The sequence below is a fragment of the Populus alba genome, chromosome 12 (genome assembly GCF_005239225.2).
Source record: "Populus alba chromosome 12, ASM523922v2, whole genome shotgun sequence".
In the NCBI taxonomy this organism is placed as follows: Eukaryota; Viridiplantae; Streptophyta; class Magnoliopsida; order Malpighiales; family Salicaceae; genus Populus; species Populus alba.
Window position 1 is genome coordinate 165,689 of NC_133295.1, and position 71,744 is coordinate 237,432.

At 36.1% G+C, this 71,744-nt stretch overlaps 5 protein-coding genes, 1 long non-coding RNA gene, 1 other non-coding gene and 1 pseudogene across 8 annotated transcripts; 3 read left to right on the top strand and 5 right to left on the bottom strand.

Moving 5' to 3' along the window:
• Positions 1 to 2,437: 2,437 nt before the first annotated feature.
• Positions 2,438 to 4,432, bottom strand: LOC118037799 (heavy metal-associated isoprenylated plant protein 9). Its single transcript, XM_035043900.2, has 6 exons — positions 4,206 to 4,432; positions 4,030 to 4,089; positions 3,728 to 3,917; positions 3,441 to 3,613; positions 3,242 to 3,332; positions 2,438 to 2,926 (listed from the first exon to the last, which is right to left on the bottom strand). Exons 2-6 carry the CDS (start codon positions 4,048 to 4,050, stop codon positions 2,478 to 2,480), a joined length of 924 nt encoding a protein of 307 aa, XP_034899791.1. The 5' UTR covers positions 4,051 to 4,089; positions 4,206 to 4,432; the 3' UTR covers positions 2,438 to 2,477.
• Positions 4,433 to 7,476: 3,044 nt separating this feature from the next.
• LOC140956227 (uncharacterized) lies at positions 7,477 to 12,185 on the top strand. Of its 2 annotated transcripts, none has more exons than XR_012171400.1 (2): positions 7,477 to 8,284; positions 8,367 to 12,185. It is a non-coding gene; the product is annotated as an uncharacterized lncRNA (long non-coding RNA). The 2 variants fall into 2 exon arrangements; XR_012171399.1 differs by having other exon boundaries at positions 7,477 to 8,261.
• LOC118037797 (IAA-amino acid hydrolase ILR1-like 3) lies at positions 8,288 to 11,751 on the bottom strand. Its single transcript, XM_035043899.2, has 5 exons — positions 10,877 to 11,751; positions 10,662 to 10,787; positions 9,946 to 10,260; positions 9,496 to 9,624; positions 8,288 to 9,118 (listed from the first exon to the last, which is right to left on the bottom strand). The coding sequence occupies exons 1-5, from the start codon at positions 11,219 to 11,221 to the stop codon at positions 8,735 to 8,737; spliced, it is 1,299 nt and encodes a 432-aa protein (XP_034899790.1). The 5' UTR covers positions 11,222 to 11,751; the 3' UTR covers positions 8,288 to 8,734.
• On the top strand, positions 11,449 to 11,533 carry TRNAM-CAU (transfer RNA methionine (anticodon CAU)). The gene is given in 2 exon segments: positions 11,449 to 11,486; positions 11,498 to 11,533. It is a non-coding gene; the product is annotated as a tRNA-Met (tRNA).
• LOC118037796 (NAC domain-containing protein 91-like) lies at positions 11,902 to 15,108 on the bottom strand. Its single transcript, XM_035043898.2, has 6 exons — positions 14,777 to 15,108; positions 14,390 to 14,667; positions 13,642 to 13,902; positions 13,150 to 13,530; positions 12,585 to 13,010; positions 11,902 to 12,498 (listed from the first exon to the last, which is right to left on the bottom strand). The coding sequence occupies exons 1-6, from the start codon at positions 14,946 to 14,948 to the stop codon at positions 12,190 to 12,192; spliced, it is 1,827 nt and encodes a 608-aa protein (XP_034899789.1). The 5' UTR covers positions 14,949 to 15,108; the 3' UTR covers positions 11,902 to 12,189.
• Positions 15,109 to 19,373: 4,265 nt separating this feature from the next.
• On the bottom strand, positions 19,374 to 23,542 carry LOC118037795 (uncharacterized calcium-binding protein At1g02270). Its single transcript, XM_035043896.2, has 9 exons — positions 23,054 to 23,542; positions 22,851 to 22,956; positions 22,089 to 22,309; positions 21,908 to 21,984; positions 21,680 to 21,788; positions 21,441 to 21,566; positions 20,795 to 20,905; positions 20,579 to 20,686; positions 19,374 to 20,177 (listed from the first exon to the last, which is right to left on the bottom strand). Exons 1-9 carry the CDS (start codon positions 23,318 to 23,320, stop codon positions 19,926 to 19,928), a joined length of 1,377 nt encoding a protein of 458 aa, XP_034899787.1. The 5' UTR covers positions 23,321 to 23,542; the 3' UTR covers positions 19,374 to 19,925.
• An 8,200-nt stretch (positions 23,543 to 31,742) lies between these two features.
• On the bottom strand, positions 31,743 to 37,812 carry LOC118037791 (WAT1-related protein At1g43650-like; annotated as a pseudogene).
• Positions 37,813 to 55,817: 18,005 nt separating this feature from the next.
• On the top strand, positions 55,818 to 59,189 carry LOC118037794 (receptor-like protein Cf-9 homolog). The gene is made up of 2 exons (XM_035043895.2): positions 55,818 to 58,830; positions 58,937 to 59,189. Exon 1 carries the CDS (start codon positions 55,860 to 55,862, stop codon positions 58,806 to 58,808), a length of 2,949 nt encoding a protein of 982 aa, XP_034899786.1. The 5' UTR covers positions 55,818 to 55,859; the 3' UTR covers positions 58,809 to 58,830; positions 58,937 to 59,189.
• Positions 59,190 to 71,744: the final 12,555 nt, after the last annotated feature.

A 71,744-nucleotide genomic window follows, 5' to 3' on the forward strand; every position in this document is an offset into this window, starting at 1 on the left:
TTGAGATCAACAAAGATTTAATTGAGATCACCATGACTTTGTTTCTTAATTTAATCAGGCACACGGTTTGTAATTTTGCTAAAAGTAATCAACACTCAGAGCATCATCATACTATAGATTGGTCATCATCATACTTTAATTCAATGTTTTCTTCCTGTTCAATTTCAATTGGCATTAGAACATGGATTGCCTGATCCTCTCTAAAACAGATGTCAAAAAGTAAATAAAAAATCTCTCAAGGTTATAAAAGGTACAAATTCCAAACCATGCAATCACTTCTATGCAAAGAATACCACACTAATTAATATCTGGAAATCACATCAATAATAGCTTTTCAAATATAAAATTAATAAAGAGATTATTAGACATATTATTAGAGAGATTATTAATTTCAAGATCCGTGAAATTAATAATAAAGAATTATAGCGTGAATCAAACCATTTAGATTAAGATTAAGTTGAGATATAATTATACTGATTTGGATATTCATATTAAAAAAAAGATAAGATAGAAAGTAATTGAGGTTAATTTTGAAAAATTAAATGGGTTTTTATAAAGTAATTTAAATATAGATTCTAACTAAGGAATTTTAATGTCATAGTTTGTGTTCTAAATCATATATAAATCCTAGGTTTTCAAATTTTAATAAGTTAAGCCTATGGTCTGAATTGGATTAATTCTAGGAACAAGTATTCAAAAAAGTCTAATTGATAACATGTTTTTTTTTCTAAGTGGGAGATGTTCAATGCATGCCTGCTAATAGTCAAAAAAGTTGTTCTACTGTTTTTTAGATCTAGCAAAAGATTTCGTGCATGCCATTTTCTTATCCACAGCCTTTATATACTTTGTTTTTAAAATAACACATGAGGGTTTAAAAAGTAATATTACTCTGATATTTTAAGAATGAAAAATATTTCTAACATATATATTAATGTTGATAGAAATATGATAAGTTATTTGAGAACTTTTATACATTATCTCTTATACAATATTAATATCAATATAAATATGATGAGTTTTTAGAGAATTTTTTACACTTGAAGATGTAGAAAAAAATATAATCTAAAATATATTTGTGTCGATATAATTGAGCTCCTTTTCTAAACTAAACTCAAAGCAGATGAGTTGTTTTCTTGGCTGAGTACAAGATAGATTAAGTCCTTTTCTTGACCAAGCTAAAATAAAAAAAAAATTGATTTTTTCAGGCGTTTTTTTAGTTTATTAAATATGGGTTTATATATATATATATATATATATATAAAATCTTTTGTATATAAAAACAAAAAAGGATATGTTAACTAGAAGTGTGATGGCATGCATCACCACCGCCATTCAATGTGAGGTTAGTTTGTAGCCCATTAATGTTAATTCTCTTGGCTTATTCACCATGACTCAGATCTCATGCACAGAATCGATCGTGCGGTTGACCCACCATGCGAAAAACCCTACCTCTGCTAAAGAATCTCTAACTTAAATCAATTTTTTATGCGATTGATCTTTTAACATGTGATATCCACAAACGTATATAGTTTGGCAGCCTTCTACCATCTCTTGGTGTGACCTTTCTTTTTGTGAATAGGAAGCTAAATGTCTTTCTTGATGAAGAACGGCATCAAAACCTTACGAAGATGGCTGCTCTTTTGGATTACAGTAAAAGTGAAAAGGTAAATTGATTTCTGCTCTAGCTAGTCCCTCATGCTAGTTATAAAATTTCATAAACAGTGGTGGCAATAAATTTTATATATCAAATAGTTACATAGATTATTAAATTTAATAATTACCGTATTTGAATTTTATACAAAATACTTAAATATTATGGTGAATAATTGATATTTTTTTATTAGCATGGGTGTCCGAACCAGCTTGCATGTATTTTTACTAATCCCACAAGTTCTGAAGTTAATGGTTATGTAAGTCTCCCGTAACTTTGAGATTTGTGTCGACTTGAACTAATATATCTAGCAAACAAACTTAGAATTTGACCAGTTGAACTATATATTTCAAGATTAAATAATTAGTGATTTTAATAACATGTATTGTATAGAAAGGGATACGGATTATATTTATTGATTAGAAATTATTTATTTCCAAATTAATTAATTAATATTGGAATGATCCCTCAAGCTGTTTTTTTGTGTTTAATTTGTGAACTCATAACGATTGGTAAATCTAATATGTTCTATATTCAGGAGCTAAAGACTTCTTAATTAGGAGTAAAAATCAGATCATCTATAATTAATCTTATCTTCAAATTCTAACAGTAAATAGAGTTAGCACAAGAATATTAATACCATTTAATAAGAGAATTAATCTTAGTTAATAAATAATACGACTTGAAAGAATATTGCTTAAAAGAATTACTTGGTAGAAATATGTTGCAGTTGCCAACTGAGTTTTGAAAGAAAAAAAGAAGAATTTAAACATTCTCGATCGTTAATTAACCATAAAAGAGTTTGATTATCAATATTATTAGAAGATCATGAGATGCAACATGCATTGGGATTCTCATCACTGAATAACTGAGGAGGTGGTATTCTCTCTATCACATACAGTGGGTGGTAATAATGCATCATTCTCTTCATGTTTTCCTCATCAACGTTGATGATGTCTATGTTTTCTGCTCCTTCCTTCTTCCCTTCATCTTCTTTCTTCTCATTTTTTTCAGGGTTTTCACCACCACCAGCACCTTCTTCTGCTGGTTTTTCCTCTTCCTTCTTCTCTTCAGCTGGTTTTGCTTCTTCTGCTGGTTTCTCTTCTTCTTTTTTCTCCTCTTCCTTCGCTGGTTCAGGTTCAGGCACAGGTTGTGGCACTATCCTGGCCTGCTTTTTGGTGCGTATATAAACATATTCAACTAGTTTGTTTGCCTCCATTGTCCCAGTCACTGTGACCTTGCTGCTGCTAAAATCTGTCACTGCTGTTTGCACTCCTGTAATCAATAGAAATCAAACACTTGTAATTAATGAAAACCATCAAGGCAACACAGTCCATTAATCATGTCTATATCAAACCCAGACCGAATTCATTCGAAGTGCGATCCTGTGTGGACCTTGTCCATGCCAAATTTCATAAAAATTAGCTTGTGAATCATGTTCACGCTAGCTGACTCTACCCTCAAAAATTATGTGCAGCCATGTTCTTAATTTCTGAAAAAAGAAAGTAAACGGAGATCTTGAGCCTAGATAGGTAGGGTTTTTTTACGTGTATCAAATGCAAAAGAGAACAAATTAATTAATTTAATTACCTCTCATTTTGAGAATCTTTTTCTTAAGTTGCTCTGCACATGCCTCACAGTGCATGTGGATATGAAGCTCCACAGTTGTTAATCCACTTACCTGAAATTATCAGCATAATAACATCACAGCACTGTCTAATTAGTATTTAATCACTCAACTATCTTATTACTATTGGAGTTTAAAATTAAAATTAGATGCCGCAAATACCTGTGAAGTAACAACTTGGGGCAGTGGTTCACCCTCATTTTCAGGCAATGGAGACAAAACCTTAGCTCTTCTTTTGGTTTTCTTCATGATTTTATTACACACAGCTTGAGGTTCCACTATTCCTTTTATAGTCACTTGGTTTTGTGCCATATCCATCGCAACTCCCTCCACACCTGCAGTTAATGAAAATGTGTTAGAATTCATTAATTAATTTCTAGTTTCTTAACTTAATTTTCTATTTTTTGTTCCTTTACTAGTTAAAGTGTGAGAGAGAGAGATATCGAGACCTCTAATCTTCATGATGGACCTCTCAATCTTCTTGGCACATCCCACACAATGCAAGTCCACAAACAAGACAAATGGAGATGGTGGCTTTGGTTCTTCCTTCTTTTCTTCCTCTGCTGGTTTCTCTTCTTTCTTCTCCTCTGCGTTTTCTTTCTTCTTCTCCTCTGGCTTAGCCTCTGCCTTGGCTTGTTCCTATCAATAATTAGTCAAACATCATCACATTGAACAAAATGCAAGCCCAAAAGTTTGCCAAAACCCAAGATAACAAAAACCATGCAAGCAAGACCATTCAACGATTGCTTACCTGCTTGGCTTCTTCACCCATTACTTTTCACTAATAAGAAAAGCAAGCTTATTGACCTTGCTGAAAATGAAGTGATGAGCTAATTAATATAAGAAGTAAACTAGAAAATGGGAGGGAGAGACATGCAGGGGGAGGCCTAGATAATAAAGACTAGCAATCACAGTTTATTTACGTACGTATAGGAGCGAGTGAGGATGTTAATGGACGGTGGGGGTTTAATAACACAAAGCATAGAAATGTGATTCCAAGGCACATGGAATGCCACTACACGCACAAAGAAACTAAAGCTTGATTATAATACGGTTTCTTTCTGAATTCTTTTCAACCTCCAACGTAATCATGAGGAAGAGGAAGAGGGGAAGCAGTGAAGTAGGCAGATTTATAGAGAAATTAAGGGGAGATGAAGTGGTTCGCCCGGGGGGGGGGGGGGGGAAAAGAGAGGATGACACATACTTCCAACACCACCGACTGATGTGATTAGTCATCTCTGTAGCTTTCTTGACAAAGTGATGATGTGTCAATTGTATGTGCAATGTAGTGAGAACAACCTGGATTCCTGGTTTCTCTGTGCCTAGCTCATTTTGGATCTCGTGTAGAAACTTATCTCCAATTTGATTTAATTTCTAAATAGATTTACAATTAATCATGCAAGCGATTAGTGGTAATTAATGGATTAGTTCGTCTCTTCTCAAACTAACATGTGAATAATTATGAACATTTTCTTTCAGTCAAATTGTTTTTTGCATAGCGAGAATCAATTCATGAATCTAAGTAAAATTGTCACCTTGAGATAAGACATATATAATAAAATGTTCATAAAGGATAAAGATCGGTGAAAGATTAAAATCAGAAATATTTTTATTATGTTTTTATGTGGTTGTGTTTAATTAGTATTTTAGGATAAAAAAATAAATATAAAAAAATAAAAACATATTTGATTAAAAAAATAACTATAAAAACAAGGATATAAAATAAAATTATTTTAAAAATAATTCTAGAATGATTTCTTGTCCTTTAATACAAAAGAAATCATTCACTTTTAATACGAAAGAAATCATTCAAATTCAATTAAGTTAAAATTGTATGATATTAATTATGAGAGGTTTAGTGTAATTAGTCAAATTCTAGATTTACTTCTTAGAGATCATTAGTTTGAGTTTTAAAAACTTCATGGTCATTGAAGGCTTACATAGTCGTTAATTTTAAAACCTGTGAGATTAGTCAAAGTGCGCGTAAGTTAGCCTAGATACCCACATTAATAATAATAAAAAAAACTATATAATATATCACATAATTTCTTCATAAAGTGTCCTCATGCAACAATCAGAAGGAACTTTCTAAACACATTAGGGTTTAAGCAAGGTGGTTTTTTCCCCATTCTCATATAAAGTGGAGATGGATGAAACGTGGGGATGCGGAAATGTAATCAGTTCTGTGTGCAAATTAAGACGTTAACAAATATATAAAGGATATAGGAAATCCACTAAAGTATTGATATATCACATGGACATGGTCTGCTTGCCGCCCCAAACACTGCTAACCCTTTTCTCCTTTTCCCTATTTCTTTCTTTTTTTTGCATGTTGTTTTAAGCCCTAAAAAGAAAAGCTTTTATGTTTTTTACCAATGCCATTTTCCTGATCTTACACCAGATTGATGCGGCAATGGTTTCCACAAATGAACGTTAATCTCCTTGCCGGAGTGGGATTGATTCGGCATCTTTTACCTTTCCATCAAAACCAGAGCCAACCAGCCTTTTGGTTCAACGAAAAGAAAGATGGAAACTTTGCACCAACGCAGAAAGAAGGGGCCCAACTTGCTTTGGGTAATACGTGTACATGACTTGGCATCCAAATTCAAGCCCCTCCATTGAAATGTTTAAGAAATTCAGTCTAAAATCTCACATACAAACGAATTTCACCGACCAACAAATTATCAATATTCCGGTGCAAAGTTTGAGAGTCCAGCCAAAAAGAAGCATGCCCATGGAGAATTTAGTTTGACTAAAATTGATTACTCTAATGTTTTTAATTAGTAAAGGTTGAGATTATGTGCATGGCTGACAATTATTTGTTGTTCAGATAGATAAGGTGATTAATTAAGAGGCCTATGATTTGATTAATTTACACTACTTTAAGAACAAAGAAAGTGATTAAATATGAGAAGATCATAATCATTCAGAACTTTATCATGGGATCGATGGCTGATTAATTAAGAGATCCTAATCTAGGGGCCGGTTGGTCCCAGATGCTGTTAGGACGAGTGGTCAATAGAATTAATCTAGATTATTGATTAATTAATGTTTGTAATTGCTGTCGAACCATAATTTTAAAAAAAATTAAAATTTCTTAACTTTCCATTAATTTTTTGTGTTTTTTTTATTGTTCTGATGTGTTGATGTTAAAAATAATTTTTTTTTTAAAAAATTATTTTAATACATTTCAAATCGAAAACTCTTTGAAAAGCTATCTTTACTACTTTTCCAAACAAGTACTGAGAATGAGAAAAATTGAGTGACTTGGCTTGTATATAAAAATAGACCATGATTAAAAAAATCTAAAATTAGAATTGAATATTGTGTTTATCAATGTATTTAATTTTTTAAAATTTTTATCTATAAGAGAGATATACAAGAGGTTAATTCTATTTATAATTAAGATGAAGATCTCTATAAACCTGGTATATATATTATTTGTTGGAATCTTCCAAAACTAAGGCATGTGGCATTGTTTGTCATTAGCATAATATTCATGGATTAGTACAATCATTAATTAATCTCACTATTAACATATTGATATTATAAATTAAGAAACAAAATTAAGTGATGGGAACATGATGATAACCCCACTTTACAAACATGATTCCTCATTCTTCTTTCTTTGAATATGGCTACAAAATCGTCCTTTGAGAATCATGTGACTTTTACTAGTGAAACATTCACTTGATGCCAAGAACAAAAAGCTGAAGAAATTATTGAGATTGAGAGAGCATCAATGCATGGTTGTTTATAGCAGACTTTAATTAAAACTAATTGATTAATTAATTAAAACATTCACCTGTACTGGGGAATTACACAGTGGTGATGACAGGGCTAGGGTGACTTGCACCGGAGATTAGGTTGGCGCCCACAATAAGGAATGGCGTTGGCTCTATCATTTTGAGAATCCAGGTGGGCATGCATGTTACGAGCGGTGTATTTTGCTTTATCTTCCCTTCTTTTCTCCGACGGGGCCACCCTCGGTTAGACTATCACCGGCCTTTCTTTGGCCCACTTACTTTTGGTTAGGCTAGCTAGGGATTTGTTGGGCCAATAAGAAGAGGTTCAGCTGGATAAATACAAGGCGTGGTTGGCTTGTATGGGGTCGGTCGGACCTTCTTGCCCATCTTGAAATTCTCTAGATTAAAAAGAACTCTACTAACCCTCTCAATTGATTCTTTAATATATTTTGGCTTAATGAATTAGAAAGGAAGGTCGAGCCAGCGAAACTTAGGCACCTTATAGTTGTTGTTGTTGTTGTTTTTTTTTTTTTTTTTTTTTTTTTTTTTTTTTTCCGGTGAGCCGTGACGATCATTGGAGCAATTCTAACCTTCATGAATTTTTATTTTTTTTCATGTTGATGTTCATTCATTAGGACCCTCAACAATTATAAATATACAAGTAGGTGGCGAACAGCCCAACCCTTGAAACATACTACAGCCCCAGGAGGTGGCGGAGAGCCACCATCGAGGTGGCATCATGAACTCAAATTGTGCAGTAAACTTGGCCTCTTCCGTGACAAGGTTATAGCAGATTATACTAGATAAACCCTGTGGCATTTACCCAGGCTCCCAGCCCTCTCGCCAGCATAACATTCATTGAATACCCTGCCCTCCGTCGGAGCCTTCTATTCTGGATATGAATCTTCAGTGATACCATAAAGTCCCAAGCACGTGTCACTTCAAGAATTTGTCCAATGCTAGTTATTCAAAATAGGCATCCCATCCAACCTAAAATGGAGTAGCTTTTTACAGCAGTCCATTGCCACTTCTACTATTTTTATCTCCAAATAGTCCAAAGAGTCCTCGAACCCATAAAGAAACTTGTTTTGCAAGTCTTGTAGCTGCCCAAACTCAGCTTCTATCATCTTTTCAGCCCTCTACAGCCATGGAATACCATTCACAATGACCTCATCAAACGCATATATGATCATAAATAATAGCTGTCCGGATGCAAAGAATGCAAGCAAAATACAAGGCTCGTTTGTGAAGTTGATTTGGGTCTGCAGAAATCTTTTGTTATATGATATACCATGAAATCTTCATTAGTGTTTGGAATAATTAATATTGCTCAATCTTTCAGGAAAAGAGTGCAAGCAAACGTAGCTCTGGGAAGGACATCCCTTGGTAAAATAGGTCGAGGGGCAACCGAAGTTCGCATAGGATTTTGGCAACATAATCATTTACCTGGACAGGCAGCTTGAAGCAGCTTTTGGCACTTCTGCAGAACAAAATAGCTGCACCCGTATCCCGGTTGCTCACCAGAATCTTCTTCAGAAAGAGGTGATTGCATTAACCAGAACTGGATAGTGATCTAGAATCAAGAGTTGCATTACTATTTCTTTTTTTCCCCTGATTTTTACATATCCTGCCACTACATATAGAGACTTTATAGCATGGACCACTATTAACTTATTCATGATCTTCCATGCTCTTATGATGTCTTATTCTCTACTGTGCTGCAGATTGTTGATGCTCATTCAGATAAATCTCTGCCAGGGCAGTGTGCAATGATGCCCCAATTGAAAGAACGTCCTCATCAAGGAAGAAGTAAGGTGAGTGTAGGGAGTGAATTGCACCCACGTTTTCATTTCTAATTCCAATATCGAGCATGACTCCAGGAATCACTTCTTGATAGAAGGAAAAGTCCTCAGCTGCCATCACCTTCTGACCCATCTTGAAATTCTCTGGATTAAAAAGAAGTCTACTAACCCTCTCAACATGCAAATTCAATTTTTCATCATTCACGGTAGCAGGATATAGGGGAACATCTTCCTTTTCGTACATGTCCACGTGCGCATGACATCTGTGGACAGCTGCCTGGCCTTCAACAACCTACAAGCAGTTGTAATTATATGAGCATGATTTGCTTTTCATTAGCTACTTCACAGATTCTATCATTCAGTCGGTGGTTAGTAACCTAGGTTATGAATAATCAAATTCAAGATGGTAGAGCCCAACACAAAGAATGAAAACTTGTGCGGATAATTAAAAAATCCTACTACCTCTAAAGACTATCATTTAGGACAGCAAGGCATGAACTTGGGAGTTTGGAGGACCTTTATTGAAAGTATTTAACTGGGTTGAGAAAGAAGAATATGCAATTCTGTTTTATACATATTTTTATAGCAAGATTAACATTATGCCAACATGCACTTTGTATGATTCGTTCCGTCAAATTCAAAGTGAAGAGGTTAATTAAAGCCCCTTACCTCTTTCAACCTCCGCTGGAGTTGATGTAAGCTCTCAGTCGTAAGACTCCTCAGGGTGCCCCCAAATTCAAAATATGGTGGAATTACATTCAAGGTAGTCCCTCCTCTGACATACGTAATAGAAAGAACCTTCAGCCAAAAACAAAGCACCAGTTGTAAGACACAATAAATGTTTCACTTCTCTTTCATAATGTCGAAAATCATAGATATATATCCAATGGTTCTGAAGTCTACAGATTGTTTTAAATAAGTTAGATGGACCAAAAAGGATAAAGACGAGGAGGAGAATAACATTTATGAATATTTCAAAGGGAGCTAATCGGAGGAATCCTCTGTTCTTTTATCGGTTCATCTAGGTTCCAGCAAAGTCAGCAAGTACCTTGGTCGTAGTGATTATCAACATATGGAAAAAAAGAAAGCTACAAGAGCAGATGTATAACAATGGCATACCTGACTCTGGAGGGGATCCAGTTCTCTAGAGATGAGCTGTTGCAATGCCAAAATTGCAAATGATGCAGCAAGTAGTGGATCCACAGCATTATGGGGTACTGCAGCATGCCCACCTTTGCCTTCTATTTTTACATGAAAGCGGGATGCAGCAGCAAAGACTGGCCCTGACAAGGATGCTATGGTTCCAGTGGGTATCTTGTAATTAACGTGCATCCCAAATATGGCTTCAGCATCACCAAGGGCACCATCTTTTATCATATGTGATGCACCAGCACCTCCCTCCTCAGCAGGTTGGAAAAGAAGTCTCACCGTTCCCTTTATAACCAATCAAAGTATCATCATTAAATATTTAAATTTACAAGATGACCAAGAGAAAGAAAGAAACACAGAGCGTACATGGGCATATAAACTGAACCATCAAAAAAATAAAAAGCAAAACTCTAAAGGCATCCATTGCAACCACTGAATGATTGGACAAGCAACTAATCTTTCTAGAATTACTTCTTAGTCTGATGCCAGTCCAAATAATCATCCACTTCTAACATCATTAACACAAGAAGACAATTTCCGTCCATGCTAGAAACAAATTACAATCTTAACATACAAAATCAGACATGATCAGGAAGTCGTCTTCATCAACATTAGAAGGATTAAAAACACACACAGCCCTCTATAAACCCCAACTTCACAAAGAAACAAAAGACTAACTAACCTACCTTAAGCAGATGTTTCCTTTCATTAAGCAACTTAGCAGCACCAAGGAGCATAGTGGTATGAGCATCATGACCACATCCATGCATTTTTCCATCAACTTTACTCTTATGCTCCCACTCCACAAGCTCCTACAAACCATAAACAAAACACAATCAAAACCAATAAAACAGAAAGTTCCAATCTTTAAACCAAAAAAGAGGTCTACGAAGCACATTACTTGCAGGGGAAGTGCATCCATGTCAGCACGAAGAGCAACAACAGGAGGTGAACCAGAGCCAATTTGAGCAACAATCCCAGTTTTGGCAAGTGGGTATGTGTAAGAAATAGCAAGTTTATCAAGTTCACTTCTAATAAGAGCACTGGTATTGTGTTCTTCAAATCTGAGTTCTGGATTCTCATGAATTTGTCTTCTAATGGTTATTAACCAGTCCTTGTCTCGTTGGGATGAGCTTAGAAGATGTTCTCTATAGGTTTGCCGATCGAAAGTGGACTGAGATGAATCAAAACATACAAGTAATGAAAGAAGGATTTGGAATAGTATCAAATACAAAAAAGTTCCCATCTTTATTGCTAGTTCTACTGTAATTCGATTCTCAAAGTGATAAAAACAAGTTTCGTAACGTACAGGATTAATGAACAACAACAAGAGGATTCAAGTGAAACCAATGAATCTGTGGGAGTCGTCGGCAAATGACTATGAGGATTGAAAATGACAACCATTGAAGGCCATTAGTCTTTCATTAGCATGTTTCAGTATCTGAAATTGGTTTTCCGCGAAGGGAACAGCAAGGGGTGGTGGCGCAGTTGGCTAGCGCGTAGGTCTCATAGCTATAGAGTGATCCTGAGGTCGAGAGTTCGAGCCTCTCTCACCCCAATATATATTTTCGTTCCGACATTCTAGTCCTCACCTGACAATATTGCCCCTCTTCTTAGCACAGCATTACAAGTAATTTAATTTGCTTTCCGTAAATAACTAATGACATTTCCAGTGTTCTCTTTAGGGTTACCGTATGTCCTCTCACATACCAACAGACAAATAGTCATGTCTCCCTAAGCTTAGTGGACTGTCTTCGACTCCAGACCTGCAAGTCTTGGACTTTGGCTTGTTTGGGAATTCCGAGGCACCAAGAAAGTAAAGCAGAAAGTAGGGTGGAGGTGATTTGCACAACGAATGATCATGCAAAACATCAACTTCTGGAGTTGGCAATTGGTAGAATTTGATCAAGAGAAACAAACTATCCATACAAAAACTCCATAAATATTCAAGCACTAAAAGATTTTTATACAGAAATATGCCAACATAGGCATGAAATTAAGCCTCTATAAACAAGATATACAAAAAAGCTTGAAGTGGTAAAATGTCGAATCTAAACAGACAGGACTCAGTCTGAACATATAGTAAGGTAAATGACTACTTGAGATAATAAACATCAATAGTGACCTACAAAATCTATACCATAAGCTTAATTAGTAAACCCACCCCGAAAAAAAGAAAAACTAAACCGGGAAAACTGAACAGAGAAAAGGTTCCTAAGCGGTATCGAGAAAAAAGTATCTACATCTGCTCACTAAGACTGCAAACAAAACTGCTAAAACAGCTGCCCTAAACATGGTAATCGACCAGATGGAATCACAAGCAGAAGAAGCCTTCGAGAACATAAATGAAACCTTGCTGAGCATAGAACGATTATTCTTCAAGGCTGTTCCATTGTTAGGTATCAGTTCTTCAGAAAATTTAATGGTTTCACTAACTTTGACAAGGGTAGGTTTCAGCTGTTCATCCATGGCATTGGTATAACTGTCTTCATCCATGGCATTGGTTTCACTAACTTTTATCTCCTGCACGTGGTAATTCAACTATACTCAAATACATATTTAGGTAAACATTAGGCTTTTTACTCAGCATCATTGTACAGACTTCTCACCTTTGTCACAATACACTCGTATTCAAGTTCTCCTTCTCCAGAGTTTAAATCTTCTGACTTTGTGCTGAACTGAATTGGTTGGACTTGGAGCTTACACTGCAGACGCAATCTTCTTGGCGCATCACCTTGTCTATTGAAATTCCTGCCAAATTGTCGATTTTGTGGATTGTGAACCCTGGTCCTTATTCCATTCCAATTAGTGTCACTACCACCAACTTCATTCGTACTGTTGCTTGGTTTGTTGAGAGTATTGAGCTGGTCTGTGGCAGAAATTGATGCTACACTTTGCAGGGCGTAAGATCCATTTTGCAATGAACCCAGATAGATCGGCTGCTGATGCACATTACTATCATAAAGCAGAGTTGAAGAAGGCTTCTCGTCAATGTTCCCCTCAGGAAAGACAGCACCCTGAAATCCTTGTTCAATCTGTAATGAGATGGAAGTGCATGGTTAAATTTCTAAAGGGCATAAATTTATTTGTAAAACAAGATAATGAAATTTAAACGAGTCCCAGAATGTGCAAGACAATGTGATATGCAGAAGTAGTGTGGCAGTTTCCACTCACCCTAATTGGTTCCATGTCAACATCCGAGCCACTGTAAGATCCATTGTCCTCAACAACACGGAGCAAGCTGCCCCTAAAAAGGCTCTCACTTGGAAATGATGAATTGTTCTGAAAGCCAGGCACCTCATATAAGAGTTCATCTGGCTGCTTAAGTATGGAATCAATGAATTCAGAGGTATAGTCATCTGTTTCATTTCCAACATTATGAGATTGCAGCCCTCTGTTACTGCTGCTCAAATCGTTGATGCCATGATTAAACATGGAGGAAGATCCCACTGCTTCTTGGACCTGCTCATGGACAGGTGGAAAAAGTTCGTAATCTAGAGCCTGTGGTGGGGAGTCAAATAACCAATTCAAGGCTTCTTCCAGCTGTAGCTCCTCCTACAAAATGCATTAAAAAAAGAAGCAAAAATAATTAATTACTTGCAGATTGCATTTCTCTTACACTGAAAAGGTCATGCTGTACAAATTAATAATTGTCTTCCATCTCACCTCAGAAGCTGGTAAATCAGCAGTTTGATCTCCTCCTTCAGAAACACCAACGCTGCAGCTTGGAAATTCAACTGGCGCTACAACCTCAGAGGTTGTTGTATTTGCCGGAGATGCTTCAGTCAGTGGTTGATCAGATTGTGTAACTTCTGGAGACGATTGAGCTGTGGTAGGAGACGAAACAGTAGCTTCAGCTTCATCACAGTTCGGACTCTCAATGCTCTCATCTTGTTTCTTAAACAAACGACAAAGAACAAAGGCACTCTGCATTGCATAACATTGTCCAAAGTTATCAAAATCGAACTAATAATAGCTATATAGATACCAAGCAAGCACAAAGGGTTTAAAACATCATATGTAATTAGCATCATTTGCAAACAGACCAAAAATAAAGTGCCATAGCCATTTATTTCTAAATTTTTAAGCACCCAATGGCGTCAATCAATCATGGATGCAGCGGTTTATGCAGCAAAAGAAATCAATCAATCAAACAGACAAACAACAAAGCACCCTACATTGCATGAAACTATCCAAAACAACTGTCCCAATATAAATGGAGCAACCATAATAAATAAAAAGAAGAAAACAACACTATAAAAAACGACCATTATTTTCCAAATTGACAAAGCACACAAGCTGTCGAACCTACAAACATATAAGCAACAAATAAGACAATTCAATCAATGGAAAACATCAAAGCTCTAAACTTCACAACAAAAACATAAAACCAGTAACCAAAAACTGATTTTACCTGGCCAGGCTTAGTTCCATCAAGCTCCTCTTCAGTAGCACGATACTCATGCACAACCCAATTAGTCCTCTTCCCCTTAGGAGCACGTCCAGTATAAAATACTAGAGTCTTCTTCATTCCAATCAATCTATGTCCAGACTTTATCTTCCTATCCTTGCCAGTTGCCTTCCAATACCCAGCATCTGTTGCTCTATTCTGCCTCGATCCATGTGGATACTTCCTGTCTAATGGACAGAAAAAAAACCACTCTGGATCCTCGTTCTTTATTATCGACAAGCCTACAACAACAACGAAACAAAACAAGCAATTTTTCAAGATTTAATTCAAAAGACACAAAAAGGAAGGATTTTTCACCCTTTTTTAGAATTTATGTATGCATTTATGTACCTGGTAAGTCCCAAGGTTCCCATTTGCAGACATCAATTTCACGAATAACTTTAACTTTATCATCTTTTCCATTGATTTTGTGTCTTAAGTAGTAATTAACTAGTTCTTCATCTGATGGTCTGAATCTAAAGCCTAAGGGCAGTGAATTCAAGTTCAAAGAGAAAACAGCCATGGTTTTCAAAGAAAAAAATAAACCCTTCACCCAATTTAGAAAGAGAAGACGAATAGAGGATAAAAGATTCAGTCTTGAAGATATTTTAAGGGCTTCATTAATAACATTTGAAGGAAACCACAGAGAAAGTGCAGGCCTCTTCTTGTAACCCAACCCGACGCGTTTAAATAAATAATAAAAATAAAACACGACACCCTCGGATATTCCGCGTATGGGATTTTCTTTAATTGTTTACCCATGGTCGTATCCTTATTTACCATAAATACCAGGGGATGGGGATGTGGTAGGGGTAGGATAGGGAAAGGGAATGTGAGTTGGAGGGTGGTAATTCAGATTAAGAGGGGCCTTCCGCTGTCTGGTGAATGCTATCTTGACACGTGTGATGTTGTAATACGGTGGGGTCTACGCGTCTGACGTGTGTAAATATGGAAGGAGAGATGGTTTGAAAGGAGATGATAGAAAAGGAGAAAGAAGAAGGTGCCATGAAACATCATCCCTAACCTCCTCCCACAGGGCTACGCGGGCTTCTTTATTTATTTATTTATTTAAATGTTTTTCAAGTCAATTTGAGAGAATATTAAAAAAATGGTGAATTCATTAGCATTTGATTCAATTGGTAAAAGGAAAACTTTTTCAACCCATAGTTTTTTTTTTTTTTAAATAAAAAATACAAAGGTTTTATGTATCTCTTTTTGGTCTCTCATTTGAGTTTAATATTATTCAAAACAAAGATCTTAGACAATTCACTAATATTGTACGAGAAAAGAAAAATCATACAAGTTTCCATGGGTCTATTTCATGGTTTTGTTGATTAAGAGGTAGTTTTTAATTGTTTTTTCAAAAAAAAATAATTTTTTTAAAATATATTATTTTAATATATTTTTTTTTAAAAAATACTTTAAAAAAAAATTGTTATTACATTCACAAACATCCTGTTTAAAAGTAAACGAAGAATCTATTTATCAATTCATTACTATATTGAAAACCTAATTAAGATAAAAAGAAAAAATAATTTGAAAACCTAATTGAGATAAGAAATCGTTAGAGGACTTGATGTAAATTATCTTCAAAGATTTGGGATTTTTATAATTACTATGTAACATCAGCTGTAGCTCGTTTTGTCCCGACTCTTCGATTCAAAACCATAATTTAGCTGTAGGTTTCATAATTAAATTGGAATGTTGCCCCTAGATTTTTTTTTTTTGGAGGACTTACATATATTAATATTGAATTAAATCATTTGTAAATTAAGACATCTTAAGACATGGTGAGTCAAATATAATAATGTTTACCGAAAACAAGGTGCATCAATTTTATATTTTATTTTACATGTATATATATTTTGGAGGACTAGAAGTCTAGAACCTTCTTTTTTTTTCTTTTTATTTTTTAATTAAATCGACAAACATCAAGATGTTATAGACAGCAGAGCAATCATGCTCCACCAACACATGAATTAAAAGTCCTTGGAAGGAATCCTAGGATTTCCCTTTTCCTTTTCCTTTTCCTTTTCCTTTTTCTTTTTCGTGTGTATATATTTAATTATTTTCCTATTTTTTTAGGGTTTAGTTTGTAGTTTTAACTGTACCAAAAGAGCAGACAACGTGGGGGAGGTGAAGTGGGTTTCTCAAAAGAGGATAGTGATGGATGTTTGACCAATCATGCATGATGAGTAAACTCAGTTATCAAATCTATTGCCTTTAGACTTTGTTTTAACAATTAATCTTCATCTACCCTATAGTCATTTCCCAACACTTTCTTTATATTATTTATGTATTTATTTGGGCTGTATTTCTAGTTTTGTACATGGGTTATAAAATCTAATATCGGGTCAATTCAATAAAAGATTCTTCTCATCAAGGGAATCAACTTGTTTTACTTTTAAAAAATATTAAAACAATATTAATTTAAATATTTTAAAAACTTATAAAGTAAATGAGCTAAGATCATGTCAAACTTGGATTAATCAGGTTAATTGAATTTTTAACTGTTATAACTCAAGATTTTTTATTTTATTATTTTTTTCATCTTAGATATCATTCAGCTTGTAAATTAATCCATCAAACTAGTTAGAGTTTTATAACCAAACTAGTTAGAGTTTTACAACTATAGTTTTGGTTTTGGTTTTACACTCTTCAAAATTATTCAGGTTAGGTAATACTAGCATTTTAATTAACGAGAACCATCCTTTTATCTAAACAAGGCACAACTTTCATTCTACATGACATTTATTTGCAAAAACTATACCGTTTTAGTACTTGTAATAATAATTAAAAAAAACACATGTTAATAGACGCACAAAGACAAACGAAACCTTATACAATTATTGATGTCTGATCCGAAAAATCTATTAAAAAAGTTTGAAAATTTTCCAATAATTTAAAAATCAAATCCATTTATATTCTTAACAAAGTGTTAATCCTCGCATTGTTGTCAAGGTGCCATAGCGAGGAAAGCAAATCTTTCTAATATATCTCAACTCTCAAGATTACTACTAATTGATTTTTCCTGTCTAGGATTAATTCATTTTCCTAGTTTCTCTCCTCCCCATCCTCCATTCCAGTGAGCTTGGACCCCAAGAAATTTGTGCAGTGTGTGAAAGCTTGGAAATCATTGAATTTAGTGGCTGTTTGTTTGGGGCTAGGGTTCAATTTTTTGTAATGAAAAAAGTTTTTTTTTTAAAAAAAAAACAACCGAGGCAAACATACAAGAATCTTGATGATATAATACAAACTTTATAATGAGATATTGCTGGTGATTGAACCTTAAAGAGACTAGGATGCTTTAGAAAAAGACACAGCATTTGGGATGGAGAGGTACTCTCGCTGGGACCTCTCTAGCCCACAGCTGCTTTTGCTTTATAAAATCTAAAAGCCTCGAATCAAAGTAAAAAACTAATCCATCACTCCAAACATCATTGAAGAAGATACAATGCCAAGTCTCTCAACATTTCCAAATATAAAATTTCCATCCAAGACAAGAGTGAAATGCCTATTCTCTTCGCTGCAAATTGTATGTGTGCGTGTGTTTTGGCACTCAATTTGTTGCTATATATGCTTGCTGGAATATTATATAATACGATGCTTTTATTTATTTATTTTTTTCGTATTTGAAAACGATGATCTCTTGGATTAGGGCTTTGCACATCCTTGATTATTCCTTGATAAAAAAGTTGATGATGAGGTAGTGGAGTTCTGAAAGTATACCTTTCCCTGTTCTCTTTTTAACCTTTGCATGCCCGCCCCTACATGGATATACCTTTTTATTTTTCTTAATTAAAACAGAAGAAGAAGAAGGAGAAGAAGAAGCAAGGAAAAAGTAAGACGTGACCCGCCTGGAACCCTAAAATAATAATTTTGTTCACCATGGCTACTTAATTTTTGGTGCTGGAAATTGTGCCAAAAGTGGAGCATAGTTTTATACTTCTCCTCCCTTGGAGGCAGGAGCGATACTTGGATAATTCGGGGGTCACTCCTTTTTAGTTTTTCAGTTTATTTTTACACGTCCTCCTGCATTATATGTCATTCAAGTCTGAAATCTTTACATCTTTTCTTTTGTTTTTGTACGGAACTTTCAAAAGGCAATTAAATTACGTGATTCATGAAGCGGCTACAAGAGTCAAAAAGTTTGGTCCTTTCTTTATAGAAAATAGTAATCAATTTCGTAGTCTCAATCCTCTTTGGAAAAAAATGTTAGGTTGTGAGGCTCTATAATCTTGTTGGCCATGTGTGGTAGATGGGTTCTATTTTTGAAACTTTGTGATCCCTCCAAAATTCACTTTTGTTGGTTTTTCTTTTAAAATTTTTTAAAAATACATTTTTTTTAAATATTAAAATAGATTTTAATCTGACGAGTAAAGTCAATCCACCCAAGCTAAAAACTAGTTTCCCTCAATGCCGGCTTTAATAAATGAAGCTAAGGTAAGTGTAACTTGTTTGTTTGGGAAGATCAAGAGTGGCAACCCATCGTATAACACAGTAAAGGGTCAAGTGCGATTGTCCCATCTGTACCATACGTGGCCACATATACTAGTGGGTTCCATTGGTGCGTGCAAGTATGGTCCATGGGGGTGCGGTCGCGACGGACACAGCTATGCTCGACACCCGCCATACATTAACGTGACATCCCAAGCTTTCTCTATAGCTCCATTGAATCTCTCTGGATAATATAGAGATACTCTGCTTCTAAATAACAGATCGACAAGATCAGGGAATCTAGTTTTTCTTGTACTGATCGCTCTCTCAACCTTAAAAACCAGCAGATGAATATCAGAGTTCCAACGTTTGACTCTCTGCCTAGTTGAGGCTTCACGTACATAAAAATGTTTGAAGGCAACTTTTTTTCAACCACAGTTGCCTGAGAGATGCATTATAAAGGAAAACAGATAAAAATATGGATTAGATTCTGAGGTTTTTTTCTCTACAATTTGATGAATTACTACCACTACTTGTATTTATAACAACATATTACAGAGTCAGGGCAAAACTCTATTATAAGAAGATTCTTTTATGCCTACATCCTAAATATGGCCAAAATGCATGAAGCAATCTGCTGTTGCCCTTCTATCCACGAGAGGTGATGCATGCCTCCTTCTATCCACGAGAGTAAATTTCCACCGCTGCTCTCTTTCGTTTATTCTCTTCTTCTTCACCTTGTTCCTATTTCATTGTCATGGAGCAAACAGATGAAGCAGAACCTGGAATCCAACAACGAGACTGGCACAGCTAGTCAAGTCCATCGGTACCCAACAGGAGTCCTTGAATATTCAAAAGCAAGTCCATTGGAGAGTTTGCTGCAACATGTCACCCTCTCAACTTTGACATTCTAAAGGCTACTCTATTACATTTGGAGAAAAAAATCAATTTGCAATTTGATCCATCTGAAAGAGAATTCAAACCCTCTCACTAGATAATTCTTGTGCCTGTTTTAGCAACCCCCTCGTGACAACCTGTTTGCGGCCCCTCATGCTCTGCTCGTTCATTCTGTTCTAAAATCTTGGTTTGCTTTCAATTGTGAGCATGGCATTCTTATTGGTGAGAACACCACCGTTAGTCGGGCATGATCTGAAAGAGAGTAGTTCTCAGGCCACATTCCTTTCTCTACTTCAGGAGGGAAGAGAACAGCATTCTCCACACTGAAACCAATTGTTTGCTCTTCTCTACCTTTAAGATTATCGTCTTGGATTTCATCATCTTTCTGCTCTGACCATGTAGGATTCCAAATTCGCTGCTGTAGTTCCAAAATCCCACAATGTGAACATCATAGTTTAGGACACTTTTTTACAGGTATTAACATACGTCGAATTGCTTTATTTTCTGAAACCAATATAATAAAACAGATATGACAGGAAGCCATGTAGCAGATATACACATTTTGACGTAAAGATCAGCAAATACATGGAAGCCATTCATCAGGTTGAAAACATAAACAAATGTTGGCAAAAGTACAACTGATTTGTGGATTGCAGAAAGTATTTTAATTTCAGCTCAAGCAACCTGGATTGCCAATCCTGGTGCTACCACAGCTTGCTAAAAAGGCAGATGCATTGTGAAAAATTGGTGAGGTAATCAGACTATCCTGATGCTTTCGTAAATTACAGCTAATGCGGCATTCAATTTTTAGTTGGTTACCTGAAATTCTTTATAATCAAGAACACCATTCCCATCAATGTCTGCCTGCACCCACAAATCCTTTGTTTCTTCGTCGCTGAGTCCATAACAGTGGCCGGTTAAATTAAGCTGCAATATTTAGAACATTGTTATGTATGAGTTGTCAAGGAAATGAATAAAAACATCTTACTAAGCAACCGCATTGATAGGAGATAATATAGCTTCCACTTATCTTACCTGTTGAAGAGCTTCACAGAAGCCTGAGTAAGTAATGCAGTCACTATCACTATCAGCCTTTAGAAAGACAAAGGCATCTTCTTCTGTCAGGGAAGCTCTCCGTAGCAGATACTGAAATGAAAAATTCTATTTCAGAGACAGAAACTCAAGAATTGTTCTCCCAAGGCTGATAAAATTCTATTTTTAAATTCCATGTCCCTGACATTACAAAACCAACGCAAAACACAAAAAAAAAAAAATATACGGGTTCACTCCAAAACAACCAGCTTAGCAACAGTTTCTATGGGACATTAAGAAGTAACTGGAAGTTGCAAAAGAGATGAGAGATTACAAATGCCTTAGTTGACCAGAAAATTGGCGTCCTTCTTGCTGTGAAATTGCACAGAAACATTTTAGGTCATTTGGGGATATGTCTCTTCAAAGAAGAAACATTAACTAGATGACATCCACAAGATAAGATGGCTTGCTAATTTTTTGTTTACACTGTCCAGCGATATTATTAAGTGACCATCAATTGAGCTAGAGAAGGTCTAGATAGCAAAGAAATGTACAGATGAAGCCCAACAATAAACAGAGTAAGATCGTTGAAGTGTAAGAACATGAAAACAGAGAATTCCAGGTTAATGTTTAAGAATAAAAATCTGACCTTGAACATGCCAAATACTGCTTCACCCCAACTTGTTTTTAGTAGCTTGCGGTATCTATTGGGATTAAGAAGCCATATAAAATCCACGCCACAAATATTTCCACGATGATTAAGGTGGCTAACCCACTGAGCACACAACACATGAAAGGAATGAGAAATTTATGCATCGGATGAAACCAACAAAGTGATTTCTACCGAAGACAATAAATTATTACTAGTTTGAACATGAAAATAAGGACCTTGTGAGCATCTGCATCAGTGTACTGATGAGCAGTATCATATGATGATACAAAGCCCTGTGACCTGAGGAACTTGTAAACATGCCCCCGTTTGCTCCCATTCCAGTCACTGCAGAAAGTACAAAGTAAAGGATAAGGAAGACAACGAGTGTAATTGTGTGAAGGGCATAGAATCTACCAAGTGGGAGTAGTTTCTTTATGACATGTAGCATGTGAACATGTAATTACCCGCAAAGCATAATAGGCGTTGGGCTAAGCTTGTTTTCTTTCTGGTAAGATTCCACATACTGCAGGATTTTGTAGACCTGTTATTGCAGTCATAGAACACAGGCCAAAACCAAGGGTAGTGAGAAGTTACTTGTGAAGAAGATAGAAAAGAGAAAAACAAAGGGTGGAAAAATGTACTTACCTGATTCAATCTCACAAGAGACAAACTTGAATCATGAGGAAATAACAAGTGGGTATTGACAATGAGAATTTCTTGGCGAGTGTCATTGTTCCGGCATGGTGAACAAGGGGCAGCTAATTCAACATGTAACAACTGAGCTACTCGATCCCCGCAGTCATTGAACAACAATTCCCTATGGTTAATAACTCTGAAATAGTCCTTGCGCACAGCGATCAGTAGGCCTGGCATATCATACAATGACACAGTATGTTCGAAAGGATTCAACAAAAGAAAATTTTGCTCATTGTTTCTTCTGCAATTCATTTGTATCTAAGAACAGTTTATTTCCTCAACAAAAATCCCCAACCTCCAACAAAACTTAAAGCTCTTTATTCCTATTTTTGAAAACATGGAAGAATTCTGCTGAAGATAGTGAAAGAGAACAGGAAGCAAAGGAATTGGTCAAATTTGGGAGATTTCTTCCATATTTTGTCCAAATTCGAGACATTAAACCACTAGGCAATAGTGATGGGACAGTTGATGAAACAAGAAACATCAAATGCAGATCAAATTAGCAAACTCCTGGAGCATGGCCTTTAATGTCTGATTACAGGAAGTCCAACATGATCCAAAAGTTGTATTAAAGTTTCGATCTTAGCACAAAATGGTAAACTATGAAATAACATAATTCATTAAAAAGAAATCAAATTTTAAATGTATAAACAAAAGGGATTCCAGAGAAAATTCCAAGATGAGAAATGAAGAAGAAAGGTAGGTACCAACCATCACCACGGTTGTTGGTTCGTGCAAGCTTGAAATTGAGATAGCCTGCATCACCTAATCTCTTCTCATACATGTTGACCAACTCTTCATTTCCCAACCAAAATTCCTACACCAATTTGAAACAATCAACAAACAAATCCAAACAATCACCAAAACCATAAAGAGACAGAGACAAAGACAGAGGCAGAGAGAGAGAGAAGAACCTGAAGACAAATTATGGAAGATCTTTCACGCAACAAGGAATCCAAAATCCTCTGGTTTCTGACAAGCCAATAGGCCCTGTAATCACTTTCACGTGAATTCTGATCCTTATCATTGTTAATGTTAAGACGTTTATAGATAGGTGCAAGAATGTTAAACGTTGTACAAGTTATACAAGGTTGTTGCCGATGATCTCTCATTGACATTGATGATGATATTGCATAACTCCCTATTCTTGATATCCTTCTTGATCTCCTTTCCTTTCTCATTTTTTCTCTTTCTCTCTAACCTTTCTTGTATTCAAATTTCAAAACAAATGATCAAATTCTGAGGCACCACAACAGAAAGAAATAAGAAGAGATGACAAGTGGGGTGGTGGCAGGGGAGGAGGGGAGGCTAATTTTGACGGAAAAGGTTGTGGTGGCAGTAATGGAGGCCGTTTTGAAAACAGCCAATCAAAGGAGGAAGGCAGCAGCAGCAAAACCACCACCAAGAAGAAGAAAGAAGAAGAAGAATAGCAAAGAATATTGTGAAAATGGTGGTGCGTTTGCGACTAAAGAAAGACAACCTCATTCCCTTGAGTCTTCATTCTTGGGGGAGGTCTACGCTTTATATAGTAGTCTATGCAATGCAATATGGTCATGACTTAATTTAATTAACCGTTGCCTAAAAAAGTTTATTGCAATCAATATGCCTATTATAGCTTAGTTTTTGCTTTATAGTCTATTTGAGAATTTATTTTTTTAAAAATATATTAAAATAATATATAATTTTTTAAAAATTAAAAATACTAAAAAAGTGTGGTTTCATTATGCCAAAACAGTGCATAGTGATATATAAATTTATTTTTTATATTTTATTTGATAATAAAATATATATTCAAATGATTTTAATTTGTGCATTCTTTTTATAAATCCGGAGTATATATTAATAAATTTAATTTACTTGTGCAATATTCTTAAATTTGAATCTAAAAAAGTTAAAAAAATGAACATATTTCCTTTAATCACTAGAATACCCTCTTAGGTTTATTATTATTGTTTATATTATTATGATAATTAGGAAGTTGGGTTCGGTAACTTTACTCTCAAGTGCAAGTCAGTCGAATATCAAACAAGTGCATAATCCAAAGTCGATGTTATATTGTTGGTTGAAATGAAATCTATGAATTTGATCGGCAGCTCATAGCGATGGAAGAAGAGAGATTCTTATGTTTTATGGGAGGCAAAAAACTTAAGACCATAGTTTTATTAAGGCATCCTAATTTAATTAATAAACTATTCTTGTAAGTTGTAACTTGACTTGAAAATAAGGTTATTTTATAATTAAAAAAATTACTTATAAACACATCATCATGTAAGAATATTGAATAATACGGTATGATTACATAGGAATCGAGGGTATTTTGTCCTGGTGTGAAAAAACTGGCTTGAGAAATTCCTATTGACTCTCATCCTACCAACTTCGCAAGTTTCTTGAAGTATTAATTTACAAAAAGATGCCAACATGATCTCGATCAATAAAGAGTGATGCTATAACGTTTTGCATGTTTTTTTCTTATTTTTTGTACCCTTTAGCTTGTAATTTTATTAATATTTATTCATGTTATTGTGTCTAACATTAATTAATTATGTCGTTCCTTCTCTTTGGTACACATAAAACACCATAGAAATGTGCCCAAAACATTTTTGAGGTGAGTATACGCATTTAAGACAGGGGCCACTGTATTTATAAGGGATATGTGGGTATAATTATGAAGAAATAATAAGCATACGCATCAATTTGCATGGAGCCCCACAAAATTTTTAGCTTTCCTGCTGAGAAGTTGTGGAGAGGCCTCTGCCACAGAGTGAACAAACAAAGCTCATCCACTAGCTCCTTGGCATTTATCCATTGATGTCGTTTTAGGGCTTGTTGGAGTTGGACGTATATAGAATCTGTATGTGCACCAAATTCGTTTTAAGGCAAGGCCTAAGATCAAAGTATATGCTCTATAGTATCCATACTGCATTATATTGTATGGAAAAAGAATAAAGTATGGTCAATCACACACTATCTTTGCCAAATTGAAATACTTAATTCAAAAACAAACTACTCTAAATTTATTTGTTATTGCTTGGTTTGGGATTTGAAATTCTAAATTATTAATGGATGATGCAGTTTACTAGTTCAACACTATATATATATATACACTAATATTTGTTAGTTCAATAGTGTTTGGAAAATCTTTAATTTGCTAATTACAATGCCAACTCTTCTTTTAAGTATCAAATCAAATATATATTGGTGATAATGCAGTAAGTGAAGCATGGAAAAAGAGAATTGGAAAAAAAGAATTCTTTAAGCATTTGAATTAAGAAAATGGGCTAATTATAATGTTTGTAAAACTAGGGACAATGTGTATTGATGTATGAGGAATATTGTAAGGAAAATTACGATTTAAGGAGGGTCATGAACACTAAGATTAAGGAGAAAAAAAAAAAGATAAAGAAAGAGAAGAAGGGACGGCGGCTTAGGATATGGGAAAATACTAAGGAGACTATGAGAAAAAAAAAAGAAAAAAAATGAAAAGAGTAGACAGGATGATATAATTTAAGATTGGACAATGATGCTGTTATATTTCTTAGCTGGAGCTGGCTAATAAATATAGAAAAGAATGTAAACTAACTTCGAGGATAGCTTGGCCTCCAAAAGACAATTGGTCTTTTCTTAAGGATTGAATTCTGCATGTTATTTCATTTCCAACAAAGATTTAAATACAGAGAATCAGAGGAGTTGTTTCCTCAGTTTATGCCTACTTGTACTCATAGTTTGTTACTTAACAAACTAATTATTTTGACTCCTGCTTCTAAGGAATTTAACAGCAACATTATTGACTAATTCAAACAAAAGATGCGTAAAACAATATCTTCAACAGATTTCCCCATCAGTAGACTAGGAGACTAGGATCGTAACAATGCCTCCCCCTCAAAACTAACCTTGTCCCCAAGGTTAAGTTCAGGAAACTGCCTCTTCATATCAAATAATCGCTCCCAGGTTGCAGAAGCTCGAGAAGTGCCTTCCCATTGAACTAGGATTTCAGTAACATTGCGTCGACCCCGACGAACTATGCGACCATCCAACACATGAGCTGGTTTGGGCTTCAGGATTCCCTCATCTGAAATATCTGGAAGGGAAATTTGTGATACGTCTGCAGTACCTAACTTCCTCTTTAGCTGGGATACATGGAAAAACATTGTGAATTCTTGCAGATGAAGGCAAAATGAGCTTGTAAGCCACTGCCCCCAATCTTTTCTTTGATCTGAAATGGACCATAATATCGAGGTGAAAGCTTGAGAGATCTTCTTAGTGCAACTGAGCATTGGCGATACGGCTGTAGGCGTAAGTAAACATAATCACCAAACCTCGAATTCACGGTCAGTGCGTTTTCTATCAGCAAAAGTCTTCATGCGGTTTTGAGCTTCAAGCAGATTTTGTCGCAACATTTGAAGAATAGATGAACGAGTCCTTATGAGTTCATCTAGCTGAGGTAAAGAAGAGGACTGTTCAATATATGGAATTAGCTTTGGAGGCTTACATCCATAAACTGCTTCAAATGGAGTATAGCCAGTAGAGGAGTTCACGTTAGTATTATGCCAATACTCTGCCAATGTGAGGAATTGCATCCAATCTTTTAGGCCGAAGGCTAACAAAACACCAAAGATAATTCTGAAGACACCTGTTGATTACTTCTGTCTGGCGTCCGTTTGAGGGTGATAGGAAGAACTGAAATGGAGACTTGTCCCTTGTAACTTGAATAACTACTGCCAAAAGTCACTAAGAAAAAACACGATCACGATCACTTACTATGGTTTTTAGGCATACCATGGATTTTGAACACATTATCAAAAGAAGGCTTGTGCAACAGAGGAGGCTGTATAAGGATGGGACAACGCGATGAAGTGAGCATATTTGGACAAGCGGTCCACAACAACAAAAATGACATTTTTTTACCGCTGGATTTTGGGTAACCCATCGATAAAATCCATCGATATATCTTCCCAAATCTGGTGTGGAATTGGAAGTGGCTGCAAAAGACCTGCAGGATGAACATTTTCTGACTTGTTGCGTTGACAGGTTTCACACTCCTGAATATATTGTTTTATAAAGGAGCGCATGTGAGGCCAGTAGAAGTTCTGTCGAATTCGTTGTAGTGTCTGAAGGAAACCAGAATGACCTCCAACTGGACTGGAATGGAGCTCCTTTAAGATCAAGCTGCGAAAAGATGAATCTGCCCCAATGTACAATTTTCCCTTATAGAACACCCTGCCATTGTGAACAGAAAATTTGGATTGATCAAGCTGGCCATTTGCATAAGACTGTAGCTTGTCAATAATATCTGGATCAGTATGAGTCATTTTGTCAATTGCCTCAATCCAAATTGGTTCCAGCTGAGAAACTGAATGGATAGCAACTTCAGGATCACGCCTAGAGAGTGCATCTGCCACCACATTCAGTGATCCCTTGCGATATTCAACAGTAAAGTCGTATCCCAGAAGCTTGGACAACCAACGTTGTTGAGAAGGAGTTCCCACCCTTTGCTCAAGCAAGTATTTCAGGCTGTGATGATCAGTTCTAACTATAAAACAACTACCCAGCAAATAAGGACGCCATCGCTGAACAACAAGAATAAGCGCAAGCAGCTCTTTTTCATAAGTAGAAAGTTGGAGATTTTTACCATGCAAGGCTTGGCTGAAATAAGCCAAAGGACGTCCTGACTGCATGAGAACTGCACCAATCCCACTTCCTGATGCATCACACTCGATAACAAATTTTTTTGAGAAATCAGGAAGTGCTAGAACTGGCGGCCGAGTCATAGCCATTTTAAGTTCGTTGAAAGCTAATTCAGATGTAGGAGTCCACTGAAAAGCCCCCTTCTTGAGCATGTCTGTAAGAGGTCTTGCAATCTGTCCATACCGTGCACAAACTTTCTGTAATATCCAGTGAGGCCAAGGAATCCACGTAAGGATTTTCAGCGAAGATGGAAAAGGCCATTGAAGAATGGATTCAATCTTCTTCTTATCAACAGCAACCCCGGCAGCAGAAATCACATGGCCCAAATAATCAATTTCTGAGCACCCAAAACGACATTTAGATAGTTAGCATGCAACTTATGAAGACGAAGAATCTCCAAAGTTTTCTGAAGATGAATGACATGTTCTTCCTCTGAATGGCTGTAAACCAGGATATCGTCGAAGAAAACCAGAATGAATTGTCTTAAAAATGGACGAAAGATTTCATTCATGAGGCTTTGGAAAGTTGATGGTGCGTTTGTGAGACCGAAAGGCATAACGAGGAACTCGTAATGGCCGTCATGGGTCCTAAATGCAGTTTTAGGAATATCTTCGTCAGCTACCCTGATCTGGTGGAAACCTGATCTCAGGTCTAATTTGGAGAAAATGGTTGCGCCATGAAGCTCATCAAGAAGCTCATCTACCACAGGTATAGGAAAATCGATCCTTGACTATGACAGCATTTAAAGCACGATAATCAACACATAATCGCCAAGTGCCATCATGTTTGCGAACTAACAGGACAGGAGATGAGAATGGGCTGCGACTGGACGAATTATTCCTTCATGGAGCATCTCTTTTGACCATGCGTTCAATTTCAGCCTTTTGAAGCATCGGGTAACCGGTATGGGCGCACATTAGTAGGCGATGTGCCTGGAGGAAGTATTATGCGATGATCATGATACCGAGTAGGAGGCAAACCTGATGGTGGACAAAACAGATCAGAAAAAACATCAATGACTGCCTGAATGGTGGGTGGAACCTGATAAACGTTGTCGATGGCATAAATCTGTGAAACATTTAGAAGCAGACTTGGTGATTTGACTCGAAAAAGTTTCTCCAGTTGATGACATGAGAGGACGGACAACTCCTTTGTAGGTATACCAGCCAGCATATGTGTTTTCCCTTGGGAACAGAATTCCATGGTCAGCTTGGAGAAATCCCATAAAATAGGACCGAGGGTCTGCAGCCAATGTGCACCCAAAACAACATCATATCCTCCGAGGGAAAGGAGATAAAAATCTGAGGTAACTGGAACTCCTTGGATGTCAATGAATATATTTTGACATTGCCCCTCACTATATAAGCGATCTCCATTAGCCACCATGACATTAAAGGAGGTCTTACAAGATATAGGAATATTAAGCTTTGATGCAACTGAAGGATCCAAGAAATTATGAGTAGAACCAGAGTCCAGTAATATGTAAAGAGGTTTATTGTGATAATAACCAGTGACACGCATCGTCTGGGGGTTAGCATCACCTGCAATTGCATGAAGAGATATCTCTGGATGTGGAACAACATCGCTATCAGGAGAGCAGTCCATATCTTCATCACAATAATCGTTTCCATCAATAAGGAAGAGAGTAAGAGATTTACATTTATGGCCAGGTTTGAATTTCTCATCACAATTGTAGCACAACCCTTTTTCTCGGCGCTCTTTCATCTCTTCAAAAGATATCTTTTTCACCTTTGGGTCTGGAACTGCATGGGTGGATGCTTGGGGTCTTGGAAAACTTCTACGATCTCTTGAATAACTCTTCTCCTGGAGACGAGCGAGACCGATGGCATCTTTTAAAGAAGTGGGACGGAATGACTTAACATTTGTCCTTATGTCATCTTTGAGACCACTAATGAAAGTGCGTGTGAGAAATCTGTCAGGAAGACCATCGATTCGTTGAGCCAAATTCTCAAACTGACTTTGATAAGCTGCAACTGTGGAAGTTTGACGAAGTTTTGACAGTTCGCCCTCTGGATCCTCATATTCTGTAGGTCCAAACCGCTTTTCAAGGGCTTGGATAAACAACACCCAATCATTAAGCTCACCTGCATGTTGTAAATATTTGTAATATTGGAGTGCTGCTCCCTTCAAGTGGAAAGAAGCATAGAGGAGACGTTGTGCTGGATGGATCTGATGTAGCAGGAAGTAGGGGTGTTCAAAAAAACCGACCAACCGATTAAACCGAAAAAACCGAGAAAAAATTAACCGAAAAAACCGAACCGGTAGAAAAAACCGAATAAACCGATTAAAAAATTAAAAAAACCACTCGGTCCGGTTCGGTCTCGGTTTAAGAAGGCTTAAACCGATTAAACCGGACCAAACCGAACCAATTTAATTAAATCTAAAAATATATATTAAAAAAAACATCCTAAACTTAATAATTAATACCCCTTTCCCAAAACCTTTCCAGCTACCCCTCCCCTTTTCCCTCCCCTTTTCCCGGCTTTCCCCTCCCCCCACAAAATAAAACCCAGCACTCCCAATCCCCACCCACACAACCTTTCCCTCTAAACATTTCTAAATCGTGTGATTGCATTGGAATGTCCATCACAAGTGTAGAAGGAGGGTCCCACATCCAGGACCATGATGATTGTTATTACCAAAGCTCTAATTTTTTTCACTTAAATAAGAGGAGAGGACAGGACAGAATAGGACATGTTTTATCTTATTTAATTGATTTCGGTTTTTCTGGTTTTTAAAGTTAAAAAACCGACCCGAACCGAACAAAACCGGTTCGGTTTGAACCGGTTATCGGTTCGGTTCGGGTTATATTAATAAGAAATAGAATTTTCCGGTTCGGTTAAATTTTTATGTTAAAACCGGACCGAACCGGACCGTGAACACCCCTAGCAGGAAGTATTGATCAGCTAGTAAAATCCAGCCAGAAGGGTCTTCAGTGCCATCATATTTGAATAGATCAATATTTAGCCCTTTTGTTGGTAACCCGCTGGAATTAGAAGCCAGTGAATGCCTTACTGAAGGTCCAACACTGTGTTCTTCTCTCACAGGTTGTGGTTCTTTGGAGAGCTTTTCAATGGATAAGGTGAGGGCTATAATTTGTTGTTGAATATCGGTCATATGGGTGTTGATTTGTTGCAACATGGAACCTTGCCTGGAAACTGTTTCTGATAAGATATTAAAACGGGTTCCTGGGGCGTCTTGGTTAGCCATATTTATAAGAAGGGGAGGGGTTTTGGGTTTAAAGGTTACTGATGAAAATGGCAGAGGAAGTTTGGCTCTGATACCACTGTTATATTTCTTAGCTGGAGCTGGCTAATAAATATAGAAAAGAATGTAAACTAACTTTGAGGATAGCTTGGCCTCCAAAAGACAATTGGTCTTTTCTTAAGGATTGAATTCTGCATGTTATTTCATTTCCAACAAAGATTTAAATATAGAGAATCAGAGGAGTTGTTTTCTCAGTTTATGCCTACTTGTACTCATAGTTTGTTACTTAACAAACTAATTATTTTGACTCCTTTTTCTAAGGAATTTAACAGCAACATTATTGACTAATTCAAACAAAAGATGCGTAAAACACTATCTTCAACAGATTTCCCCATCAATAGACTAGGAGACTAGGATCGTAACAGATGCATCACAAAAGCAATGCTTCCATCAATTATTATGATTATTTGAAAGTCAATTAGTCTCAAGACACTATCAAATAAATTAATTATAAAAGAAATTAACATTTGAAGAACACATGACATAAGGTTACGAGGAAGTAGTACAAGTGAAGAGAAGATTAGTAATTAATTTTATTAATAATTATAATGTGTGATGAACAAGACGTGCAGGTAGCACTTCTTTGTTAGCTTTCGGCCCATGCGTGATGTGATAGGTGGTGGTTGGTGTTTACTTTTGAGCTGCACGTAAAGCCAATGGCCGGCGTCTGTTCATCTCCCCTTGGCCCTTGACCCCTTCTTCTTCCTGCAAGTTGTTATAATTCTTGGACTTCAGATCCTCAAGAACTTGAGCAGCATTCGCGTTCTTGTTAGTGTGCTTTTTAAGTTTCATGTTCTTGCTTCTAACCACTTGTCTCATTTTAATTGTGTCTGCTGTCTGTCCATGTTTCTGGTCCAGCATTACTTTACTTCAATTTCAATCTAATTTGGCCCACGAAATATTTTCTCACATTTCAGGAGGTATTACCTTCGACACGAAGCCTATATCAAGACCAGGCCTCTCGATTCTAACAATGTTATTAAATCCAAACCCAACAACTATTTGGCCAAAACTATTAATCAATGGATCATTGGTTCAGTTAGGGATCCAATTATATATTGAGTCGATAATAATATATGTAAATATATTTTACTACATATAAAACATAAATAAAAAAGGATGAGTTGCAAGTGCATAAATTTTAGAAAACGAAGGTAACAGGTTCAAGTATAAGAGTTATAATTTTTTTTTCCTTATTAATCATATCCATTGTTTAAATCGGTTAAATTTACTGGATTTGATTAAGTTTGATTTTAATTAAAAAAATGTTATTAGTGTTTTATTATGATCCTTTACACCTTCTAAACATATATATATTACGTTGTTTATTGAAATAGTACATGTTGATGTTTTTGCTGGTAAAATTATTTTTCAAAGAAGTCCATTAGAGATTACGAGATAAATTAATCCATATATATATTTTTTACGACTTTGTTGTTTTTAAAGAGAAAAAAAAAACTTTGTTTCAAGGTTTTTTTTTTTTTAATTTTTACAATCTTTGAACAGTAAAATTATAATGATACCCTTAAAAGCAAAAAAAAAATATTAAACTTGTATAAAGAGTTTTTTTGTATTTTATTTTTTGAGAACAATAACATAATGGAATTGCGCCCTTAAATTCAAAGAATAAGAATGATTTCAAGGGTATTTTTATCCTTTTCTAGGTTAGGAAATGTTTGGTAATTTTAAAAGATTAAATATAGGTATAAATTAGGGTTATATATCAGGTTATAATGTTATAGTTTGTACTCAAATCCATGTTTTTTTGAGTGTGGCTCAGAAATATTAGACAGATGCATAAATAAATTGTCGGTTGAAAGTAGATCTATATAAGATCCGGCTAATTGTCCACAAGAGCAGGGAAGAGGTCAATGCACATTTGTAGGAAACGTGGCATAATTCATCGTCTAGCAAGTTCTTATCCCACCTCTTAACCAATCAGCTATATTTTCTACAGGAGAATATTTTTATGATTATGCTTATAGTTATTTTTTAAAGTGTTATTTATTTATAAATATATTAATATAATTTTTTTATTTTTTAAAAATTATTTTTAATATTAACATATAAAAAATAATCTAAAAACATCAAAAAAATATTAATTTAAAATAAAAAAATAAAAAAATTTAAATACTTTTAAAAATACTTTTAAATCAATCATTTTATATCACCAGCAGATCATTAATTTGTCCCCGAGTACTGAATTAATTATACACATAATTTGTGTTATTATAGCAATTAATAGCATGTAAATCGGTCAAAAAGCTAACTGAGTAGGTTATGGAAACTACTTTTATATACATTCCACTCCAACTTTCAGGCAGTCTTGGTAAATTGTACATAGTAACACGTGTTAAAAGAGACCCAGAGGCTTCCTATTTGAAGAAACCAATCATTTATTTTTACATTTTAAAAATATTTTTTAAAAAGATTTGAATTTTTTATTTAAAATTAATATTTTTTGATATTTTTAAATCATTTTGATGCGTTTATATAATTTTTTTTAAAAATAAAAAAATATTATTTTAATATATTATTAAGTAAAAAACACTTTAAAAAATAATATAAACACATAAAGTTTTTATTGTTGTGGTTAATCCTTATTATTTTTTTTTAATTAATTTTTGAGGGATTGTGGAATGTGAGATGAAGGAAGAGATAGGAGTGGGTTTACATAAATTGGTGAATTATTACTATTTTTTTCTCACAGAAGAAGAGAGACAAGCGAAACTAGTTTTTTTTTTTTCCTCACATGATATATATAAAAAAACAAAAAAGAAGCAAAACTAACTTCTCATATGAAAAAACACACGAGGCATCAACTAAAAGCAAGAGAGAAATATCTGAAGGGGATTGGTTCCAGATGTGAAGAGGAACCAAGGAAGAGTAACCCTTGTTTATCTAAAAAAATCAGAACAAGCATTAGCTTCACGAAATGCTTGAAGGAGCATAATCAATTTTCCTTCTTCAAGCCTCTGAGCTCAGAAATCAAGGGAAAAAGGGGATAAAAATAGCATTTAATCCCATGCTCAGCAAACCTACTAGCTTCTTGAGAATCAAATTCAGTAATTATATTTCTACAACCTGCCTCATATTTCTGCAACCATATTTGTTGTGACACCCAAGTTTAATTTTTTATTGTAAAATATAATATAAAAAAATCCTTATTTAAGAGCTAATAAAAATGATTTTTTTATGTTAATTTTTAATTTGAATGAAATAATAATAAATTTTATAGTTAGATTATCAAACACACAAAAAATTAAGATGATTATTATAAATTATTGTTTCTTGACAAAGTGAAAATAATCTTCAAGTTCTTTTTTTTATTTATGAAAAAAGTCTCTCTCTTTTTTTTTTGTTTTGGAAAACTAAACTTATTGTCTTAGATTAAGTTCATGAGGAGACAAATTCAAAATCCAATAACCATATTATCATTCATGAACTTGAATTTCTAATAATTCAATTAACAAAAACATACTTAGAATCATAACTCTAAGATGAGAAAAAAATTCTTTCTAGAAGAATTCTACTAAGAAGTTAATTTATACATTAAAGTGGTGGTGAAACTATATTATATTATAACGATGGATTCATGAGCTCATGTAAATCGACTTGATCTAATCTTTTTAGGAGTGCGAATATTGCCTCCTAAATAAAATCCACCGAGTTGTTTCTAAATTTGTAATCGAAGGATTTATTCTCAAATTTGGATCCCAATGAAAACGCATAGATATACGTTCTGTTCACTCTTCAAGGATTGACAAATGCATCCTTAATAAAACCATTGAGTTGTTTCTAAACTTGTAATCAAAGGATTTATTCTCAAATTAATTTAGATCCTAACGAAATGCAGAGATATACGTACATTGTGTTCACTATTCAAGGATTTACAACATCCTTGACAGAACCAGATTCTATGTCTTCATTAGTGGTAGTAAGAGGAGAAGCTGGCTTCACTGAATCCATTGGCTGAACCTTTGTAGATTCTACTGTCGTGGCAGCTTCTGCAGCTTCTATGTTCGACTTGGGCATGTTTTTCATCTCCTTGGTTTTTCCCAGCAAAAAGGAGTACAAACCGATTATTATCAAAACCATGCCCAGCAATCTGCAATCATAATAATTTCCATTTAATTAGCAATAAAATGTGAGGATGGATTTTGGAAACAATAAATTAATTGTTAAAAAAGAAAGAAAGGAAAGAACATACTGGCCAGCAGTGATTTCCGCACCAATTATGAGAGCTTCCAAAACTGCCACAAAAATTAGTGTCAACGGGTTGAACATAGGAGGATAAGAAGGGCCTCTTCTAACAACAGCCCAACTAATCAAGCAAAATGTTGCAGCTGAGGCTAAGGATCCCTGCAAAGATTAAATCCCATGTGTTAACTCGTGAGAAACATCATTGACGATACATGTCCATATCCATAATTATAATATGACTGGTTCCTTGACAGATACGCTATCCCACCTGTAACTAGCTTAGAACTCTGTGATGGGTTAGTCTTGTAAAAATATTTATCGAGGAGAGACTTGATACCTTGAGATTATAAGTTTCCTAGCTAGTGGATCATCAGATATCATCATAATTCATAATTAATTATATCCAAGAATTAATTTCTGGGTATAGACTTACTGAGTAGATGATGGTAAGTAGCTGCAGATTCCACTCTATCTTCCAAGCAGCGTTACTTCTATCAATGCATAGACCTATTGCTGCTGATTGGATGGAAGCCAAGATACAAGTGATCATGGTTGTATGATATTTGAATGGGAAAACCTTGAGCAATTTGGCCTATCAAAGACACAAGCAAGCAGCGCTCTGAATCACATAGCCATTCAAAATGACTTGATCATGGCTGATCAAGGATAGATATTGAAAGTGCTAATAATACATCGATACAAACCTGCAATATATACCATGAAGAATAAGACAAGCAACTGCCTATGAGCAAGATCGTACCACGAGTCTTATGAAGCACAGATGACTTGACTTGAACATGATGTTGAAGAGTTTTATGAATAAGGTGGAATGTTTCTCCCTTGTAAAGACAAGCTATCATAGCTCCTGAAACGCATAATATGGCTCCTGATATCTTGATTTTCCCCGCTCGAGTACCCAGTCCTAATTTCTCAAGTCTAACCACTTGGTTAGTTTTAATTTTCGGATTTATATAAAGCTATCAAAATGTATGATACATGTATTTGAATCTATGTAGTGAATCTGGGATTTAAATAAATCAAAGTACCTCAAGATGATGGAGAAAACAAAGGTTACTATTGGGACCAAGTTGAGGAAGTTGACAGCATATGTAGCTGAGGTATCTTTGAGACCGTAATAGAACAATCCCATAGCAAACAATATCCTGCGTCATATGCTTACATTTGTGTTATATATATCTTCTTACAACTTAGACATTTAGGATGCATCTTCTTCGATTTGTATATATTAAGATTTGAATCGCCAATCTTTGAGTCGCAAGATACAATTTCAAAAGGTTAGTTAATTCATGAATTTGCTTGAAGTATAAAAAGTAATTGAATCGAGTCATTTGCATATTTTTTGTAGTTATTTAATCATATTAAAAAGGGGCCAAATTTTAAATCAATTCTAATTCTTACAATACCTTTTAAGATGTGTTAAGAAAGGTTAAATAAATATTATTTTATATGATTTTATACATCAAATACTACAAATAAAGGTTCAATAAATATTCATATATCACTAATTTTACTCACGATATCAGCATTCTTTTGAAAATAGCATTAAATAAAATACTTTGTTAATACTATATATTCTACCTAAGTCAAAAGACAACAAGACTAGGTTGTTTAGTCTGAAATGCATGCAAATTAATTGTGATTGAATTGCAGTCATACACATTTAAATGATGACTCCACAAATGGTAAAATAATTAACATTAATGAGGAAATAATAAATGTGAATTTTTTTTCCCGTAGTATAATTAAAGTAATATGCAAGAAATATAAGAAGAAAAAATTTCAAGAAAAAAAATATTTTCTTAATTGTATAATAAAACACACAAATGCAAGTAAATGATATTGTTGTATTGATATACAAATCTTCTTTTTTTTTTTTTTTTTTCCTGTGTTTAATTCCTTATTCTCTTGATCATTTGTTAAATCAATCGTTTTCCTTTTTAAACGGGCTATGTTTTTCTCTTTTGAAATTTATTGATTTATTCAAATGAAATTCAAATATGATTAGATTTAGTTCTATCCAGTCCAATAAGTGTGAATTTAAATTAATTTGAATGCGATATCATTCAAAACACAGCAAAAAATGTTCATACTTGAAAGGAAAATTACTTACCACACAAGGAATTAACAAAAAGCCAGAAAAAAACAGACCAGTTCATCTTACTTTTGATCATGCCTCTGCAACCACAGCAGTAAAAAAAGAAACTGAGAAAAATGGTGTCAAAAGACAGAGACGAAAATTGATTGATGAAAAGATGACATACCTTTCAAAGTAGAAAGCAAAGGAGCCATGCAAAACGGCAGCACTATATGCCTATAGGTCATAAGTGCAAGCACAAATGTTCCATTATTCAATATGATTTTGGAAAGCAATTGCATTCCTGTTGCCATCACTTGAACCATCAACATGCCCATCACTGCTTGTGACGAGACAAAACATTTCTTTACCCTCCCTCCCTCCATCTATTCTCTAGCTCTGCCTCTGCCTCTGCCTCTCCTCTCTTTGTTAGATTAATTTAGAGTAGAGAGGATTGGTTAAATCCCTTTTGTTTTTGTTTTAGATTCTATATATATGGCACTGTTTTTATTTTTTTTTGCGTCAAATCCTTTTGAGATGGTGTAGGAAAAAAGAAGGCTAAATAAAGGGCTTGATTAATTGCATTAGGGCATTATAAGGAAAGTTGGTGAAGAGGGCTGAGAAAACATGACATGTACAGGTGCCGGCGGAAGTCATAAAACTATCTGCCCGTGGAAGATGGTCACTGTGGCATCCACGCATGTTGACTGGCCTTGTTTTTTGGCTAATTAAGCTAGGGAAAGTGTTTTAGTTTAACTAGGTTACCATCACTAATAAAATTATTATTTTTGTAAATCACACTAAACAAATGACGGCATCACACAGTAGTAGACCGAAAAATCGAGTGCTTCATGGTTCTTGCATTGTATATATAGCTAGGGAAAGTGTTATAGTTTTACTAGGCTTCTATCATTAATAAAATTATTATTTTTTTCCATCATACTAAAAAAATGAAGGACCTAGCTACCGATAAAAAAAAATGAAGGAACTAGATATCGAATTGAAAAAAATCTATATACAATAGGCAGATTCCCGAGTTGCTCTTTACCCCAGCAGCAGTGCCACCGCTGGTCTTTGAACTGGCTATTCCTGTGCTCCTTTCAAGTGAAAGGAATGAATTTTTAGGCTGCAAAATCAGCAACATCAAATTTGGAGACAAGCAAAGCAAAGCCAAGATGCTTGGTTACTTGTATCAGTATTGTTCTTCAATCTAACTGAAGAACACCATCCACACAAGATCTTCATCGTTGACCTTTCCCTTATCAGCAGCGTTGAATAACAGAGTATCAACTTCTCTTCTTCAAATACACCTCCAGATTGCTCCCATATCACAAATACAAACAATAGCCATTGATTGATAAGTGGAATGATGCATGGGAATCGGCATTGCTGTAGGTGGATCTGATGGTTAAGAACAGAGCTTCATGGGAAACGGATGTGAATTTTTCTTCATCCACGGGGATGGAGAACGCTAAGACCAAGGCTTTTGTAGAGGAAATGATTGATAAGTGGATCGAGCGGCGGAAAATCCATCCACAGCCACAAGGTGGTAGAAATAAAAATGGAGGTGATTCACTTTATAGTTTGCAGAATATGGAAAAGGATTAGAAATTGAAGAAGCAAATAATTTATCGTGGATGATGGACCATGGAGATTAAGAAGCAGCAGGAGGAGGCTATGAATGCTATGTTGGTGAATTCTTCTCCTGATGAGAACGATTGAAGCAATAAAAATAGCATTATGAATGGAGGTGATTCTTTTCCTGGTGATAGAAATAAAAATGGAGGTGATTCACTTTATCATTATGAAGCTATAATGCTTCGTTTCCTTTACATTAAAGAATCCAACAAAGCTCCCTAAAAGCTGTTTTGAATTTGTATGGACTAAGAATTCAGGTGCGTTTTGTTTGTAGTCAGTGCGATACAATGTTTTCTGCTAGCTTATTCAGGTAGTCTCTATGAAGTGTAAAAAATTAGAAGATAAATAATGAAGCAATGAATATACTATCCAGCCTAGTCATCATGTCTTTCGACTCTTTCCAGTTAAACTAGCAATTTTCTTTATCAAGACTCTCATATTTAGACCTATTGATGGTTGGAAATACATGATAGAGGAGTTGGGGATCAAATGCCAAGAAAGGGAAGGATAGTGTTTCAAGAACACCCAGTCTATCTGATCCATCTACACAACCATTCTAGGAGGACAGGAAACCGATTTCCTATAGAGTTCCTGACTCTGCTGAACTTTCCTTTCATTGTTTCTGGCCATTGATGTTTCCCAAGGGATCAAACACAGGTCAAATAGCATTCCCATTTTTTTAAGAGCTCTTTCTCGAAATCCAGAGGTGGGCGTAATCAGTTGAGGGAAATGCCAGCTTCTAAGATTCACATATCATCCATCAATGATCTTTTTCTTCTGATCTTGTGCTCCATGGAATCTAGTGCAACTTTTGAGTACTGTATGTGTTTTATTTTTTCCTTCACAAGTTCTCTTAACCTTAACCAGTCTTTTCATTACCTAGACGAGATGTTTCTTCTATATAAAAAAACCACCGTGTTTCCATTGAGGAAGTGAGTTGTCGAAACTCTAGAAGTGGTGTTACAAGTAACTTGAAGGGAGTGGAAAACATTCCGAATTGCATTTCTCAGATTTTTCAGCTCCAATTATGAACTTCGATTTCCTGGGAAGTTTCATTTATCGATGAATTGTTTTTTTTGTTGCCGGAATTCTAGCTCGGAGAGCCCAAGCAAAAAATATCAAGTCCAGATAACATGAGTCTAGTTTGTTTTCAAGCTCAATATCTTTCGGCGTGGTTAAGCGCAGAGTTCAGGTGGACATAAGTCTGGCAAGCTTCTAAACAGACATGGGCCTAGAGAGTTGGCAAATCTAACATTATTAGGCTCAGCTATATGGTGAGCTCAAGCAAAAATAAATATGGTAATCTACCAAACCCAATGTTTTTGGTTTAGCTATGCAATGAACCCAAAAAAAACATGGATTTGGTGAGCAGCTAAACCCAACATCATTGAATTAAGCTATGTGTTGAACATAAATTAATATGGATCTGACAAGTTGTCAGTCCAAACATCCTTAGGTTTAACTACACGCTTAACTAAGTGAACATGAGTGTCACGACCCGAATCCCGGGTCCGTGACCGGCAACCCAGGAGCGGTGCCGAAAGGACACCCCACCTACGCTAAGCCTTAGAACAGACATATCAAAAAAACAATTTATTCAAAAATACGCAGCGTCTCATAATATTTAGAAATATCATATTATTCAAAACTGATAAAATCAAATGATAGTTCAAAACTTCTCATCGGTAATTAAAATAAAAACAATAATTCATAATACTATTTACATTGTCAAAATCCAAACTTAATTAAACCAAGGTAATAGTGGAGCGTCTAAGACATCGAATCAAAACTAAAAGAAAAGCCTCGCAAACAAGCAAGACATACCGACCAGAACTGAAGAAGCAAAAACACTCAACAAAGTCCAACTGTTATCAGAAACTAAGAACTTGAAATAATATTAAGAATGAGAGGTGAGTTCAACCAACTCAGTGAGGGAATAACATTTAATATACATTTCAGATATTTCAGATATTTTAGATATTAATAGTTTGCAAGATGATTTATCTTGATATACATACACATATACATAGACATATACATATACATATACATATACATATACATACTAAACACATTATCATAAAATAGTGGAATACATGTTAGGTGACCAGATGACACCCGAAGGTGACCAGATGACACCCGTAGGTGACCAGATGACACCCGTCGGTGACCACTATGGGATGATCAATCGCCACAGGTTAATGCCTCTCTCACCAGCTAGGTATACAAAATACTATGTGCACACAGGCTAACTACTCTCCCTTAGCATGGAGTTACTGACAAGTCCCATATCAAGACATAATAGATATTCACAGAATCATCAAAGAAACGTATATCATATCAAATAGAATTTACTTTGACAGATTGCGAGTGTAAATTCAAGAATAAATGAGTACTCGGAAAATAAAGCAACATATATAAATATTCAAGAAATTTACTAGTTGTACTCATTGTATAATCAACATACATATTTATTTATATTATATGCATATTAAAGATTATTCCACTTACTTGACTCAAAAGCAAACAGAAGTCAAAAGCAGATACCGAAGAAAATTCTACTAACGCCCCGCCAGTAGAATATCAGGATTATCTGAATACAAAGGAGACATATTCAAGAATGACTCGAAAGAACACTTAACCTATTTAATACACTTAACTAAGGGTGTATTCCGTAACCCTATATGATTTAAACTAACTAGTCAATTTACTTAAAAACCCAAAATCTAACGGTTTTCTCGAAATCTAATCCATAATAAAACAACTAATAAAATCGGTAATAATTCACTAAGTAACCCTTAATTATTCATCAAACTAATCTGAAAAAGCTAATATTACAGCTAGGGACTAATCTGGAATTTATTATAATTTTAGGGCCAAATTGTAATTTTTGTCTAATTGGAGGACCAAACTGAAATTTATCATAAATCCATGAATATACTGAAATTATAACCATAATTAATCCTCAATTCTGTCCAGGATATATCATTATGCTCCAGGGATCATTCTGGAATTTTATTAAATTTTTAGGGTCAAATTGTACTTTTTGTCAAATTGGAGGACTAAATTGAAAGTGTTAAATTCTCTTATCTATACAGTAATTCTGTCCACAATTCATATGTTATTCTGTTCAGAATCTCGGAATATGCTCCAGGGAATAATTTGTAATTTTCCAAAGTTTGGGGACTAAACTGTAATTTTGATAATTTGAGGGACCAAATTGAATTTTTGTCATCTTCAACCTCAAACCCAGAATTTTTCACAGATTACCTACTGTTATCCCCTAATTTCTAACACAAATTCACCATTCAAACAAAACCATAACTCAAAATCATCATTTTTATCTACAATCTCTCAAATTCAACTTAATAATAAATTACCCACAACAATCAACCCCCAACCTTCAAATTTAATTCATCAATTAAACCCAAAACACAAACTTCATAACCCTAACATTTATCAAAACTGAAATTAAAGCTTAATTAACACATAATTATACATTTAACAACTTAAATCTTACCATTAAACTTATTTCCTCCCAATCTCTTCCTTTTTCCTTTCTAATTTTTCTCTTTTCTGTTCTTCTTCTTTCTCCCTTCTCTCTCCTGCCGATTCTCTCTCTAATTTCAGATCTCTCTCCTTTTTTTTTACTTCTTATTTATATTTATCAAGTTTTGCTGAATTACCAATATGCCCCTTATTTAATTATACTTACTTCTAAACCACCAAGGGTTTGGTTGCCTTTTCCTACTTTTTTTAATTCAAAACATTACAATGAGTTTGATGAGATTCCAAACCCAACATTCTTGAATTTAGGTACTCGATGAGCCCAAGTGGCCGTAGGTATAGCGAGCTGTTAGACCTAACACTTTTGGGTTTAGCTATTTGTTAAGCCTTTGGCGAGTTGATAGACCCCACATACTTGAGTTCAGCTACTTACAGAGCCCAAATGGATATGGATTTAGCGAGCTGCCAAATCCACCGCTCTTAGACTTGGCATCGTGCCAAGCCAAAGTGGGTTTGGGTATGACGATCATTATAGGCCCCATGTTAGACTACAAGGTTTCATTTGTTTATTCTTGTGATTTTTAATATAAAGTGTTAAAGTTAAGGATATTCATCTTCCTATATCTCTAGGTAAATAAAAGTTTTCTAAAAACCTATCATATTTCCATTGCCATTAATATTTTATAATGAATATTTATCCCTCATTAATATTGTGCAAAGGGTATTTGTTCATAACTTAATGTTTTGTAATAGATATTTAATTTATCTTTTATTAATGCTATAAGAAAGAAATGACTTTCTAACCCCTCAACTCCATCAAAATAACAAGATTCAAGGGTTATAAATATCTCTGAAACCAAAACAGGTAAAGGGTTTATGATCTTTATTTTTTTTATTGTATACATATTTTTTAATTATTTGTTTACATAATCTCAATGTTAAATTATTTTTTATTTAAAATAGATAAAGGAAAAATTAAAGTATATAAATTGAAAGATTGATAAGCAAGAAAATTTATATATATATAAGTATTATTGAATTAAGCGTGATCAAAATTGTCAAATAACTATTTAATTACTTTTAATTTACATAGCCCGCCTTTACATTGAATGACCTTAATTTTGAGCTTGTTTAGTGTTGAAGATCTGATCCTCTTAATTAATTATGGAGCTTGGTTAAATTAGTGGGAAAACTGAAACATTGTGTTTGGATTACTTGTGTGCATTTAAAGGACTTACATTGCTTGCTTGCGCTTTTTCCTGGTTTAATCTGTCATTACTTAGTTTCCAAGATAATAATAATAATAATAATAATAATAATAATAATAAAATTTACTTAGTTTTCCAAGATAATAATAATAATAATTTAAAAAAATTATTTTCTTTATTCTTTTATTATTAGCTATAATTTTATTTTGTGTTTTACTTGCAAGTGTTATTTTTGTTGATCTCAGTCTCAGGATTAGTTTTTGCATGCATTTTATGTAGTGGTCGTCTAGTACACAATCTAGAAGTCGTAACTACCATAGACCCGAACTCTAGCAATGTTCTTAGAGATATTCAAGAAAAATTACAACTTATGCGGACGGAAATGAGCAATATGTCCAATCAAATGAACAACCTTTATGGGAGGATGGAGTCCATAGAAACTTTGCAAATAAAACAGTATAGTACGAGTGAGCGTTCAAATGACAACCATAGGAATCCTCAAAGACCAGTTCCTCGTAGGAATCACCACCATAACCAACACCAGGGTCACAATGACTTTGATGACCCTAATGATAATGAGCATTTCAATGACTATCGTCAAATACCAGTTCATCCTAGGAACCGTCAATACAACCGCAATCAGGGCCATCACGACTATGATGACCCTGACGAGCGAGTCATGAGGCATATCAAGGTAGAAGCCCCAACTTTTGAGGATCAACTTGACCCATGGATTTTTGATAGATGGATCCATGACATGGATCAATTCTTTAGCTGGTATAATCTATACGAGAATAGAAGGGTAAGATTTGCAAAGATGAAACCTAGTGGAACAGCTCAGCTCTATTGGGAAAGTGTAGAAGAGTCTTTGATTAGGAGAGGTCAACCCCCTATTTCTGACTGGGTTGAAATGAAGACTAAGTTAGAAGAAAAGTACTTGCCTCGTTCTTATAGAGGAAATATTTTGGACCAGTGGAATAACTTGAGGCAAAGAGGCAAGTCTGCCAATGAATATGTGGCACAATTTGATGAGTATAGGATGAGGTGTGCAGTTAGGGAGGATGAAGTGATGACCCTAAGTAGATTTCGAAAAGGCTTAAACGATGACCTTAGAAGGGAGGTTGTGTGTAGTGGTGTTTCCACCCTTGATGAAGTTTATACCCTAGTACAAAATTATGACTTGGTCACAAAAAGTCAGTGGACAAGATGTTATGACACTCGTAATACCCCTTCTAGATCTCAACCAAGTAGTAATAACTCCATATTAGGTGCCCCACCTTGTAAACCCAATCCTTTGATTTCCCAGATACCTAGAGAAGACAAGGGTAATGGTATTTTTCATGAAGCACCTAAAACTTCAAGAATTCAGTGTTTTAAGTGTCAGGGTTTTGATCATATTTCCTCTAACTACCCTAATAAGGCTTTGTTCATCAAGGGGTAAGAGGATATGGGTGAAGAAGATAATTGTGATGAAAAGGTATATGAACCCAATCCTGATGATTTTCAAAATCTAAATGATGAGGATGATGAGTCTAACTTGCTAGGATGTGTTAAGTCTATATCCACTCAAATCAAGACAACCATGTTACGTGTGGTTAGATGTGCTTTAACACAACCTAAAGGAACTGAGGATTGGAGAAGGTGATACGGTTCAGCCATGTGATACGACCCAAGTAAGGTCAGATTTGGATTTTGGCGTAAAAAACGCAACAGTCCAGGTTTACGACAACAATCATAATTCTCAATCTGACCATTGTATCAGGATGATATTTTATGTGGACTCTCCAGACATATCTTACTACCTTGGGTTAAAAATTCAGGTCAATCAGAGTTCGGGAAGGAACCGCAATACTGGTCAACGGAGGCTGTACGGATTTTGTTATTTACTTCCATTTGACTTGTGGACTTCCTATTTGGTTAGGATTCTTTTCCTACAAGGATGTGGCAGCTGGCTTTGGGAATTTCCTAGTTCCACAAGGATCTTTAATGAGTTGTAATATAATCTACAAGTGTGGCAGTGATTCATTAATGTTTCAGAATCCTTTTCTTATAAGGATTCCTTATTCATCCTAGCTACACAAGGAAAGAAGGGCTGGTGGTATTTAATGACAGATTAGTTATTTTTATTATTTTCTTTAGTGTTTGGGCTCAATTAAAACTTTGTTTTGAGCTAGGGTCCAAGGCTTGTTTGGATCAGGTTATGGGCTTTTTAGTTTAGGGTTTTGGGCCAGTTTTGAGTGGACCTCATATAAGTCCACATAAGAGGTCCATTAGGGTTAATTTTTCAAGAACTATTTAAACTCATATAAGCCACAATTTCGGCAGCTTTGATGATTATTATTCTGAAATTTTCAGTTTTAACGTGTGAGAGTGATTCTTGCATTCTTCAGTTCTTGAACGAACTGAATCTGACTTATCGAAGATTAACTAGCTTCGTGGCGTCATTCTACTCATTCCAATAGTGTTGGTGCCTTGGGGCAGGTTTCCATTGTGTCGCATTCATATCAGACCTATTTCGGCTTTCCGGGATCAGATCTCAATCTTGATTGTGGGTTGCGTGACCACGTGATCACGAGGTTTGCATCACCTTCTTTCACTTTATTGTTCTTCTGACTATTATCATTAGAGCTTGGAGGTAATCCAATAAGTTGGATTTTTTTATCTTGAAAAGTGAATGAACAAGAATTTGATTGTCCAAAGATTGTAACGTCCAAATCATATAACCAAGGCCTACCCAAAATGACGTGCCCTACATCCATGAGAATGACATCACACCCAATTTCATCATGATAGTAAAAAATATTGATGGGAAAAAGACAACTCTCTTTGACTGCTATAGATGTATCATTAACCCAAGACACACTATAAGGCTTAGGGTGTGGAATAGACTTTAAGCCTAAGCGGGATACACTACCCGAGGAAACTGCATTAATACAACTACCACTGTCTATGATGATCTTACACTCTTTTATCTCCATATTTAATGTAAGTGTAAAAAATAGCAATCCTTCTGATGCGAACCTCGTGATCACGTGGTCACGCAATCCACAATCAAGATTGAGATCTGATCCCGGAAAGCCGAAATAGGTCTGATATGAGTGCGACACAATGGAAACCTGCCCCAAGGCACCAACACTATTAGAATGAGTAGAATGACGCCACGAAGCCAGTTAATCTTCGATAAGTCAGATTCAGTTCGTTCAAGAACTGAAGAATGCAAGAATCACTCTCACACGTTAAAACTGAAAATTTTAGAATAATAATCATCAAAGCTGCCGAAATTGTGGCTTATATGAGTTTAAATAGTTCTTGAAAAATTAACCCTAATGGACCTCTTATGTGGACTTATATGAGGTCCACTCAAAACTGGCCCAAAACCCTAAACTAAAAAGCCCATAACCTGATCCAAACAAGCCTTGGACCCTAGCTCAAGACAAAGTTTTAATTGAGCCCAAACACTAAAGAAAATAATAAAAATAACTAATCTATCATTAAATACCACCAGCCCTTCTTTCCTTGTGTAGCTAGGATGAATAAGGAATCCTTATAAGAAAAGGATTCTGAAACATTAATGAATCACTGCCACACCCGTAGATTATATTGCAGCTCATTAAAGATCCTTGTGGAACTAGGAAATTCCCAAAGCCAGCTGCCACATCCTTGTAGGAAAAGAATCCTAACCAAATAGGAAGTCCACAAGTCAAATGGAAGTAAATAACAAAATCCGTACAGCCTCCGTTGACCAGTATTGCGGTTCCTTCCCGAACTCCGATTGACCTGAATTTTTAACCCAAGGTAGTAAGATATGTCTGGAGAGTCCACATAAAATATCATCCCGATACAATGGTCAGATTGAGAATTATGATTGTTGCCGTAAACCTGGACTGTTGCGCTTTTTACGCCAAAATCCAAATCTGACCTTACTTGGGTCGTATCACATGGCTGAACCGTATCATTCCCTCCCTCTTCAAGAAGATTCGCCCTCGAATCTTGAATACGATTAATAGTGACTGCAGTAGCCTCTTGTTTAAGCCTTTGTAATCCCCTTCTTGCTAACACCTTTCTCCAACAATACTGTATAGAAGTAGTGACTGACAAGAATTTCAAATAAGCACGCCGTACTAACCACTTGCGTACATACTTTTGAATGATAACCACAACGACTCTCCTTCGTCTTTCATCCTTTTGGCGTTGTGCCTCTTTTTCCCATGAAGCTTGAAGATCATAAACTAATCTTCTACACTTATCAACTTGTCGTTCTAGAACCCCCAAACCATGGCTTAGTTTTTCACATCGTTGATCTACAATCCTTCTCTGTTCCCTCTCCCTTAGTGAATACATGACATAGATAGGGAAAAGAAAAAAACAAGACGACGAAAAGAATAGAGTTTATAACTGGAAGAACACTGATTTAGATTCGAGATTATGAATCTGACTTTTGTTTGGACCAAAACTTATCGGGAAAAAACAAACAAACAAATGTGAAAGTGATGAAAAGGACTCAAACATCAGCCAAATATCAAAATACGATGATAGTATAATGGCAGGAACGAAATCAACAAAAACAAAACAAGTTTTGAAAGATAACACCAAACAGACCTGTTACGACAAAACAAGACCTAATTCGGGAAACCTAAAGAAACCGATATCCAAATGACCTCGAATTTAATTTGTATTATTACAATACTATGAAATCATGAAAAATCAATTTATAGGTCGTTCTCTTATTTCTAGGTACCCAAACTCCTTGTATGATCAGTTTGCGGCAGAATTGATCCTCCAATTAAAACCTCCAGAAGCCGGAATCAAAATATGCCCAAATTTAATATATGGTGCGATCTCATCCCCAATACACATAATATGAAGTTTCAACTGATTCTAAGGTGTTTTTCTTACGGCTCACTAATAGTAGTGTTTCTGCGGCAGAATTGAACCTCGAATTAAAACCTCAAGCAAACAATATCGAAATATGTCCAAATTTGATATATGATGTGATCTCACCCCAAATAGACTGAATATGAAGTTTAAATTGATTCCAAGGTGTTTTACCTAGGGTTCACTAAGAGTAGTGTTTTGTGGCAGAATTGAAACTCGAATTAAAACCTCAAGCAAATAATATCAGAATAGGTCCAAATTTGATATATGATGCCATCCCACCCCCAATAGACTGAATATGAAGTTTAAATTGATTCCGATGTGGTTTGCTTATGGTTCACCAAGATTTGTGTTTCTGCGGCAAAAATTGAATGATCCTTCAAATTTCAACTAATCACTCTTTTCTCTATTTCTTTCTGATTTTTTTGTTTCTTTTTTAACAAACTGATATGATTTAGAGACAGTAACAAGATTAAATATAAACTTTTTTTTTTGCTTAGATGACACAGACACGAAGAACAAGAAGATGGACGCAAACACTGAAAAACTTAAGGGAACACTAAAAAAAAAAAACAAAAATAACAGAATGATATGACCTTGTTTCGGAGCCTAGCTCTGATACCAACTGATGCGAACCTCGTGATCACGTGGTCACGCAATCCACAATCAAGATTGAGATCTGATCCCGGAAAGCCGAAATAGGTCTGATATGAGTGCGACACAATGGAAACCTGCCCCAAGGCACCAACAGTATTAGAATGAGTAGAATGACGCCATGAAGCCAGTTAATCTTCAATAAGTCAGATTCAGTTCGTTCAAGAACTGAAGAATGCAAGAATCACTCTCACACGTTAAAACTGAAAATTTTAGAATAATAATCACCAAAGCTGCCGAAATTGTGGCTTATATGAGTTTAAATAGTTCTTGAAAAATTAACCCTAATGGACCTCTTATGTGGACTTATATGAGGTCCACTCAAAACTGGCCCCAAAACCCTAAACTAAAAAGCCCATAACCTGATCCAAACAAGCCTTGGACCCTAGCTCAAAACAAAGTTTTAATTGAGCCCAAACACTAAAGAAAATAATAAAAATAACTAATCTGTCATTAAATACCACCAACCCTTCTTTCCTTGTGTAGCTAGGATGAATAAGGAATCCTTATAAGAAAAGGATTCTGAAACATTAATGAATCACTGCCACACTCGTAGATTATATTGCAGCTCATTAAAGATCCTTGTGGAACTAGGAAATTCCCAAAGCCAGCTGCCACATCCTTGTAGGAAAAGAATCCTAACCAAATAGGAAGTCCACAAGTCAAATGGAAGTAAATAACAAAATCCATACAGCCTCCGTTGACCAGTATTGCGGTTCCTTCCCGAACTCCGATTGACCTGAATTTTTAACCCAAGGTAGTAAGATATGTCTAGAGAGTCCACATAAAATATCATCCCGATACAATGGTCAGATTGAGAATTATGATTGTTGCCGTAAACCTGGACTGTTGCACTTTTTACGCCAAAATCCAAATTTGACCTTACTTGGGTCGTATCACATGACTGAACCGTATCAGAAGGAGGGCTTAACATAATAAGTCCTATAGGGAGTTTGAAAGGGAGATTTGTGAGGAGTCTGTTGTGTTTGTTGTAGTGGCTAAGGAGATTGTAGAAGACTTTTTAGAGGAGCCACCTGAAGAGGTAAGAGAAGTGTTGAAAGAATTTCTAGATGTTTTCCCTTCTGAACTACCTGATGCTTTGCCCCCTATGCGTGATGTTCAATACGCCATAGCTTTTTCCCTGGGGCCACATTACCAAACTTGCTTCACTATAGGATGAACTCGAGTGAACATGTTGAATTGCAAAGGCAAGTATGTGAGTTGTTACAAAAGGGATTTATATGAGAGAGTTTGAGCCCTTGTGCAGTACTTGCACTGTTAACACCTAAGAAAAATGAATCATGAAGAATGTGTGTTGATAGTCAAGCCATCAACAGGATTACAATCAAGTATCGTTTTCCAATTCCTCGAATGGATGACATGCTAGATATGATGGCAGGAGCCTAGATCTTTTCTAAGATTGACTTGAAGAGTGGGTATCATCAGATTAGGATCCGTCCGGGAGATGAGTGGAAAACAACATTTAAGACTAAGGATGATTTATATGAATAACTAGTCATGCCTTTTGGCCTTTCCAATGCACCAAGCACTTTTATGAGAGTAATGACACAAGTGCTTCAGCCATTTATGGGAAAGTTCTTGGTGGTATACTTTGATGATATTCTTATTTATAGCAAAACCAAGGAAGAGCATTTCGATCATCTTATTCAAGTTTTTACCACCCTAAAGACAGCAAGTTTATTTGCAAATGTCAAAAAAGTGTTCCTTCTTTACAAATCAATTGGTCTTTTTAGGGTTTATAGTGTCATGGTAAGGAGTCTCTATTGACCCCCATAAAGTCCAAGCAATAGTAGATTGGCCTGAACCTAAGACTATTCATGAGGTTCGTAGTTTTCATGGGCTTGCGACTTTTTATCATCGTTTTATTAAGGGATTTAGCACCATCATGTCACCTATTACAAATTGCTTGAAACAAGGTGAGTTTAAGTGAAGTAAAGGAGCTAATAGGGCATTTGGGGAGGTTAAAAAGAAAATGATGAAGGCCCAAGTAATGCGGCTACCTGATTTTACTAAAGTGTTTGAAGTAGAATGTGATGCTTTGAGAGTCGGTATAGGTGGAGTACTTAGTTAGGAACGTCACCCTGTAGCCTACTTTAGTCAGAAGCTTAATGAGGCAAAACAAAAGTACTCAACTTATGATAAAGAGTTTTATGCAGTGGTTCAGGCCTTGCGCTATTGGCGCCATTACTTGTTACCACAGGAGTTTGTTCTTTACTTCGATCATGAGGCCCTCCACTATCTTAACTCTCAAAATAAGCTTAATCATAGGCATGGTCTTTTGATTGAATATTTGCAAGCATACTCATTTGTTTTGAAACATAAATATGAAATAGAGAATACAGCTGCAGTTGCTTTGAGTCGTTGGGTAACGCTGTTATCTGTAATGAGTGTTGAAGTCACAGGATTTGAGAGACTTAAAGAGGAGTATGAATCTTGCTCAGAATTTGGAGAAATATACTCGACATTGAAGGATGAGAATCACCGTGTTATAAATGGTTATCACCTCCAAGATGGATACTTATTTCGAGATAATAAGCTTTGTATCCTGAAAACATTCGTGCGTGATTTTTTGACTTGGAGGTCTCTCAGGACATTTTGGAAGGAATAAAACCATCGAAGAAGTGGAATGATAGTTTTTTTTTGGTCTAGTTTTGAAAAAGAATGTCGCCAAATTGGTAGGTCAATGTCGAACTTGCCAACTAGCTAAGCATAGAAAACAAAATACTGGTCTTTACACTCGGTTGCCCATTCCTACTTGCCCTTGGCAAGATGTAAGCATGGATTTTGTGCTTGGGCTTCCACGTACTGCAAAGAAACATGATTCTATTTTTATGGTTGTCGACCGCTTCTCTAAGATGGCCCATTTTATTCCTTATACTAAGACCATAGATGCTTCCAGAGTTGCAAAACTCTATTTTGACGAGATTGTCAAGTTGTATGGTCTTCCCTAAACCATAGTTTCAGATAGGGATGCTAGATTTACAAGTTATTTATAGAAAACCCTTTGGCATATGGTGGGAACCAAATTGAAGTTTTCTACTACTTACCACCCCTAAACTAATGGTCAAACGGAGGTGGTTAACGTGAGTTTGGGCAACCTTTTAAGGTGTCTAATGAGTGATCATAATCAAAATTGGGATCTGATTCTTCCTATGACCTAGTTTGCCTATAATAGCTCTATCAATAGGTCAATAGGCATGAGTCCCTATGAAGTTGTACATGGTTACAAGCTTAGGAAACCTTTAGACCTTCTTCCAATGTCCTTTCATGCTAGAGTGTCTGAGTCAGCCGAGTTTTTTGCACGTAGAATTCAAGATTTGCATACTAAGATCACTAAATAGATTCAAGCAAGTAATGCGCAATATAAACTTCAAGCTAATTTACATAGATGACATAATGAGTTTAATGTGGGAGACTATGTTATGATACAGTTTAGACCCGAGCGGTTTCCTTCGGGAGCTAATAAAAAATTACATGCACGTAGTGCCAGGCCTTTCAAAGTGCTACAACGGGTTGGTCCAAATGCTTATGTTCTTGATTTACCACATGATTTTGGCATTAGCTCTACATTTAACATTTAGGATCTACTTGCATACCACAAACCACTTCATATTCCAAATGATCCATTTGAGATACCACTTAACTCCCCTCCTGATGATCCTATTGAAACCTCTATCCCTTTCACCTTGACATCAGCACAAAAGGATAATATTGATGCTATTCTTGATAAACAAGTTGTTTTTAACAGAAATGGTGATGTTCAACGGTTTCTAGTTTGTTGGGTGGGTCGGCTTGACTTAGACTGGACTTGGATTACTAGAGATACTTTGCAACAGCTTGACCCAAATCTTTGGGAGTACTATCAGAGTCAACCAGTGCTACACTCGATGGGGTCAAGTTTCTCTAACCCCGGGAGAGTTGATGGGGACACCAGACCTACACCACAAACTACACGAGTATATGGACGGAGATGATGTAGGATGACCCAGCCTGTCACGCTTTGGTTGAGAGACTAAGCCCATTTGAGCCTATTTCATTATTATTTTATTTATTTAGCCCATTTAGGCCTGCTTATTGTTATTTTATTATTTATGTTAAACAGTTTAATTTGATGGGCCAAGCCCAATAGCGGAATGTTTTAGAGTTTACTATTTATATGTTCTTCTGTCATCTTGAGAGATAGTTTTAATGATTAATGAAAATATTGCAGACTTTGCATATCTCTAATCCCCTTTCTTTTCTTTCTTTGTTTTCTCTTCTCGGCTTCTTCTCTAAAAGCTTTTTTCTTTTCTTACTTTAATTATTATTATTTATTGTCTTGCATCATTGCTTTTACATTATTTTGATGTAATAATGTAAGAAATATAGTTACCACAAAACAAGCTAAAAAAAAGTTCTAATTAGCAGATAGACTTGCTGCACATCACTCTTATAGACTTGATCTCAACATATATGTTAATTTCGGAAATTAATTAATATTGCCGTGATTCCAACACTCAGTACTCTTTTTTGGGTCGTGAAAAACGATATATAAGTGCAAAGTCAATAGTGCTTGGCGTAATTATTACTTCGCCTTGCTTTCCTCTGGTTTAGCAACAACTACTTAGGAAGGTTGATAGTGATGGGAATATATACATATTGCTTTTTTGTTTTTAGTTTTAAATCCTGAAAGAGGTACGTATTATACTCGCTCCATTCATCAGTATATTTTCCATAAATTAATATATATTGTCTTTCCTTTATTTCTAAGGGGTTTTCACTGTGCCTCTCTCAATTTCTCTCTTTCATTTTGTTTCTCTTCCATTATCCTCAAATTACTCTTCCTCCTCCCCCTCCTCCCCTCCTCTTTCTCATTTGTGTGCTCAGCATACTAAAGTCTTTCTCTCCCTCCATTCAAACAATCGTAATTTTCCATCAGTGGTTCTGCTTTTCAACACAAAAAATAAAAGCATATATTCAAATTTATAATTGATATAAAATAAAAAATCGAGCATCCACGCTAATATTAAAAATTAACTATGCTTAAATTAAAACAAGTACATAAATTGAAAGAATGATAAGCAAGAAAATTATTTTTATAAAACAATATATTACTAAATTAAGCATAATTAGGAAATCAATATTAACTTTTTAAAAGTTTATTTTTTTTTAGTTTTATGCATCAATATTTTTTTATTTTTTTTATTTGCTTTTTGTGAAATTTTTCTATGGTTTTGAAAGTGACAAAGATTAACTCGCATTTTTTTATTTCGATCTTCATTGAATCTAGCTTTTAAAAATGAATTTTGTTTTTAATTAAATTAAATTAAATTAATTACAATGAGAGGAAGCAAATTTTGTTCAAACAAGTTATTGCCAGAACGTGGACAGAAGAAGGTGAGGATGACTCTTTAAGTCTGCATGCCCACCTGTGGCTTATTAAGAAGTTTTCTTCCGATTTTGTGGCTTTGAATTTCTTGGAAATTACATTTTAGTGGGCAAAGCAATCTTCGCATAAATCTCATTGCTAAGTACAATTTGGAAAAACATCTCTGAACATTCAAATTAACCTGTCACGATTGCTTTGCGTAATTATTACTTTGCCAAGAAACTGTTATACTTTACGGACAGGAGAAACGAGATATAAGTGCAAAGTCATTGCTTTCACTCTACTATTGTTCTCACTCTCTTGTCTGTCTCCATTTATAAGAGAAATGAGAGTGTTGGCAGCAACCAACAAATACCAAACAACTACTAACTATTATAATAAATGTTGTGGCTGACTTTAGTGTATTTATCATAAGTGATGGTGGTTGAAAAATGTTGACATAAATCTGCTACAATTAGTACTGCCGTATTTCCAACGCTCACTTTTGTGTGGAAATATTTGCAAGTGAACCGTATTCAGCACCTAATGAAGGGTGGACAATATCTATACATCCAAGTTGATGCTGAAAGAGAAAGATCTTTTAGGACGACCAATCCCACAGCATTTTGAGTGCAAGAACCTTCAAACTCCATTAATTCTCCATTGTTTGTCAGTTTTCTAGTAACGATTCAATAAAGCTATTGCCAGAACGTGTTATTGACTGTAAACTGGATCGAAATGGACATAAGAAGGTGAGGATGACTCTTTTTTCAATTAATTGGTTTGCAAGATTCTTATTCACAGATTTTTTTCCTACAAGTCTATTTAAAAGATTACAAGTCTATTTATAGGCTTAAAATCCTAGCTAATTAGGAAATTAAACTATTTAAAAGAAATCCTAATCTAATATTCTAATTAGATAAGGATTGTAATAAACTAATTTATTATAAATCATTCTCCATCAAAAAATTTCTATTTTATCTAATATTAAAACTATTACTTTATTTTTTTAATCATTAAATCCTGAAAAAGGTATTATTCATATTGTGTTTCTGTAGCGTTTAATGCTTCTCCCGGTGACTTTGATTTCGACAGTATACAATCTCAGACTGGTTTGTCTATAAATACTACTAATAATGCCTTTCTCTTTACTTCTCATCCTTAATTCCCAGTTATACTTTGAATCCTCAAAGGCGGCCATGGGGTGTTCACTACTGTCCCTCTCTCAATCTTTCTCTTTCTTTCTGTTTGTCTTCCATTTCCATTCTACAATTTCATCTCCACTCTCCTCAAATTACTCCTCCTCCTCTTCTTCTCATTTGTGTGCTCATCACCAATCTCTTTCTCTCCTTCAATTCAAACAATCATTCTCCATTAATAGTTCTGCTTCATCGGACTACTACTATTGTCAATATCCCTCTCCAAAAACAGAGTCATGGAAAGACGGTACAGACTGCTGCTTGTGGGACGGGGTCTCTTGTGACCTGAAAACCGGGCATGTCACTGGACTGAACCTCTCTTGCAGCATGCTTCACGGAACCCTGCATTCTAATAATTCTCTCTTCTCTCTCCATCATCTTCAAAAGCTCGACCTCTCTTTCACTGATTTCAACACCTCCCATATTTCTTCTCGATTTGGCCAGTTCTCCAATCTGACGCATCTTAACCTTAGTGGTTCAGATCTTGCAGGCCAAGTTCCATCGGAAATCTCTCAACTCTCCAAATTGGTTTCACTTGATCTCTCTGACAATGACAATCTGAGTCTAGAACCAATTTTTTTTGACAAGCTTGTTCGAAACCTAACCAAGCTTAGAGAACTCCATCTGAGTTGGGTAAACATGTCACTAGTTGTTCCTATTTCCTTGATGAATCTGTCTTCGTCTCTGTCATCACTCAAACTCATTGGCTGTGGATTGCAAGGAAAACTCCCATCCTCAATGGGGAAATTTAAGCACCTGCAGTACTTGGATCTTGGAAGGAACAATCTTACTGGTTCAATTCCATATGATTTTGAGCAACTCACTGAGTTGGTTTCACTTGATTTCTCTTTCAACAACTATTTGAATCTAGAACCATTTTCATTTGACAAGCTTGTTCGAAACCTAACCAAGCTTAGAGAACTCGATTTGAGCTCTGTAAATATGTCTTTGGTTGCACCTAATTCCTTGACCAATCTGTCCTCTTCTTTGTCATATCTTTCGCTCCTTGATTGTGGATTGCAGGGAAAGTTTCCGGGTAACATTTTTCACCTACCAAACCTTGAATCACTGTATCTGTCATACAACGAAGGTCTCACTGGCTCTTTTCCTTCGTCTAATTTGAGTAATGTCCTCTCTCTGTTGGATCTTTCTAATACAATAATTTCAGTTCATTTAGAAAATGACTTAATCAGTAATCTAAAGTCATTAGAATATATGTCTCTTCGTAATTGTAACATTATAAGGTCAGATCTAGCCCTGCTTGCTAATCTCACACGGCTTGTTTATTTAGACCTTTCAAGTAACAATTTGAACGGTGAGATCCCATCGTCACTTGGAAACCTTGTACACCTTTCTTACTTGATTCTCTATTCCAATAATTTTATGGGTCAAGTTCCAGATTCTTTGGGTAATCTAGTCAATCTTTCATATTTAGATTTATCAAATAATCAACTAGGAGGCCCTCTCCATTCTCAATTAAATAACCTTTCAAATCTAGTGGGTCTAAGTTTATATGGTAACTTGTTCAATGGAACAATACCATCCTTTTTGTTTGCTCTTCCTTCTTTGTATTTTCTTGACCTTCATAACAATAATCTCATAGGGAATATAAGTGAACTCCAACACTATTCATTGATTTACCTTGATTTGAGCAATAACCACTTGCATGGAACAATCCCAAGTTCAATTTCCAAACAAAAGAACTTGGAAGCCCTTATTCTTGCGTCCAATAGTAAATTGACAGGTGAGATTTCTTCTTCTATTTGCAAGCTGAGATACCTTCAGGTCCTGGACTTGTCCAACAACAGCTTGAGTGGTTCTATGCCATTATGTTTGGGGAACTTCAGCAACATGCTCTCGGTATTGCATCTAGGCATGAACAATCTTCAAGGCACTATCCCTTCAACATTTTCAAAGGATAATATCTTGGAGTATCTCAACCTCAATGGAAATGAATTAGAAGGGAAAATACCACCGTCTATCATCACCTGCACAATGTTGGAAGTTATTGATCTTGGCAACAATAAGATTGAGGATACATTTCCCTACTTTCTAGAAGCGCTTCCAAAGCTCCAAATTCTTGTCCTAAAATCCAATAAACTCCAAGGTTTTGTGAAGGGTTTGACTGCATATAAGTCCTCCTCTAAATTACGGATTTTTGACATCTCTGACAACAATTTTAGTGGGCCATTGCCAACTGGGTATTTCAATAGTCTTGAAGCAATGATGGCCTCGGATCAGAACATGATTTACATGGTGACAACAAATTACAATGGCTATGTCTATTCCATAGAAATGACATGGAAAGGTGTAGAAATTGAGTTTTCGAAGATCCAAAGTACTATCAGAGTACTTGATTTGTCAAATAACAATTTCACCGGAGAGATTCCAAAAGTGATGGGAAAGCTTAAAGGACTCCAACAGCTCAACCTTTCTCATAATTCCCTTACAGGTCATATCCAATCATCATTCGGAAATTTGACCAATTTGGAATCATTAGATCTATCTTCAAATTTGCTTACTGGAAGGATTCCAACGCAACTAGGGGGTCTAACATTTCTTGGAATCCTAAACCTTTCACATAACCAACTCGAGGGGCCCATACCAAGTGGAAAGCAATTCAACACCTTTGATGCAAGCTCATTTGAAGGAAACTTGGGTTTATGTGGATTTCAAGTACTAAAAAAATGCTACGGTGATGCGACTCCATCATTGCAGCCATCAAGCTTTAATGAAGGAGATGATTCAACATTGTTTGAAGAAGGATTTGGATGGAAAGCTGTGACAATGGGGTATGGATGTGGGTTTGTGTTTGGAGTTGCAACGGGATATGTTGTGTTTAGAACAAAAAAACCTTCATGGTGTTTTAGGATGGTTGAAGATATATGGAATCTCAAGAGAAAGAAAACAAAGAAGAAAGCTGTCAAATGTGGTGCTAGAAGAAACTAAATAATGCAATTGATATTTTCAAGTAAGTTTTGCAAGCATTTGAGTTTTCAAATTTTATGTTCACAGTTTATGTAGGCTATCTTTTCTCTACAATTTATTTGATTAGTCTTACCTTTCTAATTTTGCAGTACAAACAAGATATCAAGTGGATATGACATTGAAACAACACTAGAGTGGCAGATCATGATATTTGATTCAAGGTATCAAGTAGATTTTACTTTTTCTTCTCTCTTTTTTTTTTTCTTTCATTCAAGGTTAATTAGGTGTTACTTCTACGAAAAAGATTCCATGTATGTAATAGGTCAAGCAAGCAATAGTTTGTGTTAACTATAAAATCATTTATGTTTTATTGAGTTATGAACATTTCCTTATTCTTGATCACTTAAATCAATCTCCCTTTCTGGGAGTTTTTTTAGATTGATAGTGTTATGAACAAATTGCTCTGCAAACTAGTTGACAAATTCAGTTCTCATAACAACAGCAATATTTGCAAGCAAAATAAAGTAATTCTGATAAATTGTAAGTCATAAATAACTATTAAAAGTGTAACAAACCCATCTCAACAGCTACAAACAATGTTCCACAACTCTTACACAGAGCCAAAATAATCAACAAAATCAGTCAACATTGGTGATTGACAAGTTTATATCTAAAGCAAAAGAAAAACTTTCGATTCATGCACTGAAATGGAAGAACTGAAAGCAAGCAGCATGTCCATTCATGCACTGAAATTCCAGTAAGCAAGCAAGCCGATATATTAAGCACGAAGTCAGAGTTCTTGATGTTCTCAATTAAAAAAAAAAAAAAACGCATTGAACATGATGGTTAAACCCTCGCTAATTTCCTCACTGACCCAAGATTGGGTAGTTTTAGATTAAATGGACATAAATGGGTGTTGAGGATTGTTTTGTTGTTGCATTTTATCTTCTTTTATCGGATGTTCTCATAATGTCCATACATTACTTTTGGTGATTCAGTTTTAGTTTCTTAAATCCTTCCAATTGCAAAATACAGTAATGACCACTTTCACAATTGCAAGAATGTATGCCATTCAGCTACTTTTGTTATATCCAACAAGCAGGATACATAGAAACACCACACAGCAACAAAAATACCAATATTTTGATCATTTCACAACCTCATTCATCTGAAGTAAGATCCATTAGATAAAAGACAATTCGAGCATGCTATAACATCGACCCAGAGGCCTAAACTCCAGCGCTCCAGTACAAAAGCTCAATATACAACTCAATCAGAAATGAACTTAGTTTCTACCAACACAAAACAACTTCATCCATTCCAACAGAACTGGAAACTGAAACGCACCCTATTCAGCACAAGGAGTCACTCCCCACGTTTCAAAAACTGATTAAATTACCCATCTTCACTAAAACACCCAAATCCCCCAATCCCTATTCCCTACAATTACCCACGAGACCACCAGGATCCCTCATCACAATCTTAATCTCATAGCCCCCATCTCCATTGTCACACAAGAATTCGAACTTTTCAACAACCTAGAGGCCTAAACTCCTTGCCAATATTTATGACGCGGAAAGGATCGGAATTTGAGTTTGTAAAAATTTTAGGTATCCTCACAATACTTGATTTGTCGAGTAATAGTTTCACCGGTGAGAGTCCAAAATTGATCGGAAAGCTTAAAAGACTCCAACAACTTAACCTCTCTCACAATTACCTTACTGGTCATATCCAATCATCATTAGGAATTTTGACCAATCTAGAATCATTATATCTATCTTCAAATTTGTTCACCGGAAGGATTCCTATACAGTTGGTAGATATAACATATCTTCAAGTCTAAGACCTTTCACATAACCAGCTTGAAGGACCCATACCCAAAGGAAAGCAGTTCGACACGTTTGATCATCGCTCATTCGAAGGAAACTCGGGTTTGCGTGGATTTCCAATGCTAGAAGAATGTAGCAATGGCGAAGCACAACCATTACCGCCATCAAACTTTATTGCAAGAGATGATTCAACATTGTTTGAAGATGGGTTTGGATGGAAAGCTGTGGCAATTGGGTATGGATGTGGGTTTATGTTTGGAGTCATAATGAATATGTTGGGTTTAAAACAAGAAGACCTGCATGGTTTCTGAAGATGGTTGAAGATCAATGGAGTCTTAATGCAAGCAGAGCAAAGAAGAAAGCTAGTAGAAATGGTGCAAGAAGAAACTAAACAATGCAGTCAGTATCTTCAAAGTTCGTTCTGTAAGTTGTTTCCTTTCTGATTTTTTATAAGTAATCATGACTACAGTTATATATTGTTTTTATTGCAGTGTTATTTCAATAAAGGTTGTGTCTCACGTGATACCGAGTGGCGTTGGCTTTGGAACAACACTAAAGTGGCAGATTCATAGTGTTGAAGATAACACTACTAATAATTAAATACTACTAATAATGCCTTTCTTTATTTCTCATCTCTCCTAATTATACTTCGAATCCTGTAATGGGGTTTTCACAACTGTGCCTCTCTCAATCTCTCTCTTTCATTCTGTTTCTCTTCCATTTCCATTCAACAATTTCATCTCCACTCTCCTCAAATCACTCCTCCTCCTCTTCTTCTCATTTGTGTGCTCATCACCAATCTCTTTCTCTCCATCAATTCAAACAATCCTTCTCCATTAATAGATCTGCCTCATTGGAGTATTGTCAATATCCTTTTCCAAAAACTGAGTCATGGATAGATAGTACAGACTGCTGCTCGTGGGATGGGGTCACTTGTGACACGAAAACCGGGCATGTCACTGGACTGGACCTCTCTTGCAGCATTCCTTATGGCACCCTCCATTCCAATAGCACCCTTTTTCTCCCTGCATCATCTTCAAAAGCTCGACCTCTCTGACAATCATTTCAAAAAGATAGAATTTGAGAATGTGAATCTCTGTTCTCCTTATCTCTAAGGTCAGAGAGTAAATCATATATATATTGTTTCTTAGAAGACGGTTAAAGAAGAAGGGGAAACCAGCTGTCATGACTATGAACAGATTCTAGAGCTAGGCAGTTATAACAAATCAGTAACAATAAATCCAACAACATCAAGTTGGGTAAATCACGTAACAGACTATTCTAGCATTGGCTTACTGTACCCATTTACAGCAACCCTAGTCTTAGTTGTTGTGCCAAGAACTCTCTGCAAGTCTGACTGGGACAATGCCCTAGGTGCCTTGTAAAGGGTTAAAAAATCCACAGCAAGCTCAAACAAATAAAATCCTCCGGATAATATTTTTGTAGTCCATAAAGACACTTTGTTTAATTTCTTCTAGTTCTCTTGAGGAACCATACTATCTTCTATCCATTGCGATGGAAAGTCATTGGATTTGGATAGAACACAACAGGCAACAATTACCAAAACTTTTCCATGACTAAATCGAACCCCCAACCATCAAAAATCTTAAAAAAACAAATCAGTAGGTGCCTAAACTTTTCATTTGCTAAAACTACATTTTTCAGGATAAAAAACTCATGTTTATATCAGATAATGCACTTTATATTCCATCATCTGGAGAATGTTGAAAGGCGTGATGAAGACCAGTACATAAGGTCTCATGGCTGTGGTTGTGTCAACAAGAGGTTCAACAATGTTCAATCAATCAAGGGTTAGAATCAGGGTTTGAGCTGGTAATTGGGAACTTGAATTCGAAACACCAAATTCTGTTACCTTTTTCAAAGGGGAGTAAGTGACAAACGAATTCAGGTGCTGGAGGCATTGTAGACAAATGTAAGGGATTTGATCTTGCAGACAACTTGCAGCTATCAATTCAGGACTTTAGAACAAATTTATTTCTGGTAATATTCTTCCCACTTTTGTTGCTACTAGGTATAACTATTATAAGAATAACAGATGAGCCACTCTTTTTAGATTTATAGGGTGTGTTAGGTATTGCTATTAGTGGGGCTACCCCACCACCAAGCACCATGTTTTCAGCCATGTTTTTGCCTATAAAAGAGGCATGTATCTTGAATTATAGAAGACAATCTCTGCAATAATTATTGCAATATTTCCTTAAATAAAAACATGTAGAGATTTTCTATATAAATAAACATCCAGCCATATATACAGAGGGGGGGAGAAAATTTACAAGGAGGAATTTTGAAGACAAAATTAGGGTAACCACAAAACCCTAAACCCATTTCTTTTAAGCCAGCCGGCTGCCCACCCAGCTGAGAAAAAAAAGAAAGAAAAGAAAAAGAAGCCGCCGGACCAGCCTCCCAGCCCCCTCTCCCAGCCAACAAAAGGCAGCCGCTGATCCTCTCTTCTTCACAGATACCCGACCACAGCACCAAGACTCCTTTCTCCCCGATTCCAGCCTTTTCCCTTTGTTTTCTTCTACCCCTCAGCCGACCAAAGAACCCCCTTACTCTGCTCCCAAACCAGCAGGTCCTCCCCACCATTTTTCCACTTTCAGCCGCACACTGCCTTTTCCATCTCCATTCTCAAAACCAAAACAAATCTTCCCTCTATCACCCTAACAGCAAGAAAACCAAAGCCTCGTCCTCTCCTTCTTTCTTTTTGGTTTCTCCCCATCACCACCAAATTCTCCCCCACGGTCCAACAACCTCTCTTAAGATCAGCCAAAACCGTGAGCCACAAGGAGCGTCAGGAGCTTTGCTTCACATTCCAAATAGACAGATTTTCCCTGAGTCCTGCACCAGAACGCAGCCGTCTCCAGCTTCAACAGCAGCGTTGTCTTTAGCCCCGGCAGCCATCACTGACTCACAGCCCCTCAACCACTGGAAGCAGGTACTAGCCGCAGCAACAATCTAGTGGTGCGACCAGTCTCTTCTCTGCACCAGCAGCTGGTCCCAGTCGTCTCCCTCGCCAATCTTTTCCCCATCGCCAGCAGTAGCTTTGTTTTCTTCTCTGCACCGGGAGCAAGAAGCAGCAGGGGTGCGCGTTCATCACCAGTCATTGCAATTCCTCAGCCACTTTGAGCACGCAGGCCAGCAGCAGCAGAGGAATTTTTTTCTTCAGCCATAGGTTACTCCTCCAGCAACATCCTTCTCTTCCCTGCAGAAGTGGCACTAGTAGTAGCAACACCGAAGGGCCACCATTGAGACAATCATCTTTCAGCCAGCAAACCAGTCTCCATTTGGGAACAGCGAGCAGGGGCGTTTCTTTGTGAGCAGCGTTCAGTCGTCTCCCTCCATTTCGCCTCCAGCCGTTGTCTAGCAGGTAAGTCCTTTTATTCCCAGCTTTTGCATGCATTCTTGCATTTGTTACTGTTCAAGTGAAATTTAATTCACTTGAACAGTAACCGGGTAAGGCATGTGTATTTTTTTTTTTTTTTGGTATTGTAAAAATAGAAATCTAGCATTTAGAATACCCAATTTTCGACGTAATGTGACAAATATAAATATATATCAAAAAATGTTTTCTTGTGTGTTGCATACGGCCAATACCCTAACATGTTTTAAACGTTTTTTTTTTATATACAAAAAATATTAGAAGTTTTAAAAAGGTGTTTTCGCATGGATTTCGTAAACACAATAAAAAAATTATTTTCTTGCATTTTTGGATTTTACAACATGTTTGTAAAACTCTAAAGGGTATTGGCCAATATTTCAAAAAACATAAAAATCCTATTTTGGGGGGGAATTCATCTATTATTTACCGCTAATGTTTGAATAAAGAAATCCTTAAAGGACGAATATCCAAAATATTATTGGGAGTAATAAATCTGCACACATCCTTGAAAGAAGCCTCGATTATAATCGAGGACATTTCAAATTTTGACTCCACGGTTTACGAGCCGTGAAAGTATGAAATACTATGGCAAAAGAAGGCTTTTAAAGCGCTCTAAATTTACTTAGATTTCTAAATCTTTGTCCTTCCTTCTTGCGATTTACGAGTCGCAAACTCTTGAAATACTAAGGGAAATATGAGCTTTTACAGCATATGGAAATCTCCTTGGATTTCTATCTTAATAAATTTAGTTTGAATCAAACACAGATTTCAAGAGATCTGCATTGGTTCTCCTTGGTACTTTGTAGACATATCTAAGGGTGTGATCCACATTGACCAAGGGTTCTTTTTTTTTTTAGACTTTGAGTCCAAGTTTGTTCATCATAGCAAACCTATCATAGGAAAACTAATGGGATTAGAAAACACCAACACCATAGCAATTATAAGATAAACCAAACACCATGCAACTTACCTTAGGTAGGGCGTATTAGGGGTGCTAATACCTTCCCTTTACGCAACCAGTCCCTTGCCTTAGAATCTCTGAAAGACCAGTTAGGGTTCCTAGTGACCAAAATACTAGGTGGCGACTCCAAAAAACTGAATCAAGCAAAAACACATAACGAGAAAAATCGCCATCGGACGCCGCGCGGATTTGGACGTGCGACAACCGCCATCAAGCTTTAATGAAGGAGATGATTCAACATTGTTTGGAGAAGGATTTGGATGGAAAGTTGTGACAATAGGGTATGGATGCGGGTTTGTGTTTGGAGTTGCAACGGGATACGTTGTGTGTAGAACAAAAAAACCTTCATGGTTTCTTAGGATGGTTGAAGATAAATGGAATATCAAGAGCAAAAACACAAAGAAGAATTTCCGCAGATATGGTGCTAGAAGAAACTAAATAATTCAATTGATATTTTCAAGTAAGTTTTGCAAGCATTTGAGTTTTCAAATTTCATGTTCACAATTTATGTTATTCTATCTTTTCTCTACTCTTTCATTTGATCAGTCTTACCTTTCTAATTTTGCAGTACAAACAAGATATCAAGTGGATTTGACATTGAAACAACAGTAGGGTGGCATATTCCCTTTACTTTTTTCTCTCTCTCTTTTTTTTAGTTTCAAGATTAATTGGGTGTTACTTTTATGAAAAAGAATCCATGTATGTAATAAGTCAAGCATGCAAAGTTATAAAGTTATGAACAAATTACTTACAAACTTATGAGTGTGCAAGTAATATTTACAAGCAAAATAGAGTAATTCTGATAACTTGTAAGTCATGAATGACTATTAAAAAGAGTAACAAACCCATCTCAAAAGGTACAAACAATGTTCCACAACTCTTACACAGATCAAAAATCATCAACAAAATCAGTCAACATTTTTTATTGACAAGTTTATATCTAAAGCAAAAGAAAGCAAGATAGGTATTAATACCACGTTAAGAGCTCTATGCTACAACAAATCTACAATTCTAAGTCGCCTAAAAACAACATATTCTACTTAGAACATTTCAGAATTGGAAAAGATTAAAACAATTTAAAATACAATTTCTCTTGGCCTCATATTAAGAAAAAAAACAAATGAATATTTCAAGGGTCCTGATTATTCAACTGAAGATTCAAGATTTGAGATACTACGAGTTTAGAGAGTTCATTAGTTGTGGCTTAAACTTGATAGTCATTTGACTGCCTTGGCAACCCAGGTGAATGAGAGCTTGACCTAGTCTTGGTTGGTGTGCCATGAACTCTCTGCAAGTCTGTCTGGCACAATGGCCTTGGATAGAGCACTGTTAGGATACCGGCATGCAAAATCAACAAGACAAAAGGCAAGGGATATGATAAAATGAGAAATGAGACACAAGAATTTACGTTATTCATCCAATTAGACTACGTTCACGGGCAAGTATAGAATGATTTTACTAAGTAATGTGAGAATTACAATCTCTCTCAAATAATAGGAGAACAACTAAGAATCTCTATATTATTAGGAGAAAACACATCACTTACTCTCTCACAAATGCCTCACAACTTTGTGGGATTACTCTTTCTTCACTCTCCTCTTCTTCTTTTTATCTTGGTGTGCATTTAAGGCTTGGATGTATTGCCTATTTATAGGCAAGAGTTAGGGGACAAAAGTCAAAGATCATGGCACCAATTATACCACAAATTATGTTAACAACTCATCTCCACTCATACTCCACCAATTATGCCAACAACTCATCTCCCACTTTTTTTTGTCTAACAACTCATTTTCCACCAATTATGTGGATTTAATTAAATGGAATTAAGTGGCTTTACACAACAGGCAACAATTACCAAAACTTTTCCATGATACCCTCAGGCATGCATGGGATTTCTATGCAAATATTACAAATCAATAAAAATACCTTGAAGAATTAACTGAGAATTTAACAAATCACAGATGAGAACTATATTGTTCAATATACTATAAAATAACTAATGAAAGCATGGAACAACACGATGATAAATATATAGTTACACTAGATTTTCCCCCTTTGTTCTCCTCATCCAATAGGTCCCTAATAGGAAAATAAGCTGCTTTCTTGCAAGGTTCAGGAAGATCTGAACCAGTGGAGCCCTCACACAAAATTGCTATACAATCAAAGTCAATTTTGCTTTTGATTTTCTCCCCTTTCAAAACAACCTTCAAGATCTCAGCCCTCTCTCTTTGATCAGGTATCCCAATTTCAAAGGCCCGAGGAAGACGCCAGAGGATTGCTTCATCGAGTTCTTAAGATCAGTTGGTTGCAGCAAGTAACATCTCTTGTGCGTTCTCTGTAAAAAATAGTATCACTGAGTCCATTCAGGCCAGGCCCATGAATAAATCACACTTCCACAAATCTTACATACAAACACATTCTAGCAAGTTACTGCATAAAAAGACTACACAAATGCAGCACTTGTTTCAAGAGTAGGAACTCACGATCTGTAGCAAACCCATCCCATAATGCCATGAACTCAGTCTTCATGTTGTTACAAAGCATTTGCAATCAGAAGGTTTCATAATTGAAAAGTTGGTTTTCGAATCCTAATTTCATCATAATAACCCAATTACAATCGATTTGATGTATTCAAAGTAATTTAATAATATTTTTTAATATTAATCTCAAAATTTGAATATATTAAACAACTTTATTATACTTAATCTATCTCTGACAAACTCCCTCTGGCGTTAACAAACCTAACCTTATACTTTTTCCTCCAAGAAACAATTCCTAATGATACTTGAGAACGATCTTGTTTCCCTCATGTTTATATCAGATAATGCACTTCATATTCCATCATCTTGAGAATGGCCTCCTTGTTGGTGGGAGAAACCACTGGTGGTGGCTTTGAAACACTCAGAGGGGATAAAACACACTGTTTTATTACACAAAACCGAAGCTTACAAATACTTAACAAAAGCTTAACAATTACACGCCCTCTCTCTCTATTCTCTTTCTAGTGTTTCTCTCAATTTTCTCTACAATCTCCACACACAATAAGAGAGACTGGGCTCTCTATTTATACACGAAATTAAAACAAGAAAATTCAACCTTCAAGTGTGAAGGCGGCTGGCGGCTGTGGCGGCTGGTGGCTGGTCGGCGACTGGTGGCTGGTGGCTGGTTGCCTTCCTTGACCTTCTGGGAGCTTCTGGATTGATTTTGATATTCAACAAATCTCCCCCTTAAACTCAATCGAGGGATGTCATGTCAAGCATGAACACTTCTCCTTTCAATGCCTTCTCTCTGCTTGTAGCCTTTATTCACTAATTTGGCTTTCGTCTTGTAGACCCTTTTGAAACCTATTGCTGTCTTCTTTTCTGGTGGGTCCTTATCTGCATGGAAACAAAACAGAGTTGTATCTTCCATAACCTGAGTGGTATCGTACAACTCTTCAAGATTCCGCATCCTTCTTGGTCCTTTTGATGAGGATGCTGATGGTGGTGTTGATGATGATGCTCCTAGTGTGTTCCTTCTGTTGAATACAGGGAATCTGTGTACCGGACTTTGTGGTTCAGCTGCTGGTATAAACACTGGACTTTGTGGTTCAGCTGCTGGCGCAATCGGTTCTTCTGCAGGTACAATCGGTTCTTCGACAAGTACTGTTGGTACTTCTTCACCTTCAAGGATCAAATCAAGATTGATCCATTTGATTGCTTCTTGGTCATCACCATTCCATTCCCAAGATTTATCTTCTTCAAAGATAACATCTCTACTCATGATCACCTTCTTCGTGATGGGATTATACAGCTTGTATCCCATCCTTCTTTCACCATATCCGACAAAGATGCATTTCTCGCTCTTATCATCGAGCTTTCTCCTTCTTGCATCTGGAATCTTTGCATATGCCACACAACCAAAGACTCGTAGATGAGTAACACTTGGTTTGTGACCACTCCATGCTTCTTCTGGAGTGACTCCTTGCAAACTTCTGGTGGGGCAGCGATTCAACAGATACACTGCACATGATACAGCTTCAGCCCAATATTGCTTGGGCAATTTCTTTGCTTTGAGCAGACTTCTTGCCATGTCAAGAATCGTGCGATTCTTCCTTTCTGCTACACCGTTCAGCTGTGGTGTATAAGCTGGCGTTGTCTAATGTCTGATGCCTTGTTGTGTACAATAGGCTTCAAAATCATTGGTTGTATATTCTCCTCCTTGATCAGATCTTACGGTTCTGATCGTGTAACCAGTTTGCTTCTCCACAATTGCTTTAAAATCTTTAAAACAATTGAATACTTCTGACTTCCTCTTCAGAAAGTATATCCACGTCTTTCTACTAAAATCATCAGTAAAAGTGAGGAAGTACCTATTTTGTCCAGTTGACATAGGCGTTATTGGGCCACACACATCTGTGTGTACTAACTCCAGTGGCCTCTTTGCTCTCCAGTTAACTTCTTTGGCAAAACTGGATCTGTGATGTTTGCTAAGGACACAACTCTCACAGACTTCATCTGGATGATCAATGTGAGGCAAACCTTTGACCATCTTCTTGCTTGCTAGCAGCTTCAGACTTGTGAAATTCAGATGTCCAAGCCTCAGGTGCCAAAGCCATTCTTCACTGTTGGTGATGGCGTTCAAACACCTTGCTGCATCATACTGGATGTTTAAAGGAAACATCCTGTTCTTGGACATTTTCACATAGGCCATTAATCTCCAATTGTTGTCTCTAATTGCCAGATGACAATTCTCCGAGTAAAAAGTATAGCCTCTCTCCAAAAGTTGACCTAAGCTGATTAGGTTCTGCTTTATGGCTGGGACATAATAGACATTGGCGATGTAGCTGCAATCGCCGTTCTTCAACTTAATTGGGATGCTGCCTTTACCTTTGAATGGAACCTTTGTGGTATCTCCAAAAGTAACTAGACCTTGCTTGGTCTCATCTAGATCACTAAATAACTCTCGGTAGCCGCACATGTGATTGCTGGCTCCAGTATCTAGATACCATATGTCCTCCTGCTTTTCACCAAGTCCTTGTTGGACAAGCAATGCAGCTGCTCCTGTGTCCTCTTTTGCTGCAAAGTTAGCATGCTCACGTATCTCTAACGGAGCTTTCCTTCGGCATTCAGTGCTATAGTGCCCAAATTGATTGCAACTATAACATTTGATATTCCTCTTGTCACGGTTATTGTAACCGCCTCCTCTTCCTCTGGGAGTGAATGCTTGTTGTCCTCGGCCTCCTCTGGTGGTGTTTCTGCCACCTCTTCCTCTGAAGCTTGTATTCCAAGAACCTCTTCCTTGGAATCTTTGAAATCCTCCTCTGGATTGTTGACTTCCTACTTGAGTGGTATATCCACCACTTGTTGAAGTCTCCCCTTGCTCATATCTGTCCTTGAGGGACAGCTTTGCTTGTAAGGCATGTTCGATGGCCTTATCTCCATTTCGCTTTACTATCTTCTGCTCATGAGCTTGCAACGAACTCATAAGCTCATCAACCGTCAACTTGTCCACTTCTTTGGACTCTTCAATTGCGACAACAACAAAATCGAATTTTGGATCTAGGGATCTCAAAATTTTTTCTGTAATTCGAGAATCGACGAGGGCTTCTCCATTTCTTCTCATATGGTTGACTATCACCATAATTCTTGTGTGATAATTAGAAATAGACTCCAAGGACTTCATTTGCAATAACTCAAATTCTCCTCGCAAAGATTGAAGACGAATCTTCTTGATTCTATCAGCACCTTTATATTTTTGTTGGAGAGCCTCCCATATATCATGTGATGTTTCAGCGGAAGCTATTATCTCGAATGTATCTTCATCAAGACCTTGATAGATGATGGTCTTTGCTTTGTTGTCCTTCTTTCTGTTGACTTTGAGGGCTTGCTTTTGTGCCTCTTGTAAAGCATCTTCTCTTTCTTTGGACTCTGGTTCATCATAACCAGTTTGTACAATATCCAAACACTCTTGTGACCCAAGAAATGCCTTCAATCTGATGCACCAACTATCATAGTTGTCTTTTGTCAGCTTCGGGATGAGTGTATGTGTACCTTCTATAGTCATTTTGCACTTGGAATGACTATATCACCTCTTTCGGAGTCGAATTTGGCCAAACGGACACTGTAGATCGATCCGGAATGGTCCAAATAGTAGGGAACCAGTCTAACTTTGAAGAAATCGGGTCAGAAAATGGGTGAACCGGTCAAAAAACCAATTCTGTACGGCGGGCGGTTCGCTGGGTTGAACCGGGAATATTCTGGGAATATTCGGTGGAATATTCTCTCTGCGCTGGCGGCTCGGCTCGGCGCGATGTACGGCGGCTTGACGTATCGGCTCGGCTCGTGTACAGCTCGGCTGTATCGGCTTGAGGCTCGGCTGGAACGGCGCGGCGCGGCTCGAATATGGCGCGTGTGGGCTGCACTCGTCTTCTTCCTGTGGTGCGAGTGGCTGCGCATGGTCTACAGTCACCGGATCTTCAGGCGGCGCGTGTGGGCTACCTCCGGCTCTGATCAGGCTGATTCTTGCGACAGTGAGTTCTTCTTGATGAGCTCTACACTGTGGAATGATCAAAACTTGTTTTGGACAACTTTGAAAATTCGGATATACCCCAAAACTCTTCTGTTTTCCGGCGAACGGGGCTCTGATACCAATTGTTGGTGGGAGAAACCACTGGTGGTGGCTTTGAAACACTCAGAGGGGATAAAACACACTGTTTTATTACACAAAACCGAAGCTTACAAATACTTAACAAAAGCTTAACAATTACACGCCCTCTCTCTCTATTC

Bases quoted from the DNA above. Each gene is read 5' to 3' on its own strand.
- LOC118037797 (XM_035043899.2), bottom strand. From the start codon at position 11,221: ATGGGAACTTTTTTGTATTTGATACTATTCCAAATCCTTCTTTCATTA. The intron at 10,788-10,876 runs GTAATGTGCTTC...TATGGTTTGTAG, and splicing joins TGGATGCACTTCCCCTGCAA to GAGCTTGTGGAGTGGGAGCA. The intron at 10,261-10,661 runs GTAGGTTAGTTA...TTGGTTATAAAG, and splicing joins AAAGGAAACATCTGCTTAAG to GGAACGGTGAGACTTCTTTT.
- LOC118037796 (XM_035043898.2), bottom strand. From the start codon at position 14,948: ATGGCTGTTTTCTCTTTGAACTTGAATTCACTGCCCTTAGGCTTTAGA. The intron at 13,011-13,149 runs GTGAGTGGAAAC...ATCTCATTACAG, and splicing joins TTGACATGGAACCAATTAGG to ATTGAACAAGGATTTCAGGG. The intron at 12,499-12,584 runs GTGAGAAGTCTG...TACCACGTGCAG, and splicing joins ACGAGTGTATTGTGACAAAG to GAGATAAAAGTTAGTGAAAC.
- LOC118037794 (XM_035043895.2), top strand. From the start codon at position 55,860: ATGGGGTGTTCACTACTGTCCCTCTCTCAATCTTTCTCTTTCTTTCTG.
- LOC118037799 (XM_035043900.2), bottom strand. From the start codon at position 4,050: ATGGGTGAAGAAGCCAAGCAG. The intron at 3,614-3,727 runs GTCTCGATATCT...CATTAACTGCAG, and splicing joins GTCCATCATGAAGATTAGAG to GTGTGGAGGGAGTTGCGATG. The intron at 3,333-3,440 runs GTATTTGCGGCA...TGATAATTTCAG, and splicing joins CCCAAGTTGTTACTTCACAG to GTAAGTGGATTAACAACTGT.
- LOC118037795 (XM_035043896.2), bottom strand. From the start codon at position 23,320: ATGAGAAAGGAAAGGAGATCAAGAAGGATATCAAGAATAGGGAGTTAT. The intron at 22,310-22,850 runs GTTGGTACCTAC...ATGATATGCCAG, and splicing joins AACCAACAACCGTGGTGATG to GCCTACTGATCGCTGTGCGC. The intron at 20,178-20,578 runs GTAACCAACTAA...TTGGAACTACAG, and splicing joins TTGATTATAAAGAATTTCAG to CAGCGAATTTGGAATCCTAC.